The 72,089-nt window shown below is 48.0% G+C and overlaps 2 protein-coding genes across 3 annotated transcripts; one reads left to right on the forward strand and one right to left on the reverse strand.

The window, feature by feature from the left end:
* Positions 1-15,483: 15,483 nt before the first annotated feature.
* On the forward strand, positions 15,484-27,177 carry LOC103646347 (probable inactive ATP-dependent zinc metalloprotease FTSHI 3, chloroplastic). 2 transcript variants are annotated; one of them, XR_562151.4, is made up of 6 exons: positions 15,522-16,671; positions 17,894-18,217; positions 18,308-18,608; positions 19,289-19,500; positions 19,991-20,046; positions 26,498-27,177. XR_562151.4 is itself a non-coding variant. In XM_008671081.4 (5 exons), exons 1-4 carry the CDS (start codon positions 15,757-15,759, stop codon positions 19,480-19,482), a joined length of 1,734 nt encoding a protein of 577 aa, XP_008669303.1. In that variant the 5' UTR covers positions 15,484-15,756; the 3' UTR covers positions 19,483-19,500; positions 26,498-27,177. The 2 variants fall into 2 exon arrangements, 1 of the variants encoding a protein (XP_008669303.1); XM_008671081.4 differs by lacking the exon at positions 19,991-20,046 and having other exon boundaries at positions 15,484-16,671.
* Positions 27,178-48,373: 21,196 nt separating this feature from the next.
* On the reverse strand, positions 48,374-49,179 carry LOC103646349 (OSJNBb0048E02.16-like protein). The gene has a single exon (XM_008671082.3). The coding sequence runs from the start codon at positions 48,955-48,957 to the stop codon at positions 48,730-48,732; it is 228 nt and encodes a 75-aa protein (XP_008669304.1). The 5' UTR covers positions 48,958-49,179; the 3' UTR covers positions 48,374-48,729.
* Positions 49,180-72,089: the final 22,910 nt, after the last annotated feature.

The raw sequence follows: 72,089 nt of genomic DNA on the forward strand, positions 1-72,089 counted from the left end.
TATTTCTAGGTGATCGGCCCATTGGTCGCTGAGTTCTCGATTTGTTTCTTCAAGTATGCGTTCTTCCTTGGCTCTGGCCAGTTGTTTCCGAAGATCTTCAATTTCGCGTTTCTGAGCTTCAGCTTGACCTTTAAAAGCAGCTTCGTCTTCCTTTATTTTATTTATCAATGAGTGTAATATTTTATCTTTTTCAAGACCTTCGTTCCTCAGTTCAATAACTTCGGAACGAAGGTTGCTCAGGGCTATAGAACACCCTTCGTCTTCAGCATCTTTCTGTGCCCTGAGGGCATTGCTAAGTATTAGGCCCTGCAAAGATGTGTGTGTCAATGGGTTTAAACAAACGAAAAATTTTGGACTCCACAAAAAATACAAGGATTTCATTTGTCGCACCTTTAAGCTATTATAAGCCAGGCTGTCGGCCAGATCGTTCTTTGACAGCACTGAGAGCCCGTCTTCTAAAGTTGGGAATCCGAAGCTCTTGCTCATCTCCCGACAGACAGAAATCTCCTTGCTGTCGGGAAGACAATACAAGAAGTCTTCTTCTCCACTGCCATTGAATATTAACGCCCCCTTTGGATATTTCAGTTTTTGGGCGTAGTGCTGGGCCTCTTGCTCTTCTTTCTCTGATAGTCTTTTCCCCGAAGCATGACGAACAATATAATCACGAACTTTGAGGGATGCTTCGGGGGCAACAACACTGGTTTCTTCAACAAAAATTGGCTTTGTTATTTTTTCTGCCTCACTTTCCAAGGATTTTATCTTTGAGGGCTCTGAGGGCCCAGCTTCGGCTTCAGTCTCTTGCTCTGAAGCTTTAGAACCAGAAATTTCAGTTGTTGTTTCAGGAATGACAGCAGCCTTCTTCGGAGGTGTGCTTGAAGATTTGATCGTTTCCAGTACATCTAGCACATTAGCCATTCTCTTTCTTTTCGGAGTCACTGCTGGCACTTTTTGATTTTTTACTGTCTCAATGTTTGCTGCAGGACTCAAAACTTCTGATGTTTTGGATCCCTCAGTTGCTTCTTTTACTTCTTCCATTTTTTCTGTGGATGGCGCTTCGGCCTTCTCTTTCATTTCTGATAACAAAATCTTTGATTGTTCCAATTCTATCTTTGTTGGCACTTCGGCCGTTTCTGCGACTTCTGGCAGCAAGGTTGGCTCGGTTGGTTTTTCAGCTTCGGTGGCCGAAGAAGTTTCTCCGGTAAACTCAGGCACCGAAGCTGGTTCAATATAGCGCGGCCGATGTGTGAGGACTTTTATCTTCTTTCTTTTCGGTTCTGGCTCGCTAGGAGCAATTGCAGCTTCTTCTTTTGCAGAGGTTGTGTTTTTTCTCTTCTGCCTCCGAATGGGATAGCAATAGTCAGGGTAGACAAACCCGATTGCATCAAATACCCGATTCAGCCTCTTCTTTTTTCGGCCTCCGAAGGCTGCTGACATTGCAGTGTCTTCAGCCTTCGAATAAGCCCCAAGCAGTTCATCACTTAAATTTTCAATGCTTTTTAACCAGTCATCATCTGGCTCAACGAATTTATCTCCAAATTTAAAAGTGTACTTCAACCTGATAAGTCCACCTTCGTCGGCCTCTTTCACGGTTTCTTGTGGCATTTCCCATTTCTCTGCGAGCGGCCATACCCTAAAGGCAATATGCTCTTGTACTAAGTCTCTCGTTCCAATGAAAGAGCAGACTGCGCCGAAGGCCCTCTGGCAATCTTCGGCAGCTTCATTCATTTCAACCTTCGGCCTCCGAAGGCCGAAGCTTTGCCAAATAGGGCGCATAATTATACCTTTAATATCTTCTCGTATTGTCAGATCATTCTTTACATAAAACCATTCTGTCATCCAGTCGCCGGGCCATCTCTTCCGAAAGGTTGGCACAGGGCAGCTTGACCCGGACCGGGAAACGAAACTGTAGCAGCCAAAATTATTGTGATACTGTTCCTTACCCCAAGGTTTTGTCTCGTATGATAATTTGTGTATATTACAGAAGCTTTTTGCATCAGGCTTCAGACCTTGGCTTCTCACGGCCCACACGAAGATATTCAGCTTTATAATTGCCTCGGGGGTAAGTTGATGGAGATAGATTTCGAATATTTTCAGCACCTCCACAACGAAGCTGCTCAAGGGAAATCACAGTCCAGCTTTCAAAAAGCTTCGGTACACTACGACCTCATTCTCTTCGGGATGTGGGCAAGTTTTTTCCCCTTCGTCCGCCCTCACAATGGACAAATCCCGGAAATACCTTCCTCTCATATTGACAAGATGATTTTCTTTGATAGTTGATTTACCATAAACTGAATGGCTTGGGCGCCAGGGACGATCTTCGGAGTCTTCACCACCGCTGTCCACATCATAGCTGTCACTGTCACCAGTATCCTCAGACAAACCTTCCAGAATCTCCTTAGTGATTTTTTCTCTGTTGGTCTTTGACATCGCTATAAGAAACCCCAAATTTTTCTCTTCGTCGAGGCTCAGCTTCGTCTCAGCAGCAGTCTTCTTATCTTCGGACATCTTCGGAGACACTAAAAAACTATTTTCAAAGCCGAAGCTTCAAAACTAAAAGCTTAACAAATCGTAGTGCACAAGAGCTAAAAATTGAGTGAGCGGGAGCAGTTAGCCAGAGAGCGTGTCAAATGCGTTTGCGGTATGGCCGTATTTATACGCCAAGTGCGTTGAAAATTGAAAGACCCCGCTTGTCAGTGAATGTTGCTATTCTAGCAAAGGGAAGGTGTTTTTTCGGACCTTCGGCGTAAAGCCTTCGTCCAGGTCGCAATCTAAATTTATTATTTTGAACAAATTAATATTGCGAGGGGCTACTGTTGGGGACCTTCGGCATCCGAAGGTCCTCAAAAACAGGATTTAATAGTGTTTCTGGAGTATAATGTGTGAACAGGTATCTTCGGACCCAAGTCAGGCATCACAGTAGACCAGAATAATACGAAGGTTGGTGAAGCGCCGAAGGTGTAAGCAGGAAAGCTTCGGCGTGACAGCGGCAGGTGAAACCGACTTAAAGATGAAAAGGCTATTTAGACCTCGACAGATTAGAATTGTTGTCGAGTGTAAAGGGCATTAATGTAATTTTGCACGGGCTGCGTCCCATGCCTATAAATAGGTGAACAGTACTCCCGTACTGTTCACGCTGACTTGGCATTCGCTTTTTGCGTCACGCTTGTACTATCATCTCCTTCCAGTTGAAGGTACACTTGTAATTCAACGATATTTCTGTTTATGCTTAATAATAATACATAATTGTTCATGTCGTCATCTATATTCCTTACATTTCACCCTTCGTCATTTATAATGAATTTATGAAGGTATACCCTTCATAACCTTCGTCCGAAAACCATTATACCCAAAGGGAAATAATGTTTTGAAGGACGAAGGACTTTAACGATTAACATTTTCTATGTTGCCTTGTTCTTAACTCATAGCATTTGAGAACAAGTCCCCAACAACTTTGAAAAGAATTTACAAAAGAATTTGCAAAAACAAAACATGTGGTGCAAGCGTGGTCTAAAATATTTAAAATATAAAGAAACAATCCATGCATATCCTATAAGAATTTATATTGGCTCAATTCTAAGTAACCTTTGCACTTACATTATGCAAACTAGTTCAATTATGCACTTCTACATTTGCTTTGGTTTGTGTTGTCATCAATCACCAAAAAGGGGGAGATTGAAAGGGAATTAGGCTTACACCTTTTTCCCTAATTAATTTTGGTGGTTGAATTGCCCAACACAAATAATTGGACTAACTAGTTTGCTCTAGTCTATAAGTTCTACAGGTGCCAAAGGTTCACAATAGGCCAATAAAAAGACCAAGAAAAGGTTCAAACAAAGAGAGCAAAATACAACCCAAAGGCACCCTGGTCTGGCGCACCGGACTGTCCGGTGCACCACCAGACAGTGTCCGGTGCACCAGGGCACTCGAGGCTGAACTCGCCATCTTCGGAAAATTCAGAGGGTGCTCCGCTATAATTCACCAGACTGTCCAGTGAGTCACCGGACAGTGTCCGGTGCACACCGGACTGTCCGGTGTGCCAGCGGAAGCAACGGCTACTTCGCGCGCAACGGTCGACTGCAACGCATTAAATGCGCGCCTGCGCGCGCAGAGGACAGAAGACGCGCAGTTGGCGCACCGGACAATCTATAGGACCTGTCCGGTGCACCACCGGATAGCCCAGAGGCCCCACAAGTCAGAGCTCCAACGGTCGAACCCCAACGGCTCGCTGACGTGGCTGGCGCATCGGACAGTGTCCGGTGGCGCACCGGACTGTCCGGTGCGCCATGCGACAGCAGCCTTCCAGCGACCACATTTTGGTGGTTGGGGCTATAAATACCCCAACCACCCCACATTCAATGGCATCCTAGTTTCTACACTTCTACACCTTACAAGAGCTATAGCATTCAATACAAGACACACCAAAGAGATCAAATCCTCTCCCAACTCCACACAAAGCTTTAGTGATTAGAGAGAGAGATTTGTTGTGTTCTTTTGAGCTCTTGCGCTTGGATTGCTTCTTTCTTTCTCCATTCTTGTGATCAAACTCAATTGTAACCAAGGCAAGAGACACCAATTGTGTGGTGGTCCTTGCGGGGACTTTGTGTCCCGATTGATTGAGAAGAAGAAGCTCACTCGGTCTAGGTGACTGTTTGAGAGAGGGAAAGGGTTGAAAGAGACCCGGTCTTCGTGACCACCTCAACGGGGAGTAGGTTTGCAAGAACTGAACCTCGGTAAAACAAATCACCATGCCTCGCTCTTTATTCGCTCACGATTTGTTTTGCGCCCTCTCTCTCAGACTCGTTTATATTTCTAACACTAACCCGACTTATAGTTGTGCTTAAGTTTATAAATTTCAGATTCGCCCTATTCACCCCCCTCTAGGCGACTTTCAGTAGGAGGAGAACATCTTCTTCTCCCCTGTCATGTGGTTTGTGCACCCGCTATCGATGATCCAACTTGAGCCCCCGGATGCATAAACCTACAAAACAAGTTTAGGCCTTGTTCTTAGGTACCCAAACGGTCTTGGGTCCTTTGACATTAGAAACAAGCACCTTGGGTACCCAAACACAAGTCTTTGACTCTGTGTGTTTGCCACCAACATATTTGGCAACTATTTTGCCTGATTAGTTAGTAAGCACATAAGATGCATCAAAAGTCTTGAATGAAATGTTATGATCATTTTATGCAATAGGAGTTCTCTTCTTAGGCAATTTAGCACGGGTTGATTGCCTAGAACTAGATGCCTCACTCTTATACATAAAAGCATGATTAGAGTCAGAGTGAGACTTCCTAGAGTGAATTCTCCTAATTTTGTGCTTGGGATAACCGACAGGGTATAAAATGTAACCCTCGTTATCCTAAGGCATGGGAGCTTTGCCCTTAACAAAGTTGGACAATCTTCTAGGAGGGACATTAAGTTTGACATTGCCTCCGTGTTGGAAGCCAATGCCATCCTTAATGTCAGGGCGTCTCCCACTATAGAGCATACTACGAGCAAATTTAAATTTTTCGTTTTCTAACTTATGCTCGGCAATATTAGCATCTAATTTTGCTATATGATCATTTTGTTGTTTAATCATAGCAATGTGATCATGAATAGCATTAATGTTAATATCTCTACATCTAGTGCAAATAATAACATGCTCAATGGTAGATGTAGACGATTTGTAATCTTTTAGTTCAACAATCTTAGTGTGTAAAATAGCATTCTCATCTCTAAGATTGGAAATAGCATCATTGCAAACATTTAAATCTTTAGCCTCAGCAATTAATTTTTCATTTTCAATCTTAAGGCTAGAAAGAGATACATTCAATTTGTCAATCTTAGCAATTAAACTAGCATTATCATTTCTAAGATTAACAATTGAATCATCACAGACATTTGATTTCTTAACCTTAGCAATTAATTTGGCATTTTCATTTCTAAGGCTAGAAATAGTGTCATGGCAAGTGCTTAGCTCACTAGTTATTTTTTCACGTTTTTCTACCTCTAGAGCATAAGCATTTTTAACCTTAACATGCTTTTTGTTTTCCTTAATAAGGAAGTCCTCTTGGCTATCCAAGAGTTCATCCTTCTCATGAATGGCACTAATCAATTCATTCAATTTCTCTTTTGTTGCATGTTAAGATTGGCAAAAAGAGTAAGAAAGTTATCCTCATCATCACTAGAATTATCCTCATCACTAGAGGTTGCATACTTAGTGGATGATTTTGATTTTACCTTCTTCTTCTTGCCGTCTTTTGCCATGAGGCACTTGTGGCCGACGTTGGGGAAGAGAAGTCCCTTGTTGATGGCGATGTTTGCGGCGTCCTCGTCGGAGGAGGAGTCGGTGGAGCTCTCGTCGGAGTCCCACTCCCGGCAAACATGGGCATCGCCGCCCTTCTTCTTGTAATACTTCTTCTTTTCTCTCCTCTTTCCCTTCTTATCGTTATCCCTGTCACTATCACTAGATAAAGGACATTTAGCAATGAAATGACCGGGCTTACCACACTTGTAGCAAACTTTCTTGGAGCGAGGCTTATAGTCCTTCCCCCTCCTTTGCTTGAGGATGTGGCAGAAGCTCTTGATGATGAGCGCCATCTCCTCATTGTCGAGCTTGGAGGCGTCGATGGGGACTCTACTTGGTGTAGAGTCTTCTTTCTTTTCCTCCGTTGCCTTGAATGCCATGGGTTGCACATCGGGTGTGGAGGAGGCGCCTTGCTCGATGATTTTCTTGGAGCCTTTGATCATCAATTCAAAGCTCACGAATTTTCCTATCACTTACTCGGGAGACATTAGTGTGTATCTAGGATCACCACAAATTAATTGAACTTGAGTAGGATTAAGAAATACAAGTGATCTTAGAATAACCTTGACCATTTCATGGTCATCCCATTTGGTGCTCTCGAGGTTGCGCACTTTGTTCACCAAGGTCTTGAGCCGGTTGTACATTGCTTGCGGCTCCTCCCCTTGATGAAGCATGAAGCGACCGAGCTCCCCCTCGATCGTTTCCCGCTTGGTGATCTTGGTCACCTCGTCTCCTTCGTGCGTGGTTTTGAGCACGTCCCAAATCTCCTTCGCACTCTTCAACCCTTGCACCTTATTATACTCCTCTTGACTTAGAGAGGCGAGGAGTATAGTAGTGGCTTGGGAGTTGAAGTGTTGGATTTGTTCGACCTCCTCCGAATTATAATCCTTATCCCCCTTATTTGGTACCTGTGCTCCATACTCAACAATATCCCATATGTTTTTGTGGAGTGAGGTTAGGTGATGCCTCATTTTATCACTCCACATAGAATAATCTTCACCTTCAAGCATAGGTGGTTTGCCTAATGGGACGGAAAGTAATGGAGTGCGTTTTGAAATACGAGGATAGCGAAGAGGCATCTTACTATACTTCTTGCGCTCATGACACTTAGAAGTGACGGATGCTGATTTCGAGCCGGAGGTGGAGGGTGACGAAGAGTCGGTCTCGTAGTAGACCACCTTCTTCATCTTCTTCTTCTTGTCACCCTTCCATTGGGACTTGATGGAGGAAGAGGATTCCTCCTTGTGCTTTTGGGCGGACTCCCTTGAATGTGTTCTTCTCGAGCTTGCGGACTTGTTGACGGTCCCGATCTCCCTCATGGCGGATGCTCCCGACATCACTTCGAGCAGTTAGGATCTAATGAAGCACCGGGCTCCGATACCAATTGAAAGTCGCCTAAAGGGGGGTGAATAGGGCGAATCTGAAATTTATAAACTTTAAGCACAACTACAAGCCAGGGTTAGCGTTAGAAATATAAATGAGTCCGAAAGAGAGGGTGAAAACAAATCACAAGAAATAAGGCGGATGACATGGTGATTTGTTTTACCGAGGTTCGGTTCTTGCAAACCTACTCCCCATTGAGGTGGTCACAAAGACCGAGTCTCTTTCAACCCTTTCCCTCTCTCAAACGGTCACTTAGACCGAGTGAGCTTCTCTTCTCAATCAAATGGGACACTAAGTCCCCACAAGGACCACCACACAATTGGTGTCTCTTGCCTTGGTTACAATTGAGTTGGAATCAAGAAAGAATGAAGAAGAAAAGCAATCCAAGCGCAAGAGCTCAAATGAACACAATTCTCTCTCACACTAGTCACTATTTGATTGGAATGATCTTTGGACTTGGGAGAGGATTTGATCTCTTTGATTGTGTCTTGTATTGAATGCTATAGCTCTTGTAAGGTGTTTGAAGGCTGAAAACTTGGATGCAATGAATGGTGGGTGGTTGGGGGTATTTATAGCCCCAACCACCAAACTAGCCGTTTGGTGGAGGCTGCTGTCGCATGGCGCACCGGACAGTCCGGTGCGCAAGCCACGTCACCCGGCCGTTGGATTCTGACCGTTGGAGCTTCTGTCTTTCGGGCCACTGGACAGTCCGGTGGTGCACCGGACAGGTCCTGTAAACTGTCTGGTGCACCTTCTGGCGCGTGCTCTGACTTCTACGCGCGCAGCCGCACACTGTAGCGCATTTAATGCCTCTGCAGACGACCGTTGGCGCGAAGTAGCCGTTGCTCCGCTGGCACACCGGACAGTCCGGTGCTACACCGGACAATCCGGTGAATTATAGCGGAGCGGCTCCCAGAATTCTCGAAGGTGAGCAGCTTGGAGTCAGGTTCCCTGGTGCACCGGACACTATCCGGTGGCACACCAGACACTGTCCGGTGGCACACCGGACAGTCCGGTGCGCCAGACCAGGGCACACTTCGGTTGTCTTTTGCTCTCTTTGTTTGAACCCTTTCTTGGTAATTTTATTGGTTTATTGTGAACCTTTGGCACCTGTAAAACTTATAGTCTAGAGCAAACTAGTTAGTTCATTTATTTGTGTTGGGCAATTCAACCACCAAAATCAATTAGGAAAAGGTGTAAGCCTATTTCCCTTTCACCTGGCTTGGATGGTCTTGTCATCACCCTCGTAGGAGGACGAGGGCGAGGGCCTCCTCGCCATGGCGCACACGCTGAGGTGGTCGCCACCGCTGGCAAGCCGCTGGTGCAGAGGTGGTCGCCGCCGCTGGCAAGCGTCGTGAAGGTGGACAACGGGGTGAGCCGCGACTCCATCCCTCGCGCCCCCAACTCCTTGGGGTGGGAAGCGAGCCATGCTGTGGCTCCATCTCTTTGGCTTTGATGGCTTCGGTGCCGCCTCCAATGGTGATCGCTGGCCTGGCTGCCGAGGACGCCGCCCGGGGGGTCGTACAAGATGTCGTACGCCATGGAGATGGCGGCCGCGCGCTTCCAGCGTGGTGGAGATGGCGGCCGCGCGTTTCCAGCGTGACCCTACTGGTGTCGAGTAGGTCATACTTGTAGACATAAGGCTAGGGCCCCGCTTGAAGGCGGATGTAATAACTTTTGCTTTTTGTAAGGTACTTTTGAGTACTATTTATCAAGCAGTATTAGCACTTATCTGTGTACCACTTGTCCCTGTTGTGTGGTATTACTGACTCCTCCTTGGTACCTGGCCCCCCATGGGATGTAGGCTCGACGTGTCGAGACTGGATGCCAACATACCTAAAAGAGTTGGGAATGGCCCCCAGGAGGCAGCCTCGACTGGGACCTGGACCTGAACACAGCTTCGGCTAGGGAACGTTAGTAGTACACCCATAGGACCCATCGTCTGACATTAGCCATCCTTTGATACATGCACAGGACCTGCAGGTTTTAGTCTGGGAAGCCAAGTTGTGCGTCTGGACCCCCTGGACGGTGGTTCCAGATACTAGGACACCTGTCGCAGAGTGGTAGAGTGTGCAGGCTCACGGTACGGGACCAGGCTGAGCAGCTACACGGCTCCGGACCACCCCAGGAGACAAGTGTCCATTCTCTAGAGCCGGACCCCAGGTTGTCGGACCCACAGGACTATAGCTTCAAATACTAGGGTGCCCATCACAGAGTGGTGGAGTGTACAGGATTTTGGGTACAGAACCAGGCTAAGCGGCCACACTGCTCCGGACCACCCCATGGAACGAGCTCCTGTTCTTTAGAACCGGTCCCCAGGCTACCGGACCCCCTCCTTTCGTAGAGGGGCCCTAAACTGTAGGCCTGGCCACTCAATTCAGATGTCTTCATGCCAAGACAGATAGGAACTGTACGAGTGGGTTAGATAAAAATAATATCCGGGAACTGCAGGATAAAACCATGGAGGCAATAGGATAAAACTGTCATAGGAGCACATCTGAGGGGGTAAATCTTCTCTTTATAACTCGACATGCATGGGTGTAGGCCAACAGGCCGGGCTTATGAGGGCGGACCTCACCGGGCTGGCGTACACGTATGCGCAATCTAGTTACAAAAAGGAAGAAAAACTCAACCCCTCAGGCTTGCTTCTATGGACAGAACTTATAGAGATGCTCCAGGGGTTAGGAAGAGGTGCTCTAGCTATAGCAAGGTGGTTGCCCCCGGGTCGGTACATTTCCGTCACCTTGAAGGGTTCCTCCCAGCTAGGGGAGTGTTTACGGAACCCTCCTTGGTTTAGTACTCGCCATAGGGCTAGGTCCCGACCCAGGGTTCCCATCTGCGTTTGTTGATAGAGTCCACGTCCTCACGCTGTAGCCTTTTCTGTATGAACCCATCAGAAGAATGGACTCGTGGGGAGTCCAGAAGGGTTTCCGGGGAAAGGCAGGCTTCGGCCCCGTAGACCGGGGAGTACGAGGCCCCCCCGGTGGCCCGTCTAGCTGTCGCCACCGGAGTAGGTGTCTCCGGTGATAACATCCTTCAGGACCCCCTCGGGTGACTGATACCCGAGGTCTCGTTCAGCCGTGGCCACCTCGCCGTCGTCGACCCTTTCCTTGCCAGGTCAGCGACGAGGTGAGGAGTCGTCTTTGGAAGACTGCTCGCGCCGCTCGCTGACGCGTTTCGCGAGGTCGATGATCTCGCGACACTTCGCATGCTGTGGCGACCGTTGGGGGTGTACAGGGCATGAGCCGCTGTTACCCCTCTACGGTCGTGGACGTTTGTTGCGGTCGCCCCGGCCCCCGGTCGCAGCTGCGTCGACTAGCGCGGTGGACCGCGGCTTCTCGTGGCCACAACCCTTTTTCTTTTTACAGTCTCGGGGGACGGCACCTGAGCCACCCATCTGGGTGACTCCAGTTTGTGGTGCCGAATGCCATGCTCGGCCCTTGGTGGCTCTGGCGCATTTGTCGTCCAGAGCGAAGAGTGTGGTGACAGTCTCCACGTCATGCGTGGCCAACTTCTCAAATATCTTCTCATCGCGTACTCCCTGACGGAAGGTCGTGATGATTGAAGCATCAGAAATGCGAGGTATAGTACCTCGCACCTTGGTGAAGCGGGAGATAAATGTCCGGAGAGTCTCCCCGGGTTCCTGCCTCACTGCGTGGAGGTGGGCCTCCACGCCGTGCTGTTGGTAAGCGCTGGTGAAGTTCGCTGTGAACCGCGCGCAGAGCTCTTCCTAGGAATAGATTGATCCTGGGGCAAGATTCATGAGCCAAGTCCGGGCAGGCCCAGACAAGGCGACATGAAAATATGTTGTCATCACAGCGGTGTTTCCACCTGCTGCTGTGATAGCGGTGACGTACACCTGCAGAAATCCCGACGAATTTGACGTACCGTTGTACTTTTCCGGCAGGTGCGGCCAGAACTTGGATGGCCAGGACACCGCGCGGAGATGGTCCGCGAGAGCGGCGCAGACCACGCCGGTTAAGGGGACACCCGCCCGGTACCGGGCGCCCACTAGGGTTTGCGGTGTTACCGCAACAAAGTCTTGATCGAGGTTGCGACCCTCAATGTTTTGTCGGCGCTCACGTGCCCTTTCTAGAGAGACTCGAGTGTCTTTGTGACCCTCGAAGTTTTGTCGACGCTCCCGCGCCCTCTCTAGGAAGACCCGGGCATCTTCTCCCGCATGCCTGCGGTTGAGCTCTGCCCGGAGGTCGTCGGTCTGCGCGCCCCTCACAGAGGGTGAGCGCACAGACGTCATCGCCTCATGTTGGCGCCGAGACGACCGTGGCCTCGATCTCATCGAGGTAGAATGTGCCATGCCAAGCAGCCAGTCGACGTCGTCACGCCACTGCTTCATGGCCCCCGATGAGGCCGTGGAGCTTGGAGGGTGGCGTAGCAACTCTCTGGCCGCGGACAACGCCCCGGGCACTGCCCTTGACGGAGTCCGGGCTATGCTCTGCCCTTGACGGAGTCCGAGATGCCTGTGTAGGCGTGTGCTGCCGCGCAGCGTGCACAGCAGTAGCCCCAGCCACCGGGCGGCTGGGTACTCGTGGCGCGGAGGATGCAGCTTCTTCCTCCACCACGAATCCTCCGAGGTGTCGGCGCGGTGCTCGACGATTTGCACCATCATGCTGAGCAAGAAAACGAGCAAAAACCTAAAGCCTTGGCCCCTACCTGGCGCGCCAAATGTCAGAGAGGAAATCTCCGGCCGGGTGGCGGAATGCACCCGCCCTAAATCCTAAGATGAGGAGAGGCCTAAGTGTTTTGCTTGTTAGTTGGAAAATGGGGAGAACACAAGAACACACAAGGATTTAGAGTGGTTCGGGCCGCCGGAGCGTAATATTCTACTCTACTGTGTGTTGTATTAAGCTTGAGAGCTTGTATGAACTTGTGAGTGTGAGAGTCTAAGTGAGTCTAAGTGTGCTTGTTTTTTCCCCTTGTAACGTCGTGTGCCCTCCCTTGTATAGCTCAAGGGGGGCACGTACAAGGGTGCTGAGCCCCGACATATGGGCCCGGGGGCAAGACGAAGGGAATACTTGGAGCAACTAACGCTGGTTGCCAGGGCAATCTCCTTGCGCCCTGATATCCGCAGCCTGCGTAGTATCGGCATGCAGCAGAAGCTTCACTGGCTACGTACGAGTGATGATGATCATGGCGCATGCAACAGTATGGTCACGCCGCCTATCCCGGGAGTGGACAGGCACGCCTCTTGTGGGGTGGTCTGGTCACCATCCGCCAGCAGAGCGGCAGGGCGCATTAAATGCTGAAGGGGCACATCACCTGTCAGCGGGGTAGACAGGCGGCGCGTCTTCTCCGCAATAAATGCAGAGACAGCGCGGCCCAGAGGCCTTACGTCAGGCTCCGCCCGCTGGCTTACGTCACGGCCAGTAGGCCACGTGGCAGCATCGGGTCTTCGCCTGAGCGGGGAGTGGGAGCACTCGCGGTATGGTCCGGACACGTGTCAGCACCGGACCCCTGCCTGGCCTAGATTAAGGCATGGGTACTCTTTGCCTTGGAATCCCGGGACCCTACTGTGAGTAGCTCGAACCCCTCCTGAGGGGTCCGGGACCCGTTCCAAGGGTCTGGTTTGTACCTGTGGAGGTCTTGAACCTCGCCCGGAGGTCCGGGCTGTGCGTCCAGGTGTCCGGCACTTTCCCGTGGAGGTCCGGACCCACTGTCGCCACCTTGGAGTATGTCGTCTCTTCTGGCCACGTGGCGGCCCCGGAGTTGCCCACGTGGTGGGGTCATGTGTTGTTCGCCACACGACTAAAGATAGCTGTATGGACACAGCACCTTCATACTGTAGTAACGGGTACCCCATTTTCAGGGTACTGACAGTAAAGATGAACACATGCAAGCAACCAAACATAAGAACATTGTATTCTTTCAACTAGGCTCCCTAGATATGGGTTAGACTCGATCATATAGACAACCAATCATACCCTTAGACCACCATGGGTGCCCCTTGCCGGAGCAGCAACAGAAATGCGGATGGTGGCCTCCGTGGCTAGGAGGCGGTGTAGAGAGGCGCATGGAGAGGGATGGCAAGTCTGTGGCACGTTATCACCTATACGTCCGTTGCCATCCTCTTGGTCTGGTCATAGTGACCATGAGAGATCTTATGATATTTTTGTCCATGGTCACCAAGGTCACGAGGCAGAGCATAGTATTCACGTTGTCTTCATCATAGAGTTGCACCAACCATCGCCACGACGAAGGATGCAACATCGAGCAAGGAAGTCAGTTGGGTATACTGCCCTGTGCTTTTGGATAGCTTGAAGCTGAAAGGGATGCTCATGCCATATATGTGTTTGTGAAAATGGCAATGAAAATAGTAGAGCAAAACTTAGCGGTGCAATGTTACCACATTCTTAGTACAAGGGTAGTTGTATCTATCTCTACAAACAAACAAACATGATCTCCGTTGAGTCTAATTATTTTGTTTCTAGCGAAATAAACCACACTAGGTTGCATCATAGGAGTTAGACTTGACTAGCCTCTGCCAAGATAACCGACCATGTTAGATAGGGCCAAACAATCAAACATGTATATAGGCTTGTTTGGCTTTGTAGCCTCGCGGGCACTTGCCTATGAGGCATTGCGATCCTAGCCTATAGGAAAAATCAAACACCTAGGACCACTTCCAGAGCTAGATAGCTCCACACAATAGAGAACCAAATAAACCATAGTGATGAAATATCTTAATATAAAAATCTATTAGTATATTCCCACAGATGCGTTCATGAAAATGAATTGCGCACATGCAACAAAAAACAAGTGCATCCTCGTATTTCATACAAAATCGATAAAACCTTACTCGTATGATGAATCACGACATGAAACACACAGACAAGGCGTCAAGGTATGGTAGTGGATCGAAGAATGTACGTGCAATTCAAGACAACGGGTCTCGTTTGTCACTGGACAGAAAACAACAAACAACGAAACCACACGAAATGATTAGTGCAAGTATAATAAGAGGCTATAAGATGGCTAAATGCTGGAGCAGAGGAGAAGGAAAAGAAGGGAAAGGAGAAGCGAGTTGTAAACTTATAACAGGCTTCGACACAAGAACCAAAAAGCTTTATGAGAGAAACAAGTGGGATCCTGCATTAATAATGAAGAGCTAACCATTAGGACATATATAACCTTGAGACGATGATTCGGTTTTCTAAGTTCTATCATACAACCCTGAGATTCTAGATCATAAATATAGCTAAGAGACAATATATATGAAGAGTCGTGTAGAGACGGACTCTCCGTGAAGAGCCCGTCTTTTGTATTTTTCAATTAGCTCCCTAGATACCCTCAAGAGATTCCATAATAAATAGGGTTGTACATGCCCTTATATAGATGAGCTTAATGACAAGCTACAAGGATTTTTACATCTAACTCTAGGTCTATTATTAAACTTGCTCTAAGGTTATCTTCAGTAATAAGTTTTAATGAACTATTTTCAATGCTGCTATATCAGACTTAAACTAGGTATTTATGTATGCAGAATTTTATTTCCATGAAACTCTATCATCTTCTATAAAACTCTTTCTCTTCTTTTAATTGCACTGCTACGTCACTGAATGTGACGATATGTCACCATGTTTAATGAGTATGAAACTCTGAATTGAGAATGGCCTAAACTAAAAACGATCCATCTGTTTCGTGAGTCGTGATACCAGGGGAAAAAGTATCCGATGCGAAATGCAGAATTATTTTGGGCCCAAACAAACACGTCTCATCCATGCCGGGCTGGTCGTGTGGTGTGGCCCAAGAGCTCATGGAATATGGATGAGCCGAACCAAACCAAGGCGAGCACACACTGCATAACCAAATTTTCCACGACAGCAAAAATCTCCTCGGCCATATCCGTGAATCAATAGACAAGGGAAGAATTGGGACAACACACATTCACACGAGCACACACTGCTAGAACCCAGCCGAGGATCACCGTACGCTTTGCTCCGCTCATCTCCTCCTCCGCGGAGCAATTCCGTCGAACGCCTCGCGCGCGCACGCGCTCTCGCACCGCCCTCGGCCTTTGTCCCATCGAATGCCGTAGCGCTGTGGACGGGCGCGCGCGGCGGTGCCTGCCATGGCTTCGCTCTGCCCCTTATCAGCCGCGCCCGCTTTCCCGCGCGCTGCTCGACCTCGTGCCGCAAGCTTCAGGGGACCCGCTTCCTGGAGCGGCCTCGCGGCGACCGCGAGCAATGCCTGTGTCTGTAGCTGTGGACTTCTGCCCACTGGAGGCTACGCGAGGCTGCGGTCGCGACTAAGGAGTCCCGTGCGCGCCAAGATCGACGAGGCGGACAAGGGCACGGGCGCCGGTCTGGGCTTCCCCTCGCCACGCCGTAGGAAGCTACGCTTGCGCCTGCGACCACGGCTGCGCCTCTTGTGGTGGCGGCTCCGGCGGCTGTCGCCGCGGGAGCTCATGACCGACGCCGGGGCCGCGCTGCGGCGCGCCGTTCGCCGCGTGCCTCCCGCGGCCGCGGCGCCGGTCGTCCTGGCGCTTCTCCTCGCCGTGGCGCGGCTCGCGCTGCCCAAGAACGTGGCCCGGGAGGTGGCCTACTCGGACCTCGTCGCGGGGCTCCGCGAGGGCGCCGTGGCCGCCGTCGCTTTCGAGGAGGACTCGCGCCGTATCTACTTCAGCAAGAACGCTGGGGATGATGTTGGCTCCGACACGAACGAGACCGGTGAGAACGCTGCGGCGCCGGCGCCGAAGTGGCCGTACTACGCGCGGAGGGTGCCGCACGATGAGGGCTTCTTGCTCGGGCTAATGCGGGATGGCCGGGTGGACTACCGTTCGTCGCCGCGGCCTGCTGGGAGGCTGCTCGTGGACATGCTGAGCACGCTGCTCACGCTTTGGGTCTCGCTGGTGCCCGTGATGTGGTTCATACAGCGTCAGATGTCTGGTGCGGGCGGTGCTGACAAGCGACGCAAACCGAGGAAGCAGAGGGTGGGCTTTGATGATGTTCAGGGCATAGATGAAGCCAAGGAGGAGCTTGTTGAGGTATACGTGGTTTCCATTGTTTACTCATTGACCGTACTTTGTGACGCTTGATGAATGTGGGAAGACAAAAACGATTAGGCGAGAAACATTTCATCTTAAAAGGAAGGCAATTAAACATATATGGTGTTTGGTTTGAGGAATGAGGTAGTCATCATCTTCTCATTACTTATTTTTTTGTTTGGTTTGTGGAATGGAATGAGTTATCCATCACCATTTTATTCCTCACTAATAATTAGTAATAATATGATAAATGAGTTTATTCCACCAAATTTATGGAATGGACTCATGATGCACCACCTCATCTAGAATGGATTGGTTCTTTAAACCGAACACCCCCATAGGTTTGAGAACATATCTAGTGCAAACAGTCAAGTTGATGATTGATGTAACCATGCAATCAAGAGATCTAGTGCATCAACTCAAAATCTAATGGTGGCTGCTATTTTATATTTAACCCCTTTCACCAGCTATTTTATATTTAATCTTTCCATCTAAAATAGCAGTCATCGTTGGATTTTGATTGGATCCACCAGATCGCTTAATTGCATTGTTGCACCAAGATATCTTCCCGACATTGTTATATCCGTATTTGGTATATCAGTTCAGGAAATGTCAATCAATCATACTATATTGCTGTGGGCTTGCTTTCATTTTGTATTTTCACAATTACTAAGAACGTATCTAATGACACTCACCTTTACCATTTAATCATGTGCAGTAGTTCATACATCACAACAGGACTGTGATCCATTTATAATTGAAAATTGAAATGTCAAGTTTGATTTTACCTTCACTTGCTCTTGCATTATGCATTAATTGGATATTGTATGATTTCGAACTCCAGCAATATTCTGTTTCACATTTGTTAGACTTCTATAAGAACCTAGGTTGTCCATTATGGTACAAATTTAAAGACTTCAGTTCATGCATCATTCGGAGCAGTGATCACTTTGACGTATTTTTTTTTGTCACATCAGAAGAAGCAAAGCTTTGTATACGATCTTTTAGGTTTCATTGATGGGAACTAAGCCTGTTAGCCTTGTAGTTTCGTTAAATTGAACATTGCTGAGAGCACTCTGGAAATGAACAGAAATGCGATAGTTCCTGGAAGGAAGTCTGGGATTTTCTCCCTTTCCATTGGAAGAATTAGTTTTGTATTAGTGTTTACTGAATCTGGATGATCATTAAGAAACTTACTAAAACTGGGAATTTTCCAATGTAGATAGTGAGCTGTCTGCATGGTTCACTGAATTATAAGAAGCTTGGAGCAAAATTGCCCAGGGGTGTTCTGCTTGTTGGCCCTCCTGGAACTGGGAAGACTCTGCTAGCAAGGGCAGTTGCAGGAGAGGCTGGAATTCCGTTTTTCTCTGTTTCTGCTAGTGAATTTGTTGAAGTTTTTGTTGGACGAGGTGCAGCTCGGGTAAGGGATTTGTTCAAGGAGGCCAAAGAAGCTGCCCCGTCAATCATTTTTATTGATGAACTTGATGCCGTGGGTGGAAGTCGAGGTAGAAGTTTTAATGATGAGAGGGACCAAACTCTAAACCAGGTGTAGTTTTTGGCACCCTGATGATCGTTCATATCCTGTCTAATTACATCACTAAATGTATATTTTCTTGATTTTCTCTATGATGAACAGCTGCTTACCGAAATGGATGGTTTTGACTCGGACATGAAAGTTATTGTAATGGCTGCTACTAACAGACCAAAAGCACTGGATGCTGCTCTTTGTCGACCTGGCCGCTTCTCCAGAAAGGTTGTTGTTGGTATGCCTGATGTGGAGGGCCGCAAAAAGATTCTGGATGTTCATCTAAGGAATATTCCTTTGGAAGAGGATCACGGAATAATCAGTGATCTGGTTGCTAGAGTAACCCCAGGGCTGGTCGGCGCAGATCTAGCAAACATTGTTAATGAGTCTGCTCTACTAGCTGCACGAAGAGGTAAGATAAGATCTCTTATCTAAGGCACTGAAAGGAACATTTCATATCATTTGTTGCTCATGCATCAGATATGTGTTGCTGTTGATACCAATGAAATTATTTCCAGATTAAAAAAACTCGGTCGGGGAGGGAAAGACCGCCCTCCCGGTATTATATTAAGAAAAGACCAAAACATGATCCCAGCCGAGAAAATCCTCGAACCCTGGCCTCCCATCACTAGCGGGCCGTCACCGCCCACTCTGCAACAGCCTAGCTGGAGGGTGGCACACAGGATGTAACCTAGGAGCGGGCGGGGCACATTGAGGAGATTTTTTTAATCGAGCCTGAAATTCGACAGAGGGGGATCGAACCCGGGAGTTGGAGGTGCTATTTGGAAGCCTTAACCATTACGTTAGAGGCACTTTCGCAAATTATTTCCAGATTCAGCGGTGCATTGAGTTACATGGTTTAAAACTTACAATTTTTTGTCTATGTTTGAAACCTGTTACTGGTGTATTTTCCCTACTATGCTATTGGAAATTATTACTGGACTAGTCATAATTCCACTTGCCGTTGCATGTTCTACTTTTGTACTTCAAAATGAGGATTAGTTTCTGTGGTTGCTTAATCTCTAATGAGCGAGTTTTAAGGCAACTGTAGAATATATGTTAATATGGAATTTACTGGTGTTGATCTTCCAGGTCGGAATACTGTGTCTCGGGAGGATATTATGGATGCAATCGAGAGGGAGAAATACGGGGTCACTGGGAGGCAAGAAGCTGATTCTGAAAGGCAAGGCCTCACCAAGTTATTTCCATGGCTATCTAAACCTGGAAATAAACCATCAAGCCCTGATGATTTCCGAGGATTGATGGGTTATCACACATTAAGCTAACTTAGTAGCTCTTGCAAGGTATGTCGAGATTTGAGCACAGCCTCACTTGTTTCTATCCCCTCAGAATTACACTGCTTCATATTCTTGATGTTCACCAAAATGTTCCTTTCAAACTCATTTAATTGGGTTTACTTGATCAGTTGGATCAACTCTATTCACTCTTTAAAGTACTCCATTTGTTCCAAATTCTAAGTTGTTTTGGCTTTTTTCATACATAGCTTTTGCTATGCACCTAAATATACGCTATGTCTAGTTATATCTCTAAAATCCAAAATGACTTACGATTTGGAATGGAGTACTTAAAAATGTTGGTGATGTTACTTAACAATATTTTCTAGAAAAAACTGCATTAGTGGAATTGGTATAAACCGTATACCGCATTAGTGGAATTGGTGTAAACTGTACCCATATTTTGCTTTTCAAAAAGGTACATATAGTATGGATTTTTACTTGCCTTGCCTGATAAGATTTCCCCTGTGTTTGATGCTGATTCTCCGAACCTCGCTAGAGCCCTATTGCTCGCTAGTGAGGAGCTTATTTTTTGGAGTTCGGCTGGCGCATGAGGTATCAATTACTTCTTTACCTTGGAATCGAATGGGAGCTAATTTTGGGACGAGGTCGCCTACTTTGTGTGATAATAAGGGTACATCTTTTTTAATTTGAGCACATTGGTGTGAGTGGGTGTCTTGAATGGGTTTCTTTTCTCCCTTTTTAACTAGTAAATATGACGTGCGTCGTGGAGAAGTAACTCATTTTTTAAATTCACAAGTACAATGTTCGCGCATTGCAACAACACATAAATATTCGATAAAATTTTAGAGCACAACACTGACATAAAAACGAACAATAGATATTTTATCATCCACCTCAATATCTCATAAATTCTTGGCAAACAACCAATATAAAACTAAACAGGATCCAGAGCGCCTCCTCTCCCTTGGCTGCTCAGCCACGCATCACAACGGTGCCTCTTCCTCTGCCTCGGTGTTCTTGCCCCGCTGCCTGCAGAGATGCATGGTGTGGAGAGTCGCGACAGCTGTTCGAGGCGCTTGTCGATGTGGGAAGGTAAGGTGGCGTCGTGGGAGGGCACAACGACGGTGGCTGGCGAGTCGGAGGCCAGCAGGATGGCTTGCTCGATGTCCTTTATGGTGGTGCGAAAGAATCTGGGTGAGGGGCGAGGAGACGGGAAAGAGATGGGAAGTTGGGCTAGAGGTTAATATATGACGCCACCAACGAGGAGGAAGAAGCGCTCCTGGTGGTTGCATGGTTGTTTACGCATGCAAGCAAGAGATAAGGTTTATCTAGTTTATAGGCGAGACGTGGAGGGAGAAAAACAGATCTACGCTCTTCGCGTGACACACGACGCTCAAAACTTGTGCCTTTACGGACTAGAGATTATTATACGAATCACTTGTCAAAATATAATAATAAATTATCAAATTGATTTTAATGTAAAAAGTGTTAGAGTTACTGTGGTTTGTATGGTAATGGGGTCTTTGTGCAATGGGTCTTGGCCGAACAACTCTATTATAAATATATATCACCCAACCCAATTAGGGTTAGGGTTTCCAACAAAAAGGGCTATAGTTCCTAATCAAGATTCATCGTGGATCTAGGGCACAAAATTTTATAGGCTAGTATTTTCTAAAATTGAAGCATTACTGTAATATCATTATTTGGTTAATGTATTATGAGACAACGATCGTTGAGAGGAATTATGCATCCACTAGTATCACTATAGGAGAAAGGGGCTTCAGACCCCTAGATTGAGTTAGAACCAGTTCTAACTGCCAGGACCCTATGGAAAGTATTAATATCAGTTGGTGGCTCTATCCGGTACTAATATTTTTCTTTAGTTTGGTTAGAGCCACCAATCAGTAGTAATCTCTCGAGCAAAGATTAATACTGCTTGGTGGCTCTAACCGGTACTAAAGAGTTCACTTTAATACCGATCAGCTATTTAGTTTTGGTTGGTGCCTTGGTGGTAAAATTTGGTATAAAAGGGCCTTTGGTATTGTTTTTACCATCTACTAATACTAAAGGTTCTTATAGAGTTAAAATAAAACAAAAGCATCTTATTTTTAGTTATAAATAGCTCTATAGCAGAGTGTTTAGAGTGAACATATAAAGCCTTAGATCTTGGGTTCGAATATAGCATCACACTCGTATGTATTTCGCCTGAAAGTCACATGACTTGCAGGTGTGCGTGTGTCTTGGACCATAAGATTTTTTTTGATGTTTTGAACCTTTTAGTACATGTTAGAGTCATCAACTTATACTAATAAATTATTTAGGACCTATCATTGTTTATGACCCGACTGCGCACCACGGGGTTCCCCACGTGATGCTTTTGGGCAGGACGACGTTGTTGATTGCGACTCGATGGTACGTGCGGGTGCACGTCAGACCACACAAGAATTTATACAGGTTCGAGCCGCTGGAATGCGTAACACCCTACTAACTGACAAGGCTGAGTATTTGAGTATCACTGGTGTACACGAGTTACAAATGAGTTGTGGGCGGTGGAGGGTGAGTTTTCCTGTCGATAGTGGTGGCGTGGTTGCTATGAGAGGACTAATGAGCTATGAGGTGGTGATGGGATGTGACGAGGTCCGGTGGATTCGTAGGGGTACCCCTCAGCCTTTTATAGATGACCAGAGGGTTATCTCTTTACAAGTCGTGATGACTATCTAACTCTACTTGAATCCTCCTTTTAACACGACATGCATTCCTGCTTATCCGGAGTTCGGTTGCCCTTCATCCGAGTTATCTCCGAGTATCTAGCACTTCAGGTACGCTCAACCTCCTTGTTTGTGGTATCAACGCTCCTTCTGTGCATGACTCGGTCGTCTGGTCTTCGCCTCCCCGGGTCGAGCTCATTCATCTTGGTTGTGGCCCGAGGGCATGCCTTGCTAGGCAAGTCATCGGGAGGTCCATCAAGCGGCCCATGGAGCGTTTCTACACTCACGCCCGAGGTTAGCCTCGGGCGAGTCGTGATTGCATCTCTCGCCCGAGATTGGCCTCGAGCGAGTTTTGACTGCTTCTCCCGCCAGAGCTGGCCTTGGGCGAGTCGGAACTGCGTCTCCTATTCAAGGTTGGCCTCGGGCGAGCCGGAACAATGTCTCACGTCCGAGGTTGGCCTCGGGTGAGTCAGAACTGCATCTCCCGTCCGAGGTTGGCCTCGGGCGAGTCGGAACAACATCTTCCGTTCGAGGTTGGCCTCGGACGTGACGAAACATCGTCTCCCGTTCGAGGTTGGCCTCGGGCGAGACGGAACAACGTCTCCCGTCCGAGGTTGGCCTCGAGCGAGACAGAACAACATTTCTGTGCTCGTAAGGAGCCGACGGATATCTATCTCCCATAGGACCGGTCATACAATCAGAGCTAAAGTATATGGTCTTTAGTCCTAATTGCATAACACCGATTGAAAATTTAATACTATAGCTGGTTTTCAATCGATACTAAAGGTCATTTCTGTTGTAGTGTATTTTGCTTATACCCTCAATTAGGAGCGGGGACTCCATCTCACACATCCTTCTTTCCTCCTCTCCATTCGCTCTGCGACCTCCTCTCTTCCCTCTATGACCTCTCTGCATATAGGTATAGATATAGGCCCTATTTGTTTCAACTTTTTTCAGTTTCTGCCACCAAAAGCTGCTACGGACTACCAAACGTTTAGCTTTTCAGCCCGCTTCTATACGAATCGATTTAGTAAAAACCATCCAAAATCAACATAAAACACATAATCGGCGAGTTGTTGTAATAGTAAGAATCCGTCACTTTCTAGTTCCCGAACCTTATGGACATCTTCATCTTCCTCCGCACTTAATCCTCATGATACTCATATTCTCCCCACAACTAGATTCTCCACACAACCAGATTCTCAGAAAAGCTGGACAGAAAAAAACTGAACCAAACTGGTTCACAGGCGACGTAGAAAACTAATTCTTTTTGGAGGTTTATTGTTGATAGGGACCTATGTGGTATTAATAGCAGATGAGTTATGTGTGACTCAGCCAACAGTGGTTATATCTAGCAAGCCAACAATGGTTATGTTTGCTAGAAGTAAAGACTAGAGAGGCTAGATTTCAAAGTGCGCGTGCGTATGCTGCGGGCTTGGTCCATGGATCTGCGGTGGGATGGATGTGCGGTCCACCGTGGACCAAGTCAACAGATGGAGGCATGGTGCAATACCTTTGGTGTATAATCTCTCTGTAATCTCCGCTCAAAATGTATTCCCCCATTGCCCCCTTGCTTTGCTGGTAAAACGAGCTTTGTTACACGTTTGTGATTCCCTCTTCGCCCATGGCAGACGATTAATGGAATTTTTGGGTGGGGGACCCTCTCCCCCCTTAGACCGACAAAAAAAACCGTGGACCAAGTTCATGATGAAGGGATATTAAGATGATTAAGGCCTTGTTTGGAACCCCTAGAACTAATAGTTAGTCAGCTAATAAATTATTAGCTGAGTTGAGCTAGCTAATGAACTAATTGTTAGCTGTGGTATTAGCTGAGAGTGTTTGGAACCCAATAACTAATTTTTAGTAACTAATTATTAGTTCTAGAGGTTCCAAACAGGGCGTAAGGCTCGTTTGAAGGCACTAGAGCTAATATTTAGTTAGCTAAAAAGTTACTATTGGAATTAGTTGTCTAACAAATAGTTGACTAACTAGTAACTAATTTTAGTCGGGAGAACCAGCTAATAACTAATGGGCTGGACTATTAGCTAGGGATGTTTGAATAAAAGTAGCCATAGATAAACTATTAGTTGGGTTGTTTGGATGTCTCCAGTCAATTTTAGTAGTTAACTATTAGTTGTAGTGTATTTAAATAGTGCCTAAATTTCTACGGTGGTGATGGACGGCTAAGGACGTCCTCGTCTATATGACTATATATGTATTCATATGGTATTTATAGTTTTTTTTTTCTTAAGAAAAACGACTGGATATTGTGTAGTCATGACGTCATGGTGATGTCATTAAGCTAGCAAGTAGCAACCAATGGAGAGGCGAGGCATATCACATTCCTTGGTAGAGCTCTGGCCTTGCACGCAGACGGGGCCACAGGGGAGGAGCGTACCCGGAGAGACGAACAGACCTTTTTTCTATAAGGTCCTTGCGGTCGAATGGGCCACATTTGAGCCGAAAGCGAGTGAGTGGCAGGATAATTAGGCCACTAGGATGGGCCAGATGAAAAAATAGGCAGAAATATTGTCTCTTTATTATTAGATAGGGGTAGATACTAGATACATACAGATACAATGAAGCACAATTCTCTAGCATGTTCAAGAAAAAAGGTTTTACCCTAATATATCCTTTCTATGGATCAACAGACCTTGTATAGATTTCCCACCTTCTCCCCTCAGCTTCACCTTTTTGGTCATGTGTGTTAAAAAAATCTACCAAGGGTTATGTGGGCTAATACCAAACGTACTTTTGAGGAACTCTATTTCTCTATCTATTGAACCTGTACCCCTCGCAATAAATAACAAGGAAACAGTCTCCCTACATTTTGTCTCTTGTGCTTGCACCGCCACGAAAGGGAAGAGAACAGGTCTTCTACATCTTCATGCCCGGATCTGGGATCTGGGATCTGGGACAATACCGCTTCTCAACAATCTGATCGGCACATGAAAACGACCAAAAATATATAGCATGGAAGCCTTAGCGCATGTAAGATCAAGAACTCAAGATCTATTATGCACCTTTCAAAGGAAAAAAATGTAGCAGGTAAAACTCAGTAATGTCTGAAACCAGGATGTTTCCAGGTGTTACTACCAGATCCCGACCAGTTTTGGGTCCACACTTTATTGGTTTGGGACTAGCTACCTGGATGACAGGGTACTCAAAAAGTGCAATATATCGCTCACATTCCTCTAACAACTACAGTGGAGGGTATTTATTGTTGGAACAAATAGATGACAAATCACCCACTTTTTGAGGTCTACCACCACCCTCCTCGCTGTCCACTTTGTCTTCAGGAATCAGGAGGAAGAATCGATCAATCACTTGCTCTGTGCTTGCTCCTTCTCATGGGAATTTTGGTTTGTGTTGCTGCAAAAGCTCGGCCTGCAAGCTCTAATCCTGCAGATTGACGATGTCTGTTTTGATGGTTGGAAGAGGGTAGAATCCTTGATCGATTTCCAAATCTGAAGAGGTCTCAACTCTATTATAATCCTAGGAGCTTGGACAATTTGGAAACACCGGAATTGCTGTTTCTTATGAGGCGTTTCTAAATTTAGCTGGAGTTCTATTGCTCGCTAAAGAGGAGCTGCTGGAATGTTCTTTGGCAGGGGCTAAAGGAATTGCCCAACTTCTTGCCATTGTGCCGGATGGGCAACATTAGCAAGCTTAGGCTTGGTTTGGTCATGTTTGTATTGGTCATAGGCCTGTGCATCCTTTTGTAAAGTAAACTGTACTGTTTTCTGTTTTTGTATGTGTTTGTAAGGGTTCTAGACCCTTTTCTTAATGCAAAGCAATGCAACTTTACTGCGTTTTGGGGAAAAATCATCCACTTTTTCACTTGCTTAAGATGTGTCATATTGTTATGTTATCCCTTACAAGATGTTACCTTTTTAGTTTTGTCAGTTTTGGGTCTTATTTGAATGCATTAGAGATAATAGTTAGCTGCTAGAATTAGCGGGTCACACTCAAACAACCTAGCTAATAGTTCAGCTATTAGCCGCTTTTAGCTGGAGATATCTAAACACCTCTAGCTAATAGTACATCTAACTATTAGCTGCATCCTCAACTATCCATTAGTTTATTAGCTGGTTCAACCTAGCTAAAATCAGCTAATAATTAGTCAGGTAGCTAATGTCACTAGCATTTTTTTATCGGCTAACTACTCTAGTTCATTTAAACAGGGACGCGATTACACCGTCTGAATCGGTTGTGCGCCTTTTTGTGCATGCTTCCTTTTTTTCTACCCGCGATTCAGTACGCAGTACAGCTATCGAAAACCATGACCTTTTGTCTGCCTGAAGTCTTATTTGGCTTTTGATTGTGTTGTGCAGAACTGAGAAAGAATATAAAGTGCAACTAAATCTGGGGAACTGTTGCCTGTAATTTTATGTACATCAGCAAATATACTTGTCGATATTATGTACGAAGTATGCTGCAAATTGCAACCGGTGGCCATTGGGACTTTGAGAAGAAAGCTATTACGAACTACACGAGGACAGTTTGCGAATACAAAATTCCAACAATTTTCCTAGCTTAAGAGTCAGTTTGGATACCAAGGGCTAATCAGTTTCGTGCTTCATAATTTTGTTAGAAACACGACTCAAGTTTCGTCACATACCCTGTAAAGCTAGTGGCGCTCCTGCTTCTTTACACAGACCAATCATTCCTCTGATTCTTCCCAACTAGAAGTCTGGATGTGCAACGCTGTGCAAGTTTACAAATGCAGTGTCAAGTGCGGCGCATGGGAACTGAATCTGCAGCGAATGTGCAAGAAATACACGGCATCATATTTCACAGTTCACACCGAGCAACATTTAATTTCTTTTTCCTGTTAACTTACACTACCGCTGTCTGTATTTTCATTGAATTACTGTCAAGAACAAACTGCAACTCTAGCAGTTTGAGATGTGAAACCACCCGATCTGTAAACATGTTGACAGAAACCTAGAACCCAAAACCATGTTTTTAAAAACCAATTAAATCAATATTTACTCTGCTCATTTATGTGCCATTTTATCTGGCGTCTGCTTGGTGGTTGGGCCTTCAATAGTGATATTTTGGCCATAGGGACGGTCCCTCCTGCATGACAGAATGCTTTCCTTAGCTTGACAGTTAGTCGGAGATCGACGCGACCTGATTGACCTCGAAAAGCCTTCTGCTGCTGTCGGAGGGACGCATATCCTGCGGCGATGCCGACATGACCTTAATAATTGGGAAGCCATGCAAGGGCTGCAGAATAAGGACATGTACCCGTGGCAAAAAGGAAGCTTCTCCTGCTCTTCCTCGGCAAGGAAAAGAGGGGAAGGTGGCACTGCAGATTCTGAACAGGAATCAACCGCACGGCTCGGCTTTGTATGTTACTACTTTTTCTGGGCTCTGTGTGCTGCTGCTGAGACCATGTTCTCGAGGATCAAATCACAGGCTCAGAGGTGGAACAGGCGAACTGATTTGTAGCTTTCACCCTTTTATTCCTAGTGCATGTATCTTATGACTGCTAGATGAAGATTTTACTTGTCTTTGAAGACAGATGTCAGTGTGCTGCAATCTTCGTATGATACTATTCTGCACTAGTTCTCAGAGCAGATGGATGACACATGGCCACCAAGATTGCTTGAAGCAATTGCCTGCGAATTGTGAGCTACTGTGAACGAGTCATATGGCAACAAGTGGTGAACTTTATAAATGATGTTACTTCTACGCTCGACGTTCGGATTAAAGACATACAGCTATTCAGACTGTTGCAGCTGTAATTTATAGAGACAATATATTGTAGAAGCAGTAAGAGCCAGTACAGATTAAAGCCAAACGAACATACTAAATGTATTTGAATAACTACTAAATAGTACTCTTTCCATAGTTCCATTCCAAATTCTAGATACTTAACTTTTTGTTGTGCATCTAGATATATATTTTATCTAAATAGATAGATGGTAAAACTATTTACATAGAAAAGACATAACGACTTATAAGTAGTAGATACCTTTAGGCTCTGTTTGATTCTGCTTTTGGAACCTGCTTCTGTTTTGGAAAAGCAGAAAGCTAAACCAAACGGATACCTCCCACAGTTTCTAACTTCCAAGAAGCTGTTTTTTGTAGTACAAATCCTACGACAGGTCCATCTCTGCCTTTTCCTATGCTGATAACAAAGAAAGTTTACAAAATTACCCACCTGCCATCGATTAGTAACTTACCGACTCATATTTTCTTTCCTGTCCATCTTCCATCACCCCTCTACAATTGTATGCATCACACATTCGTCGGTCATTGGCGCCCTCTCCTAGGGTTCACGGTGGGCGCGACCAGGGTTTGGGGCCTCTACTCCCCTCCCCGCAGTGCCATCTGTTTTCCTCCCACAATCAGTCTTCCTTCAGGTGCATGTGAGGCACAAATGGTTGTTTTATGTGATTTGCTCAACTTATTCATCAAATGGTAGTATGAATGGTTGTTTTATACGATTTGCTTATATATGTTAAGTTGTTAATAAATTTACTCCTATTTTGTTCATAAATTCACATACGGTGAACTTTCTTCAAGTATGGGTTATGTTGGAATCATAATTTATGATTTCTAATTTTCCAATTCATGGCAACTATGTTTTCTTGTTTGTGAAAGAACTCTATTGAAGTATGGGTGAGAAAGCAATGTGGGATGATGCCAATTTGAAGCAACTCATTGAAATTTTCAAAGAGGGGATAGAAGCCAGGAATAGACCACATGGATGTTGGACCAGAAAAAGGTTGGAAGAACCTTGGGCAAAAGCTTTTTTTTTTACAAAATCTGGGATGAAACTTGTCAAGACACGGTTGAAGAACAAACTGGATGGTATGAAAAAAGATTTCACATTGTTTATGGAATTGAATTTTTTTGCCACTAGACTTGGATGGGATGATGCAAAGCAAATTGTTGTGTGCTCGAAGGAATGGTGGGATGAAACATCTTGCCGTGAGTTAAGTTTTGGTTGTTTTTCTTGCTTGAATTCAGTTTGTCTTGATTCATATAACTCATGTGCTTGTATTTTTTTACTAGAGATGCAACAACCCTGAAAGAGGACTCGAGTGTGGCCATGTCAAGTTTCAAAAGCGTGGTCCGAAGTACCTCGATGATCTCCACCGGTTGTTTGATAAGGTGCATGTCAGTGAAGGCTTCCGCATCATGTCCGGTAGATGTCTCATCGAGTGAAATCGAGTGATGAGGACACAACGGAGTTGGCTGAAGTGAAGTTGTCTTCTTTAAAGAATTCAAAAGAAACACGAAAAAACGCAAAGAGATGTCTTGTCCAGTTGAAGAGGAGAAGAGTCCTTTTCCGCACATGTACAAGAACACATGCCTCAGCCCTCAAGATTGAAAGTGCACCTAAAAATTATGTCAGCTCTCTAGAAAAAAAAACAGTGTATTACGATCAATTTAAATATAAACAGTCTATAGCCCTCCCAGTCTCAGGGTCATTATAGACAAATCATGTGAAGTCTACAATTTCACAGTAGATTGAACCAAACGACTTTCTGCATTTTCACAGCAAACAACTCAGCTGAGCAGACAACTCACAATATATAGTTTTTCTCATAGTAGACAGCAGAACCAAACACACCCTCAGTCTATGACCAAGAGTTGGGAATGGTTGGAGGAATATTTGTCAGGGGCTTATAGCAAAATACGTGTACAAATGACAGGTACTCATCAGACATACAGGGAGCCCCTATTGAGGACAGATGTAAAGGTAACCCCTAGTTGTATTCTGCTGCGAAATTAGGAATGAAGGATGCTACAATGATATGACATGACATGATGCTGACACCAGAGATAAGCACACCTGCATCTTTTTGCAATTTTCCCATGGAATCAGAAAAATCAGCTGGGCAGAGCCTAGAGACGACGACCATACAACACTGCTACACGGCACAGTGCTGAACGCCTTTTGGTTGTTGCCTTGTTGAGCCAAGCGTATAGCAACTCAGGAAGAGATAAGGAACGGCCGGGAGGATTAAGGAAGAAGACAAGTGAGATGACGGAGAATATTGTAAGAGACAAGAAGCGAAAGCAAGAACAAAGCGGCGCACACTGATGAGTGACTTTCAGCTGCTAAAGACCTAGAGCTTGCTGTGTGAGAGCCGAATACTTTCTATGCCGTAGGCTTCTGGTTGAGTTGCTTTCCCGACAAAAAGCTCATTCCCACTCGTCCCCTGTACAACGCTATTTCTCAGATGCTTTTACAATGGCCGTCGATCAGGTACGTCCTGCATGCCACTGCCGGCCGATCCGTATATACTAGCTAGTTAAGAAGTTCATGCTCATGCATGCATGAAACTAAGGCCATGTTTGGTTTCAATTAGTCTTAGGACTAAACTTTAGTCCTAGACTAAACTTTAGTCCCTACTTGTTTGGTTATAGGGACTAAATAGATTTTAAAGTCATTAAATACATTGTCGAAAGACTTAAATGCCCTTGGAATACACTCATGTGGGCTTTTAGGGCCTGTTTGGTTTGATGGCTAACTTGCCACACTTTGCCTAACTTTTGTGCCTAAGGTTAGTTCTTCAATTCGAACGACTAACCTTAGGCAAAGTGTGGCATATTTAGGCACGAACCAAACAGCCCCTTAGTCTCTTTTAGCACCTATGTGAAAGACTAAGGGGGTGTTTGGTTTCTAGGGACTAATGTTTAGTCCCTACATTTTATTACATTTTAGTTCAAAAATTGCCAAATATAAAAACTAAAACTTTATTTTAGTTTCTATATTTAACAACTTATACACTAAAAAGGAATAAAATGAAAGGACTAAACATTAGTCCCTACAAACCAAACACCCCCTAAAGACTAAATCATTTTAGTCTATATTTTAGTCCTAGTGTTTGGCAAAAGAGAGACTAAATGAGACTAAAAACTAGAGACTAATTTTTAGTCCTTCTAACCAAACACCCCCTAACACTTCACTTGCGTTTAATAAAAGCATCTATGAATTCTATTTTTTTCCATACTATCCTTGCTTGCATTCTAATTATCTCATGACAATTTTTTTGTGAGCTGTTATACTTTTTTCAACTTGCAGGTGTACATACTCAGGAACGGTGGTGGGAACAGGTGGGGCTCCGCTCCCCCTCCTAAAATTTAGAACGTACATAATCCCATCGTGTATTTTATGGTTTACATCGTTTATCTATGTTTTAATATAAAACTAGTTTAAACTTTTATATATATTTACCGTGGGTGCTTAAGTGAGATTATATCATTATTGTAGCGGTTTTAGTTCAGTCCCTCCTTTTTTTTCTCTATCCATATACATACTTATCCCTCCTGTGACAAATATTTCATCATTTTGAATTATAACATGTTTAAACTATGAACATCAACATCCATTTAAAACTCAAAACAACTTCAATTTTGAAAAAAAATAGTATGGCTCATTTTCTCTTCACCAATAGTACGTGGTTCAAGAAATCTGATCTTAATTTGCAATATTCTGCATATGTTCTATATTACTCCCTCCATTCAAAACCATGAATAATTTTGACTTTTCTATGTATATAGTCCACTGGGGATGGACCAAAAAAATGGACCATTTTTTACTTTTCCAAGTATATAGCGGGACACGGGACCAAACAACGAGTGGTCCACTGGGGAAGAAATGCCTCTCCGTTCTCATGCACATATATATGTTGTCCAGGAAATGATATATAGTTTAAAAAATCGTACTAGTAATAAGATTTATTTTTGCAGGTGCCAGCAGTGATTTTAATATATTTTACTACTACTCACATCCAGCAGGTATATACGCAGAAAAAGATCGGCATCATACTTAGTAGGGAGAAAACAATACACTATTATTATAATTAACTTGCTAGAGAACGTATGTTGCTACACTACCAGAATCAGCTCCTTTGCCGTGTGTCTCAGACACTCGGCAACGGCTAGTTTACACTCGGCAAAGGCTTTACCGAGTGTAACACTCGGCAAAGGCTTTACCGAGTGTAACACTCGGCAAAGAACGCTCGGCGAACTGTACATCGGCAGCGGTCTCTTTGCCGAGTACTTTATGTTGCCGAGTGCCATTTGACACTCGGCAAAGAAAAGTCACCATCACGGTGCCAAGTGACGGTGACGGATCCTTTGGCGAGTGTCTTTTTGGCACTCGGCAAAGAGGCCAATTTTGCCGAGTGCCTGCTATCGGGGCCCTCGGCAAAGACGGGTCCAGTGGGCCCCACCGCCAGTCCCTGTGCCGAGAGCTCTCATAGGCACTCGGTAAAGGAAGACTCTTTGCCGAGTGTCTAGTGGACCGGCACTCGGCAAAGAGTCCTCCAGTGGGTCCCTTTGCCAGTCTCTTTGCCGAGTGCCTTGGCAACAGCACTCGGCAAAGATGGCTTTGCCGGTTCCCAGGTTTCCTTCTTTGCCGAGTGCCATGGTCAGCACTCGACAAAGATGGCTTTACCGGTTCTCAGGTTTCCTTCTTTGCCGAGTGCCATGGTCATAGCACTCGGCAAAGCGACCCTTTGCCAAGTGTTACACTCGGCAAAGTGACCAGGATGTCCCTTTTTTATTTGTTTTTGTTGTTCCATCCGAACAAACAAAAGATATATATCATTCACATCACATTATATATCAATCGCATCACAGAATGAACACATTTATCATCAACACCATATATATCACAAAGTCTCACTAATATAAGTCTCACAAATATAAGTCAGGATCATCACAAAACAGATATAAGTCTGGATTATCACTAACATCACCAAGTATCTCACAAGACCAAATCTAGCCAAACATCACCAACACTCACAAGACCAAGTCTAGATCATCAACGAGGTGGGCATCTGGACTGGTTCGGCGAAGGGCTAGACGAAGCATGAGGGTTGTTCGACGCCGCCGATTGACCCTGCACAGAGAATAGATTGTATGTGTGAGAACATATGAATATATATCATGCAGTACTAAAATTTTGATACTCACAGGAGTAGTGAACTCTGCAGGGTCAGTTGCAGGGAACAACGGAGGTGGTGGAGCATGACCCTGTGCGGCGCCAAGGCTCTGCATGTACGCGAACATCTCCGCCATCCTCTTCTCCAGCTCCTCACGTTGCCTCCTCTCATCATCTAGCTGAGTCTGTAATATTTCGCCCTAATGTTACAATAATGCAAAGAGAAGATATATAATAATCAATGAACGATGAATAGATAAGGACTAACCTGGAGTTGCTGGATACGATGCTGTGAGCTGTCCCGCCGAGGTCGTATGGCTGGGCTCGCGCTCGTGCTCCTTGCTCGCACCTGAGAGAGAGTGAAAGTGGAGGACGAGTCGATTGCCCCGTCGGCAATCCAGTACCGCCCATGCCTCTTGCCTCCTCCGACCCTCATGAGGACATCTCCGTCGATGTCCTCGGTCCTCGGATCGTAATCTGGCCCATGGACCTCCTTGGCCATGGCGGTGTACTCACTGAGTCGGCTGTGGATGGCGGGGTTGGTGTACGCCTCGGGCCCATCATCCGGGTTGTAGGTGACGTCGGACGTCGCCTTCCCCTTGTGGGCCATAGCATATGCCGAGAACGTGGAGCAAGGCGCGCCACCATGTGCCGCCGACTGCGAGAAAACCAACGAGATGGTTAGAAATCATGTCTAATCGAAAGTTATATACCTAAATAAAAAAGAGCGCGTACCCATGCTTCCGCGTATTTGCCCAGGCTGCGGCTGCCTTGATGGTGGGAGGGACCTTGCATCAGCAAACGCCGTTCCCGGCTAGCGTTGTGCGCCTCATCCCACTCAGCCGAGCACCACCTCTGCACCATCTGCTCCCAGCACTCAGGATGCGCGGGGCACCAATGAGGAATCATCTAAAAAAATATAAGTACACCGCATATCAGAAGATAAAAATAAGCATATTTAGTACCAATAATAAAGTTTTGTATTTACCTGCAAGTACTGGTCCGGAGTCAACGACATGGTTCGGGCGTCCTTCTTGTTCACCTTCTCCCCAAGGACGGAGCCGTGGTAAGTGATGATGGCCTGGATGCGCGCCTCGTAGTGCATGTCCACGACGAGCTTCTTACAGCACGTCGTAGACACCACATCCGCCCTGGCCTCGTATCCAGCATCGCACCTGAAGAAATCCTACATACAAAGACAATGTATCCATACATTATTTCAAGAATATGCAACAAATGCGACTTATTAAACAATATAGTGCGAGGAAGACTTACCCACAGCTCTTGCTTCACCCGCTCCGCCTTGTTGTTGAATTGTCTGCCGTCCCGATCTACTGCATCGGGGGCGACGGCGTAGTGGTCGAAGGTGTATGCTGGGCTCGTCACTCCGGCGTACTCGACAAGTCCAGGGAAGTGTTCCCGGCATAGAAGGCCGAGGATGCCATTGGGGTTGCGGCCGTGACCCCCTGCAGTCTCCAAAACCATCCAAGACCTGTCCAAATGATTAAGATGAAGTATTAGTTTCTATTATTAATTTGAACATATAATATGAAAAAGCAGCAACAACATCTAAAGTTACCTACCTCTCTCCATCGGGTCGTATCAGCGGACGCCTGTCACGAAGTATGGGTCGCTTAGGGAGACTCGCGGGACCTCGCAGGTAGATACTCCTCGAACCTGAGGAGCCAGAACCTGAGACGTCCTGCTGAGCGGCGGCGTCGTCGTCGTCGTCCTGCTGCGCCGCATCATCGTCGTCCTGCTGTGCCGCATCGACAGCGGCTTGCTGCTCCACCTGCTGCTGTACGGCGTCGTCCTGCTGCGCCTCCTCCTCCGTCCTACGGGTGCTCCTCCTCCCCCTCCCCCTCCTCGTCCTCGTCCCACCGCCCACCATCTTTGTCCAACAACCTGCAATTAAGAGTAAACAATTAAGCACAGATAAAAAAATATGTATTTAGAAACATATGCAAAATAAATGAAATATAGCATTACATCGATTAAAAATAATCTTCATATGTGTCCGGGTTAGCCGGATCATAAGTGTCATCATCACTATCAACCATTTCATAGTCAACACCATCTGAAGGCGCAATTTCGTCATTGGCATTGCCTTCAAGCATTTCTAAGTCATTCTCATTTTGCACCTCATCATCCTCCTCATCAACAACCATTTCAATATCTACTTCCATTCCGATCGCGTCGGTTAAGTCTATCTCAAATTGCCCTTCGAGCCCATCTTCTTGGAAGAACTCTCCGTCATATGTGTCCGGGTTTAAGTTATAATCTTCATCGTTTGGAACAGGTAATTTAGCGTGCGGTGATACCTTATACACAACATCCCAACCCTTAAGATGTTGTTTCGTTTGGCACGCATATGGAAGATAATACACTTGTGTGGCCTGTTGGGCCACAATATAGACATAGTCTCCTGGTAAGGTGGAATCCTGTCGTATTTCGACTAGCCCAAGATTAGAATGTGTCCGTCTCGTAACTTCAGGGTCAAACCAATGACATTTGAATATCACTGAGTAAGAGGTTTGGAACCATAAAAATTGAGTCATATATTTCTTCAATTCTTCCATAATACTCAACCTTGTCAAGCCCGGGAGTAAAGACTCCAGAACACGTGGTTTTTCGATTGGGCCGACTTTGGTCGTAGCTTGTTGTGCGAAAACGGTATCCATTGACGTCATACCCAGAAAATTTCCTGACCCTATAGGCAAAGCCATTGACTACTTGTCTCAACTCGACACTCATAGACGGCTCTCTTTGGCCCTGCAAGTTCAAACACGCTAGATTGTTATATTATTCGCACGTAAGAGCAACTTGAAATGACAAACTAAGCATGTACCTTATGTTTAAACCAGGAAATGAAATCGGGCAATCCATTTCCCGCACCCTTTCTAAGAAGGGTATCATATTCCTGTGGAGTTGGGTCCCTTGATCGACGCCAGAATTCATGAAGAAATTGCTCCATGTATGGCGTCACCTCTTCAAGGTTGGTCAATACATATAGCATGATATGGCGCCACTCTTCATGTCTCAGGGTCTTGGTGGTCGAACCACTCGCGCTTCCGAGTTGCCCTCGTAAAATGCTGAGGTTCGATTCATTGCTGCCATCATTGTAACGAGGGGGTGGATTATGCACGCTCGGCAGTTTGTCACCATAGTAAGTTGTTGTGAAGTTTGACACCTCCTCCAGTATGTATGCCTCTGCAATGGAAGCCTCGATTTTGCATTTATATCTACATTTCTTTCGGATAGTCTTTAGACATCTCTCGATTGGATAGCACCAACGTCCCTGCACGGGCCCCCCCATTCGTGCCTCATACGGGAGATGAAGAATCAAATGCTGCATCGGATTGAAGAAGCCGGGTGGAAAGATCTTCTCCAGCTTACACAGTAACACGGGTGCCATCCTTTCCAAGTCTGCAATCATGGTCCGAGCTAACTCTTTTGCACAAAGCTGGCGGAAGAAATAGCTCAACTCTGCAAGCGCTAGCTAGACATGCTCAGGGACATAGCCTCGAACCATCGCCGGAAGAATTCGTTCAATCCATATGTGGAAGTCATGACTCTTCATCCCTAAGACTCGCAGAGTAGATAAGTTCACCCCCCTACTAAGGTTAGTTGAATACCCATCAGGGAACATTAACATCTTGATCCACTGTAGTACTTCCTTCCTCTGGGCCCTGCTCAGGACGAAATCGGCCTTAGGCCTTCTTCATGTCTTTCCACCACTAGGCGTCTTCATCTCTTGGTTTGGTCTATCACATCAGATCCACTCTTGCCTTTACGTTATCCTTTGACTTATCAGGAATCTCCATAATTGTTGCCCAAAGTGCCTCGGTGACATTCTTTTCAGTGTGCATCACATCAATGTTGTGTGGAAGGAGCAGGTCATCATAATAGGGGAGCCGAGTCAAGCCTGACTTATGTGTCCACATATGTTGCTCACCATATCCCACAAAACCACCTTTTGGGTTGGCCACGAGACCATCTATCTGTTGGCGAACTTCGGCGCCAGTCATCATTGCAGGTGGGCCGTCTGTCACCACGACACCTTTCGTAAAGTTCTTGATGTCTAGTCGGAATGCATGGTCAGGAGGGAGAAATTGTCGATGTTTATCGAATGACGAATATTTGCCACCCTTCTTCAACCAAATGAACCTAAGAGCTTCCTTGCAAACTGGGCATGGGATACCGTGAACACACCAGGCGCAAAATAGCCCATACGCCGGAAAGTCATGCATGGAGTACTGGTACCAAACATGCATTTTGAAGTTTGTCTTCGTAGCTCGGTCGTACGTCCATACCCCTTCCTCCCAAGCACGGACCAATTCATCAATCAAAGGCTCCATGTACACGCCCATTTTATTCCCCGGGTGACCAGGAATTATCAACGACACGAATATGTTTTGTCTTTGAAAGCATACGCCGGGGGGAGATTGATGGGGATAACGAACACGGGCCAACATGTGTATGGGGCAGCGGTCATTCCATAGGGATTGAACCCATCTGTGGCCAGCGCAACACGAACATTACGAGCCTCTTTGGCTTTCTCATGGTGAATGGCATCAAAGTGGGTCCATGCTTCACCATCGGATGCGTGAACCATCTTGTCAGGATTGTATCGTTTGCCTTTTTTGTGCCATGTCATCTGTTTCGCGGATTCCTCTGTCATGTATAGACGCTGGATCCTTGGTATGAACGGAAGGTGGCGTAGGATTGTCACGGGGATGTCGAGCTGCCTCTTCTGTCCATCACCAGAGTCTACCTCCATGAACCTAGACGATTTACACTTCGGACAGTACTTTGCCTCAGTGTGTTCTTTCCTAAATAGGATGCAGCCCTTCGGACAAGCATGTATCTGCTCATACGTCATCTTGAGTGCACGAAGGAGTTTCTGTGCCTCGTACATGCTCTTTGGCAGAACGTGATCCTCCGGAAGCAGGCTGCCAATAACTGTCAACAAACCATCGAAGGCGTCTCGACTCATGCTATACTGCGACTTGAACGCCATTATACGCCCAATGGCATCCAGTTGAGAAACCTTTGTCTTGCCGTGAAGGGGTTTCTGTGCCGCGTCAAACATGTCGTAGAATGCCTTTGCGGTCGCCTCTGGCTCGTCCTCCATACGTCCTTCGGTGAACTATGCCTCGTGATAGTCGTTCAACATGTCCGCTACCCCGGCATCAGCATCGTAATCCTCGACGCGTTGTCTCACCACCTCCTCTCTCGTGCGATGCGCTTCACCATGGAAGATCCACCGAGTATAGTCCGGCGTAAATCCATTCTTCCAAATATGTTCTACCATGGCCTTCTTTGGTTTTCTTTTCCGGTTGTCACATTTGCTGCACGGACAAGGGACTAGACTAGCTCCTTTAGCAGCTTCGCCATATGCCCGTTCCACGAAAGCATCGGTCTTCCTAATCCATTCTGGGGTGACATCATTACGTCTTACGCGGCCCGTGTACATCCACTCACGGTCCTCCATCCTCTAACATATATAACCGAGTATAGTTTAATATAGACATGTAATGCATGTACACTACGTTCCTACCTTCTAATAGGTGAGGATAGGTCCTAGTCCCACCCACGGTTGCGTAGATGGTGTTAGTTTCCATGCTCTACTCCGATCCGAGATAGAATTTCGGCAGCACCTCCCCGCTGTTCTCCGGATACACGTCCTGACAGGGAGAGTGTACTGTCCGGAGAACAACAGGGAGGTGACGCCGAAACTCTGTCTCGGACCGGAGTAGAGCATGGACACTAACACCATCTAGGCAACCGCGGGCTGTCCAAAAAACGTGGACAATTCGAAACTGATACATTTGTAGATATGCAAAGATCTGCATATCTACACCGTATCTCTTTCGAACGGGAGACACCTAACTGGGTTACGTGATCTACGACCATGATGCGGAAATTGAGGTTATACCTAGGGTGACGGTGGAATCAGGCTAGCGGGGCTGTGGCGGGTTGGTGCAGTGGCGACGTGACGCGGTGCAGGCAAACCCGCAGTGGCTAGGAAGACAAGTATCTTCTCTGTAAAAAATAAACAAGCATGTCAAAAAAATCGGCAGCACTTCCCCTGTACGGGGAGGTTTCCAAAACCTGCAAATAGATCTAACAGCACGATGGCTGACACGCACATATACAAACGACACGATGAATGCAAGTCACATCTAAGTCCAAAGGTAGGTTACCAAAAAAACATCAAAGACTAAGCACTTTGAAGGTAGTGAGAGTACGTGAATCGCCGAAAGGTGTCCTATGCATGTGCATTGCTCATATATTTATAAGGACTATACTCTATACAACTCTATACATGAGGCCTATATTTCAACAATTATTTCTTAAAATAAGGCAATATTATATTGTGAGTTGTCATAATTAGATTTGGATCTCAAAACTAGAAGTTAAAATTTGAAATCAATTAATAAACATAAAGATTTTTAAATGTTGATATGAGTGAATTGTTTTGTTTCTCCTTTCTCTCATGAATTAAGCATTAGTATGTGAAATTTGAATTGAATTCGAATTTATAATTTGAAATAAAAAAGAAATAAAAACAGAAAATAAAATAGAACAAGAAACAAAGGGGAATATACCGGCTGGGAGGCCGGCGGCGCGACGACGGCGGCGGTGGTCGCCACGGGCGCGCGACGACGGCGGTGGGTGCGGCGGTACTCGCCGTGCGCGACGACGACGGTGGGCGCGGCGGGCGCGAGCGGCTGGCGGTGCTCGCCGCGGGCGCGACGGCGGGTGGCGGCGCGACGGCGGGGCGGCGCGACGGCGGCGAGCGAGCGGGTGAGTGAGTGAGAGTGAGAGAGAGATAGTGAGTGAGGGCGCCGTAACAGCTATTAAAACGTTCTTTGCCGAGTGCCCGCGATCCGGCACTCGGCAAAGATTTTTTTAAAATTAAAAAATAAACTTTGCCGAGTGCCGGATCTCGGGCACTCGGCAAAGATGTGTTCTTTATACTTTGCCGAGCGCCAACAGACAGGCACTCGGCAAAGCCGCCTTTGCCGAGTGCTAACTGGACAGCACTCGGTAAAGTATATTTTATTTTTTTATTTTTGGCAACCAAACTTTTTGTGGTGTGTTCCTACACTATGTAGACCTACAAGTACCATTTTGGTACAATTACAAAAGTGTTTTTTATAACTATTAGATTTAGTTCGTTTATTTGAATTTCTTTGGAAAATTTAGATTTGAACTGCAGGTCACTCGAAACTTAGGAAACCATGCATGCAAAAATGATATTCATGTTACTTAGCATAAGTTACGACCGATTCCAGGAGCGGACCGGAAGCTTCGAGCAACATGCTCACTAAACATGGCCGTGAACTTGCCATCCACATGTTTAAAAATTGTATAAAACACAAACAAAGTCAGAAAATCCTGAAACTTGTCCACGTGTCATGATATCATATGTATAGGCTGCGATAAAAATTTTAGAATGTTTGGAGAAAGTTGTGGGACACTATGTGTAGAAACCTAAGAGAACTACATTGAAACTCTATGATTTCATGTGTAGTTCTCTTAGGTTTCTACACATAGTGTCCCACAACTTTCTCCAAACATTCTAAAATTTTTATCGCAGCCTGTACATATGATATCATGACACGTGGACAAGTTTCAGGATTTTCTGACTTTGTTTGTGTTTTATACAATTTTTAAACATGTGAATGGCAAGTTCACGGCCATGTTTAGTGAGCATGTTGCTCGAAGTTTCCGGTCCGCTCCTGGAATCGGTCGTAACTTATGCTAAGTAACATGAATATCATTTTTGCATGCACGGTTTTCCAAGTTTCGAGTGACCTGCAGTTCAAATCTAAATTTTCCGAAGAAATTCAAATAAACGAACTAAATCTACTAACGATTGAAAACTCTGTTAAAATTGTCCACAAATGATACATGTAGGTCTACATAGTGTAGGAACATACCACAAAAATTTTGAGAGACAAAATAAAAAAATAAAAATATACTTTGCCGAGTGTCTAGAGATGACACTCGGAAAAGTATGCTTTGCCGAGTGCCTACAGTGTAACACTCGGCAAAGAAGCCTCTTTGCCGAGTGCCAGCCGTTGGCTCTCGGCAAAGACTAACGGCCGTCAGCTTTGGGACGGCCGCTGACGGCGCTTTGCCGAGAGCCCCCTTTGCCGAGTGTTTGACCCTCGGCAAACTTGTCTTTGCCGAGTGCGTCCTGTGCCGAGTGTTCAACACTCGGTAAAGGGGCTCTTTACCGAGAGCCTAAATTTACCGAGTGCGGCACTCGGCAAAGCTTTATTTGCCGAGTGCCCGATAAAAAGTACTCGGCAAAGCCGCCGGCACTCGGCAAAGCCTGCGATTCCGGTAGTGCTACGATCTTGTTAAAGCAATGACATATTTTTTGTTGGGCATAGATAGTTTATGTTTCAGTAAACAATATAATAGATTTTTTTAGACCAAAGATTTGGCCTGCGCTTATAATGAAAGCATATGAAAGTAAATGCTGGGGACAATAGTAATTCGGTAAACCCCCGTCAGCTAAAACCTGACAGGAATAATTAGCCTAAAACCGATGCGAAGAACTAATTTTCGTTGGCAACATACTAATAATCTCCATCGGTTTGTGTCCGCTAGGGTCTTTTTTGTCGGGGATTGCATAATCCCCATCGCCGACAACGGTGAAAGAAATTTATGTGCTCGAGTAATAACTTTAGTCGGCCTCAGTAGCCTATAGGAGTTAACCAGAACAATGCATGTCAGCACTTAACTCTCGTCGGTTATGGTAAGGCCGACGAGAATTAGCCTATTCTATTACTACACAATAGTCTATTTCATCAGTTTCTCATCCAATTTAAACATAACAACACACATATAATTTATATCCATTCGCATACATCATATACATTACATTTCAAATTCATCAAAGCTCACATATCCATTCAAAAATCACAATCACATTACAAGTCAAGTCATTCGTTCACCAAACTATAAACATTCAGTTCAATTCACATCGTCCATCATACATAACCAAAATAAGGCACAAGTTCAATAAATAAGCATGCAATGTTACTTTGTGCCGCTACTTGATTATTAGAGTTGTGGCTATTGGCTCCTCCAGGAGGAAGGTAGGTGAAGAGTGACTCGACAAAACTGATTCCAACGGGTTTAGTCCCACTCACATCCAGCATATCCTATGTAGAAAGAATGCAAATATTCACAAGTTAAGTATGTAAATGTCCAAAACATACGAATAGCTCGAGAGTCACAAAACGTATCTGGTCTCCAGGTATAGGTATATGTGTGGGTGGTGTGTTAAACGGGTATACTTGTGCATCCTCAGTATCTATTTAATAGATATTTGATTAAGTTTAGATACAGTTCATGTTTTATCTTTTGTACTACCAAATAATACGAGTATACTAATCGAAGCTAGATTCAAAGTTTTGTTTGAATACATACAATATGCTAAGTTTTGCTATAATAACTAGAATGAAATGCTAGGTTGGACTATGTTATTAGATAATTGTCTAAGATTAGCGTACCTAAGCTAGTGTACCTGGGAAAGGACTCCATTGTGGCGACGACGGCAGTCAGAACTCTAGGAGGACTAGGTTCATGTCGAAACTCTGGGACGACTAGGTTTATGCCCTATTGCTTAATGATGCCTATTAAACAAATGTGTTAGTATTGCAGAGGTTGTTTTCAAATCTACAAATGAAGAGTTAACATCAATTATACTTACTTGAAGCATCGCATGTTGTTGTTGCATGAAAGAGAAGTATTCCTTTTGCTATCTCAGCTCCTCACGTAGCCTAGCCATCTCTAACTCCTGCTTGGTTGACCGACGAGAGGAAACATCCGAGCTTTGGGACGATGATCATGTCCTTTGATCTCTCACCTTACATGAATCAATCATTCCAACGAGAAGTGTGTACCTACAAGTGTTTTGAAAAATGAGTTTAGGGCATGGTCATGTTAGTAGCACTCTGGACATAAACTTAGAATCAACTGGACACAAAAGCATCCAAAGCCTGTCCACAGTCGCTCATACTGCTCAACTAAAGATGACTCCCAGTCAATAATTTTTTAAAAAACTTTGATATGGTTTTGAGTTTTTCTCCCAAAATTAACCATGTTGAAAACTGTTGGTCCTATATTTATACTAGGAGGTCCATTTTACTCAATATTTTGTTAGCCTTTCTCTAGTTGTTTCACTTCTCGATTCTAGACTTTTTTCGCTATGTTCTTTGAACATTTTTGGTACATCTAACCACTAGTTGGCATGTGTAGTCATCAAGAGATTTTTTGTTCCATATATGATCGCTATCACTACCGGAATCTGAGGCTTTGCCGAGTGTTGTATTCTTTGCCGAGTGCCTTTTGTCGGGCACTCGGCAAAGAAAGCTTTGCCGAGTGCCGCACTCGGTAATGTTAGGCTCTCGGCAAAGAGCCCCTTTACCGAGTGCTGAACACTCGGCACAGGACGACACTCGGCAAAGACAAGTTTGCCGAGTGTCAAACACTCGGCAAAGGGGGCTCTCGGCAAAGGGCCGTCAGCCGCCGTCCCAGAGCTGACGACCGTCAGTCTTTGCCGAGAGCCAACGGCTGGCACTCGGCAAAGCACTCTTTGCCGAGTGTCATCTCCAGACACTCGACAAAGTATATTTTCATTTTTTTTAATTTTGTCTCTCAAACTTTTTGTGGTATGTTCCTACACTATGTAGACCTACATGTATCATTTGTGGACAATTATAACATAGTTTCAATAGTTAGTAGATTTAGTTCGTTTATTTGAATTTCTTCGGAAAATTCAAATTTGAACTGCAGGTCACTCGAAACTTGGAAAACCGTGCATGAAAAAACGATATTCATGTTACTTAGCATAAGTTACGACCAATTGCAGAAGCGTACCGGAAACTTCGAGCAACATGCTCACTAAACATGGCCGTGAACTTGGCATCCACATGTTTAAAAATTGTATAAAACACAAACAAAGTCAGAAAATCATGAAACTTGTCCACGTGTCATGATATCATATGTACAGGCTGTGATAAAAATTTTAGAATGTTTGGAGAAAGTTGTGAGACACTATGTGTAGAAACCTAGAGGACTACACATGAAATCAAAGAGTTTCAATGTGGAGATGACACTCGCCCTCGCCATCCCCGCCCGCCCTCGCCCTCGCCATCCCCGCGCCCGCCCGGTTCGCCGCCGCCGTGCCCGCCCGGTTCGCCGTCGTCGCGCCCCTCGCCGCGCCCCTCGCCGTCCGGTTCGCCGCCGTCGCGCCCTCCACGCCCTCGCAAGCCCGTCGTCGCGCCCTCCACGCCGTCGCGACCTCCACGCCGTCACGCCCGTTCGCCGTCGTGCATCGTCCACGCCGAGCAACTAGGTATAAACTCATTTTGATTGTGTATTGTGAAATAGAGTTAGTTTTTTTGTGTGTGATTGTGTATTGTGAAATAGAGTTTGGTTTCTAGTGGTCACTTTGCTTGCATTAGGTTAGTCTTTTAATTGCACAAAATATGTTTATGTGGTTATTTAGGCATTAATGTATATGTGTGGATATGTATATGTGTGGATGTCAGCCATCGTGCTGCTACTTATATTTATAGGCTTTGAAAACCTCCCCGTGCAGGGGAGGTGCTGCCGGATTTTTTTGTTGATAGGCTTTGGTTAAATATGTTATAGGATGGAGGACCGTGAGTGGATGTACACGGGCCGTAGAGGAAGGAACGATGTCACCAATGAATGGATTAGAAAGACCGATGATTTCGTGGAACAGGCATATGGCGAAGCTGCTAAAGGAGCGAGTCTAGTCCCATGCCCGTGCAGCAAATGTGACAACTAGAAAAGAAAACCAAAGAAGACCATGGTAGAACATATTTGGAAGAATGGATTTACGCCGGGCTATACTCGGTGGATATTTCATGGTGAAGCGCATCGTACGAGAGAGGAGGTACTGAGACAACGTGTCGAGGATTATGACGCGGATGCGGGGGTAGCGGATATGTTGAACGACTATCAGGAGGCACAGTACACGGGAGGATGTATGGATGACGAGCCAGAGCCGACTGCAAAGGCGTTCTACGACATGTTCGACGCGGCACAGAAGCCCCATCACGGCCAGACAAAGGTTTCTCAACTAGATGCCATTGGGCGTGTAATGGCGTTCAAGTCGCAGTACAGCATGAGTAGAGACACATTCGATGGCTTGTTGACAGTTATTGGGAGTCTGCTTCCGGATGATCACGTTCTGCCAAAGAGCATGTACGAGGCACAGAAACTACTTTGTGCACTCAAGATGACGTATGAGCAGATTCATGCTTGTCCGAAGGGCTGCGTGCTATTTAGGAAAGAATACGCGGAGGCAAAGTACTGTCCCAAGTGTAATTCGTCTAGGTTTATGGAGGTAGACTCTGGTGATGGACAGAAGAGGCAGCTCGACATCCCCTTGACAATCCTACGACACCTTCCGTTCATACCGAGGATCCAGCGTCTATACATGACAGAGGAATCCGCGAAACAGATGACATGACACAAAAATGGAAAACGATACAATCCTGACAAGATGGTGCACACATCAGATGGTGAAGCATGGAAACACTTTGATGACATTCACCGTGAGAAAGCCGAAGAGGCTCGTAATGTACGTGTTGCGTTGGCCACAGATGGGTTCAATCCCTATGGAATGAGCGCTGCCCCGTACACATGTTGGCCCATGTTTGTTATCCCAATCAATCTCCCCCTGGTGTGTGATTTCAAAGGCAAAATATATTCGTGTCGTTGATAATTCTCGGACACCCGGGGAACAAAATGGGCGTGTACATGGAGCCTTTGATCGATGAATTGGTACGTGCCTGGGAGGAAGGGGTATGGACGTTTGACCGAGCTACGAAGACAAACTTCAGAATGCATGTTTGGTACCAGTACTCCATGCATGACTTACCGGCCTATGGGCTATTCTGTGCCTGGTGTGTTCACGGTAAGTTCTCATGCCCAGTTTGTATGGGTACGCCACCTTTTTTATTTAGATATATAGCACTAAGTTAGATATTATTTCTAACTATCTCGTTGGTTTTCGTTGCAGTCGGCGTCACATGGTGGCAGGCCTTGCTCCACCTTCTCGGCCTATGCTATGGCCCATAAGGGTAAGGCGACGTCCGACGTCACCTACAACCCGGATGACGGGCCCGAGGCCTACACCAACCCCGCCGTCTACAGCCGCCTTCATGACTACACCGCCATGGCGCAGGAGGTCCATGGCCCAGACTATGATCCGAGCACCGAGCCGATCGACCCCGATGTGCTCATGAGGGTCGGAGGAGGCAAGAGACATGGGCGGTACTGGATTGCCGACGGGGCAATCGACTCGTCCTCCACTCCCACTCTGTCTCAGGTGAGAGCAAGGAGCACAGGCTCGAGTCTAGCCATTCGACCTCGGCACGATAGCTCACAGCATCGCATACAGCAACTCGAGGTTAGTGCTTCTGTAACTCGTCCTTCCTTGAGTTATATACCTATTCTTTGAGTTACTATAACGTTGGCTTGTAATATTACAGACCCAACTAGAAGAAGAGAGGAGGGAACGTCACGAGATGGAGGCGAGGATGATGGCGGAGCGGGAGGCAGAGCGCCGGGCAGATCATCAGAGGATGGCGGAGATGTTCCAGTACATGCAGAGCCTTGGCGCCGCACAGGGCATCGCTCCACCACCTCCATTGTTCCCTCCAGTTGACCCTGCTCTCTTCCACACTCCTGTGAGTATCAAAATTGTAGTTAGATTTTTGTAATGCATCTGGTATAACACATGCAATCTCTTCTCTGTGCAGGGCCAATCTGGAGCAGCATCCAACAACCCTCCGGAAGGGTTCAGCCCAACGCAGCCCCGGTCAAACCGCCCACCTCCATGAGTGTTGTGTTTTCATTGTTTTAGACTTCAGAACTTATGTATAATACTTATGTCTGTGTTTGATACTTATGTGAGACCTTGCGACGTTTGAGACTTATGTTTGTGTTTGATACTTGTGTTGAACACTTATGTTTGTGATGGATATTTATGTTTGTGGTGACGGTTTTATGTTTGTGTTGGCTATTTATGTCTGTGATGATATCTGTGATGTATATATGTGATATCTTCTGTTTGTGTGGATGGAATACAAAAAACAAATAAAAAAGGTATATACTGGTCACTTTGCCGAGTGTAACACTCGGCAAAGAGGTTGTTTGCCGAGTGTCAGGGTCATAACACTCGGCAAAGAGCACAGACCTGGGCACCGGCTTAGGTTCTTTGCCGAGTGTTATGTCGCTGGCACTCGGCAAAGAGCCTGACATGCGGACCCTCTCTGGCGGGCTCTTTGCCGAGTGTCCTAACTGGCACTCGGCAAAGAAGGCGGCTTTGCCGAGTGCTGCCTGGAAGACACTCGGCAAAGATATCTTCTTTGCCGAGTGTCACCGTGGACACTCGGCAAAGCCGCCGTCTCCGTCACCCGGCGCCGTAACGGCCGCTTTTCTTTGCCGAGTGCTCCCTGGCAATCGGCAAACATCTTTGCCGAGTGCCCGAGAAAAAGTACTCGACAAAGAAGGCTTTGCCGATGCACTGTTTGCCGAGCCTTCTTTGCCGAGTGTAACACTCGGTAAAGCCTTTGCCGAGTGTTTTTAAGGCTTCGCCGAGTGCTTCAGGCACTCGGCGAAGCGATTGATTCCGGTAGTGTATAGGGAATCAAATCAGGAAGTAAGTTAATTAAGATCACTTTGCGTGAAAATTTGTTGGCCCTCTGGGCACGTGTTTCTGGTCCTTCACTTCCAATATAATATACTCTCCATTATCAAATATACAAGGGTTTTAGTTGGTCCGAGTCAAAACCATCATAAGATTCATATATAGAAAAAAGTATCAAGATTGAACATGTCAAAGAGGTGATTATGAAAATACATTTCATAATGTATCTAATAATGATACATTTATTTGGCATCAGAAATTAATATATATAGCAGACATATATAAAGTCAGAATTGATAGATCTCGAGATTGAGAAAGTTAGTACATGTCTTGCTATCAATGGACGACATGATGTTACCTACGGGCACCCACACATCGAGAACTCAAACCTGGAACGTACGAACAGGTTCCACTATAAACAACATTTGACCTACGTACGAACAGGTTACACTCATATATACATAGTATCTTGTATTTGACCTACGTACCATACACGGATAATATTTGAAGTTTTTATAAAAACACAAACTTTATAATTCATCTACCGATTATTGAGAGAGATCAGTTCGAATAGCACCCATGTATATAACATATATACTAGCATCATCATCTTATTATTATCATTTAATTACACACATGCATGCTTGCCCAGATCTCTTACACAATACACACACTGCACCTATATGTATGGCTACATTACATTATTCGTGCTCAGTCGAGCATTTATATATGATTAAGTACACACGTGATATATGTGTATATATATGCTGGAAGACCAGCAGTTGTTGACCTATATATAGCTATAGCTAGTCTTTGCAGACGACGATAAACCTGGGCGTCGAAACGACGATGCATTAATGCCGGCACGCATGCATGTATATATGTATACATATGCGGCGGCGGCGGCGGCAGCAGGCGCGTCTGCTGGCCGGTACGGTCTAGACGACGAGGCGCCTCTGGCGGTGGAAGGTGGCGATGAAGTCGGAGGCCTTCTGGTCAACGTCGCGCTCGCCGACCCACCAGCCGTTGTCCTCGTCGCTGGAGCGCACCTTGCGCAGCCTCCCCGGGACCTCCCAGGCGGCGTCGCCCGCCTCCTCGTCGTCGACGGAGTAGCGCCTGGACTTGCGTGAGAAGCTGAAGATGCAGAAGAACGACCTCCCTCCCATATACTAGCTAGCTTTGCTCTTGTGTGCAGCAGCTGCTACGCTGGCCAGCAGTGGTGGTTGGGGCGTTGCTGTCTTGGCGGAAGCTGAGAAGAGGCCGCACCTCAATTTATAGCGTGGCCTGTCCTGCAGTTCCTGTATGTGTGCATGGAATGCGCGAGCGAGTTCCATGGAGCGGCCGATTATTAGCTAGGGTTCATCCGGATCCGGTCTATTAGCCAGGCAGCCAGCCAGCCAGCCAGCGGGAACAAACTAAAGGCGCCTTGATCGAGAAAATCGGGCGCGGACGGCCCGGATCGTGTATGGTCTGGTAAAGGGCCAGATCCGAGGGTCGCCATTGCTTGACACGATAAGATGCTAAAGCGCGCCTGTTGATGTTCTGTACATAGCGCATGGTGTGGGTCGTTTATGATGATGGAATGGAGATTGGAGTCATCTTTTTTTAAACGGAAAAGTAGCAAAGCGCGGTTTAATTCGTTGCCGAACGGTAGGGGCAATTTCATCCATTCACCTGTTCAGACCTAGGGCTGACTTATGTAGATTCGAGTGAGGGTCTAGATCCCCGCTCATTTCTCTTTTGTAAGTAGTAAAGTTTAATTTTTTACCAATAAAGTCTCTTGCTCAGCGCTGCTTAGATGATCCTACTCTAGCGTTTTGATGCTCATCGTTACAAATGTACATTCACTCTGATTTTATTCTGCATCCACCTACCTACAGCTCCACGAGCAACTTCGGGAGCAAATACAGCATCACTAATCAAACGACATTTTCTGAATTATATTAGGCTCTGTTCGGTTTTCATGGATCGGAGCTCCGGAATGATTCATATCCGGATTATTTCTCTAATTTATATAAATTTTGATGAGCTATAACAAAATCTGCTTCGTTTCTGAACAAGCGAAATGATTCATATCCAGATTATTTCTCTAATTTATATAAATTTTGATGAGCTAGAATAAAATCTGCTTCGTTTCCGAACAAGCGAACGGGCCCTTAGTAAGTTAGCTCTGGGTTGGGAATCAAGCTCCTGAAAATCTCGGTGGCCGGAGCCATGCATGGAGGAAGTGGAGCTGAAAAACGAACTTCCACACCTGGCTCCAAACCTGCATGCTTGCAGGCCCAAAGGAAACGTATTCTATGCATAAGACACCCTTCGTTCACATATTACTGCGGGAGAACAGACAATCGGAATTGGTTAATAACTGGCTACAGTCAAAGTCGAAGATAGAAAAAAAATAGGAGAGACTGAATTAAACAGTTGGAACGATATAATCTTACTAAATCACTCACAATAGACATATATAAATAGTCAATAAACGATAAAAAAACATAAAAAATATATAATAAGATTATATTGTGTATATTTTAAATGTTAAGAGGATTGTTGAGTTTGTGATCCAAATTCTGAAGAAGGCGGCCAAGTTGGCGAGCGAAGCGGAGGCTTGGGCCGGATCGTTTCCCTACTTGTTTTAGGGTTTCATCTCTATAAATATCTTTGTAAGCCGTAGGAGATAATTATCTCAATTGTAAATCTCCTACGATCTGTAACCACCCGAAAATAGTGAGAAGTTGCTGACCGGCGCCCGTGGTTTTTTCCCCTTCGCTTTAGAGGGGTTTTCCACGTTAAATCTGTGTCTTCTCTGTGATTGATCCCATTTGTGTCGTATTCATTTATAACAAATGGTATCAAAGCTTTGGTTGTTTGCTGATCGGTATGCTAGGATTTCCTGCCGGCGCACGGATGTCACACCCGGTTTTGGAAGGCAAACCGAATGCGAACTATGTACGTGCCAGGATCAGAACTCACGTACACAGCGATTACATAAATGAACATCATCACACAATGCTCGAATAATAACATAAAGGAGTACTTATTACATCATAGAGTCATAGACATCCACATAGACATTGTCTTAACAAGTAAATCAAAGTACTAGCGAAACGCAGTAAAGATAAGGCCTTCACAGGCAGCTGACTGGGGGTTGCCGCCAACCCACTCCTAGAATTCATCGTAATCTTGGAACTCCTGGAAGTCTCCTTCCACGGCTTCACCTTCTCCTGAGCAGTGGTTACAATGCGGACAACCTGGTGTTTTGTGGTAAAGCAAGGATGAGTACACATCAACGTACTCAGCAAATGCCCCGTTTGGCTGAAGTGGACTAGCTTTATGTGGGGTTAGGCTCAAGCAGTTGCTTTTAGTTGGTCAGGTATTTATTATTAGTGAAGCCAGGTTTTAGCAATAACTAACCCGTGAATCATTCCCTCATCGAGGAACATCATTATCATTATTGAACCAAAACCATAAATAGAACCATTGTATCTCGAACCATTTGTATCTCTAATCAAAGAGGATCCCAAGGCTGCTCTTAACCGTGAGCACGGCTGATATATCAGTTTCACTACCCTCTGCAGAGGTTGCACACTTTACCCATGAGTCATGATTCCCTTTCTACCCGGGGAGAGCTAATCCCCATTGACCACTACCTAGGTGGTCCGGCAGGGCATCACTACGTAGCTTTTACAAAGATTCCCTAGAGATCATAGCTGCCCGTTAGGTTTCTCCAGTTTGATAAACACAGTACCCCTCCCCGCAGGAGAGTGACTAACAAAGAGCAAAACGAAAGAACCTCGGCACTCAGCCTCGGCAGAGCAAGCACTGTGCCTGGACCCCATTGACGGCACGACGGCTAAGCAACTACACCTCTAGTTCATCTAATTAATCAGCTAAGGGCACCCCATTTCACCCTCATGGTTGCACTGTTATCCCGGGTGGTCTCTCAACGAACCAGTCCTTACGGAGAGGTACTCAGGAAACAGCCTGAGCCCCCTAGAGTATCACAAGATCATCAACATCATCAGGATAACAGTATCACAAATAGTCACATCATGTTCATTGATTAAGTTAAGGCAATAGCAGAGTGCTAACCATAACAGCCCATAGGGTCATCAAGGATAAAGTAAAGTGTAAAGCTAGTCAATCCTTAGGTTTCAAGTAAGTAATGCGGGATAGTAAGTTATAAATGAATAGGACATAGTGGGACAGAGGACACTTGCCTTCACCAAACTGCTGATCAGGGACTTCCTCTGCAACCTCCTCGGGAAACACAGACTGCTCGTTGTCTATGTAAAGTAATCATTCACACTATGCACTTGGGAAGATAACAAACAAAAAGCAACATGCCAAACATATGCAGCAGAGAGATCACAAGTTCATAGTTTGAAAAGGGGTAGGCACTCTGGTGTTCCCTAGGTCTGGGGTAGAGGACTATACAAAGTGATTCACTATCCACTAATCAGGTTTAAGTCAATGGTGGGATTAAATTATTACATGGTTTTAAGTTACTAAACTTAAGTGCTTAAGTCCATAAACTTAAGTAATCCAACTTTTATTAAAGTCTACCAATTTCTAATTATCTCAAATAGGGTTCCAATAGCCTTAATCCTATCCTGGTGATTAACTATTAATTGGTACATGGAAACAGCAGAGAAACATTGTTTGAATAGATAGACAAAAACATCATGAGCATTTTGCAATTTGAAGCACCTCATTTGGAGTTCATATGACAAAGTTATGAATTTTACAAGTTTGGGGATTAAAATTATACCCTAAATACCTATTTTGAATTAAATAAAAGGTCCAGGGACTTATCTGCGAGAAACCAGGGACGGCGGGTTCAAATTCCAAAAAACTGGGGGTCTCTTTAAGAAAACGCGCGGGCGAAGGGGTATCGGGCTACTACGGCCGTCAGATCTAAAGCGAACGGCCAGGATTAGATCCTGCGGGCGGGCGCGCGAGCGCGCGACGGCCTGGGCGACTGACAGGCGGGACCGGGCGGGCAGCGCGGGGCGCGGGCAGGCTGACAGGCGGGGCCGGCGGGCAGAGCGAGCGCGCGGGCGGGCTGACAGGCGGGGCCCTACTGGCAGGGAGGCAGGAGGTGGGGGAAGCGGGCCTGGGCCGCTGGATCTCGGGCGGACGGCCAGGATTGGGCTTGGCCTAATCAAAACGAGGCCGCCCGATCTGGGACGGACGGTGGGGATCGGGTGGCCGGCCTGGGTTTCTCCTACGGCTAGCTGGGGCGACGGCGCTCGTCCCCGCGGCGGAGGACTCGCCGGAGACGAGGGGCGCGGGCGCTCGGCGGGTCTCTGGGGCGACCTGAGCGGCCGGGAAGGTTGGGGAGGGCACGGGGAATCCTCTGGTGGGGTCTGGGTCGGGGCAGGGGCACCGGAGGGGGGCGGCTCACGGCGGAGCGGCTCGGCGGCGGGATTACTCTACTCCGGCGAGGAATTATACGCAACAGAGAGCAAAGCAAAGGTCGATAGGGGCGGGAGAGGTCCCTTACCTCAAGGCGGGCTCCGGGGGCTCCTCGGCGGCGGGAATGGCGCGACGGTGGCCCGGGGCGACGGTGGCGGACCTCCGCGGCTGCACGGGGAACGGCGGGTGAGCGCGGGCAGAGAGAAATAGGGAGGGGGAGAGGGAATTGGGGCACGTCCCGGGTTGTGGACGCCGGGGCGAAGCTCACCGTGGCAACGGACACGGCGGAGCTCCAACGGCGGCCGAGAAACGAGCTCGGGACGGCGGGGATTCGTGGCGGCGGCGCTCTGGCGTGCGCGCAGCGAGGGAGAGGTGGAAGAGGGGTCCGCTAGAGCGCAAATGGGGGAGGGGGCGAGGGCGAGTGGGGCTCGGGGCTCAAGTGGCCAGGGGCGGGTCAGTTGCGAGCTCCACGCGCGACGTGGGCGCGGAGAAGGCGGGCGCGCGCAGCTCGGCGGCGGTTACGCGGGGACAACGGGGCTGACAGCCCGGGCCCGCGAGCAGAGAGAGAGAAGAGCGGAGGCGGGCGCGCGAGAAGCGGCTGCGCTGATGGGCGGGCCCGCCAGGGCAGAGAGAGCGGGGGGGGGGGAAGAGCGCGCGCGCGGGATTGGGCCGGCTGGGCCGAAAGGCCGAGGGGGGGCAGGGTGGCGGGCTTCTTTTCCTCTTCTTTTTATTCTGGAATTGTTTTCTCTTTTCTTTTTATTTTCTCCAATTGATTCAAATCCAAATGAGCCACAAATTCAAATCAAACTTTCCAATAATTATGCACCAAGCAAAAGTGAAATCTAGGGTTCATCATGATGCAACAATTCATACTCCCTTAAGGTTTAACATAATAAACTATAATTACAAATAAAGTAAGCACTTTTCTCCTATAGAAATGAGAAAGAAAAGGGTGAGGAAGGATGAGAAAAGGGAAGTAACACCTGAATTTGTGAATATGAGCAAAGAAATTTTATACCCCCAAATTCAGGGTGTTACAAACCTATCCCCCTTAAAAGAATCTCGCCCCGAGATTCAAGGTTGGTCAGCAAAAGAGTTCAGGGTATTTGGCCTTCAGATCATCTTCTCGTTCCCAGGTTGCTTCTTCTTCGGAGTGGTGACCCCATCTGACTTTGCACATTCTGATGGTGTTCCTCCGGGTGACTCTGTCTGCAAACTCCAGAATCTGCGTTGGCTTCTCTATGTATGTCAGATCTTCTTGGACTTCCAAACCCTCCACTGGCAACTGTTCTTCTGGTACTCGCAGACACTTCTTCAATTGTGACACATGGAACACATTGTGCACTGCCGACAAACTTTCTGGTAGGTTGAGCTGGTAGGCCACTTCCCCACGCTTTGCTTGGATCTGATATGGCCCGACGTACCGGGGTGCTAACTTGCCTTTAACTCCGAACCTTCTGACTCCCCTGATAGGTGACACCTTCAGATAGACGTAGTCTCCCACCTCAAAACTCAGTTCTCTTCTCCTTCGGTCCGCATAGCTTCGCTGTCTTGACTGGGCTGTCTTCAGGTTCTCCCGAACCATTTTGATATTCTCTTCGGCTTCAAGCAAAATGTCGGGGCCAAACACCTGTCTCTCTCCAGGCTGGTCCCAATGCAGCGGAGTCCTACAACTCCGTCCATAGAGTGCCTGAAACGGCGACATCTTCAAGCTGGCCTGGTAACTATTGTTGTAGGAGAATTCTGCATAAGGTAGCCTTTTGTCCCATCCTGACTTGTCTTGCAACGCACAGGCTCTCAACATATCTTCTAGGATCTGATTGGTTCTTTCAGTCTGACCGTCTGTCTGCGGGTGATAAGCTGAGCTGAAGTTCAAATGTGTGCCCAAAGCTTCTTGTAGCTGCTGCCAAAAATGAGAGGTGAACTGCGTTCCTCGATCTGACACTATCTTCTTCGGCACACCATGAAGGCAGACTATCCGTGACATATATAACTCAGCTAGCGTTGCTCCGGTGTATGTTGTCTTCACAGGTATGAAATGGGCCACCTTTGTTAAGCGGTCCACAACCACCCAGATGGAATCATAACCGGCCCGGGTACGAGGTAGGCCAACTATAAAATCCATCCCGATCTCATCCCACTTCCACTGAGGAATCCGCAAAGGCTGCAACAATCCGGCGGGCCTTTGATGCTCTGCTTTGGTTCTCTGACAGCTATCGCAGATGGCGACATATTCTGCGATCTCTCTTTTCATGCCATACCACCAAAACCTTCTTTTTAAATCCTGGTACATCTTCTCACTTCCAGGGTGTATCGAGTAAGCTGTCTCATGAGCTTCCTTGAGGATCAGTTCCCGAATAGGTTTGAGGTCGGGAACACACAATCGGTCCTTGAACCATATTACTCCCTCTTCATCCTCTCGAAAGTCTTTGCCTCTTCCTTCTAAGATCAGCTGCCGGATCTTGTTGATGTTTTCATCATCCTTCTGCCCTTCTTTGATCTCCCGCTCTAGGGTGGGCTCTAATTCCACTGTTACTCCTTGCGTACTGTTCAGGAAACCGAGGCTCAGTCTGTCGAATTCTTTGGCTAACTCATACGGCATCGGGTACGAGGCCAACATATTGACTTGACTCTTCCTGCTCAGAGCATCTGCGACCACATTGGCTTTGCCTGGATGGTAATGTATCTCCAACTCATAGTCTTTGATCAATTCCAACCATCTTCGCTGCCTCATGTTTAACTCTGACTGGGTGAATATGTATTTCAGACTTTTATGATCTGTGTAGATGTCGCACTTCTGCCCATACAGGTAATGTCTCCAGGTCTTTAAGGCATGAACCACTGCTGCCAACCCAGGTCATGTGTGGGATAATTTTTCTCATGGATCTTCAGCTGTCGGGACGAGTATGCTACAACTCTTCCTTCTTGCATCAGCACACATCCCAATCCGGTGTACGAAGCGTCGCAATACACTGAGAATGACTTGTGGACATCAGGCAGGACTAACACAGGAGCTATAGTCAATCTATTTTTCAGTTCTTCGAATGCTTCCTGACACTTTTGAGTCCATTTAAACTCAACCTTCTTTGCTAGTAACGCTGTCATTGGCCTAGCAATCTTTGAGAAGCCTTCAATGAAACGCCTATAATATCCAGCCATTCCAATGAAGCTCTTGATCCCACGAACATCCTTCGGTGCTTTCCAGTTCAGGATATCTGCCACTTTCTTTGGATCCACTGCTAACCCATCTTGGTTTATGATGTGACCCAGAAATAAGACTTCATGAATCCAGAACTCGCATTTGCCCAGCTTGGCATACAACTGATGCTCTCGAAGTCTTTGCAATACCATCTTCAAATGCTCCACATGATCTTCCTCACTTTGAGAGTATATGAGAATGTCATCGATGAACACTACCACAAATTTGTCTAGATAGTCCATGAACACACTGTTCATCAGGTACATAAAGAAGGCTGGCGCATTTGTCAAACCAAAAGACATAACTGTGAATTCATATAACCCATACTTGGTGATGAACGCCGTCTTCGGTATATCCGAGGGTCGGATTCTGAGTTGATGGTAACCAGATCTCAGATCTATCTTCGAGAATACGCTGGCACCTCTGAGCTGGTCGAACAAATCTTCTATCCTTGGCAGGGGGTACTTGTTCTTGACAGTGACTTCATTCAAGGCCCTGTAGTCTATGCACATCCTTTTGGTACCATCTTTCTTCTCTACAAACAACACTGGGGCGGCCCAAGGCGAGGTGCTTGGCCTGATGTAACCCTTCTCTAACATCTCATCTATCTACTTCTTGAGTTCCACCAATTCTGGTCCAGACACTCGATAGGCTCTTTTGGAAATGGGGGCGGTACCAGGGATAAGCTCTATGGCAAATTCAACCTTTCTCTTGGGTGGCATGCCCGTTAGCTCCTCGGGAAACACATCCGGAAAGTCTGACACAACCTCGATAGCCTCGAGCGTGTTAGGCTCCTTACTATCAACTGAAATCTGGTGACAGACTCCCTCTTCTGACTTAGGCATCCTTAGCTCGGCCACTACCTCTTCTCCTGACGGGGACTTCAATGTTACGGTCCTCTTGTCACAACTAACATTTGCTTCATACTTCATTAACCAGTTCATCCCTAGAATAACATCTATCCCAGGGGTGTCTATTACTATTAAGTCACTGGGGAATCCTATCCCCCTTATTTCCACCATTATATTTGAGCATATTTTATCTGTTTGCACCTTGCCACCAACCGAATTAATCCTCATGGGCGGCATCATTGCCTCTACTGAGATGTTATGCGATTCTACCCAGGTTGCAGTGACAAATGAATGAGTTGCACCAGTATCAAATAGCACTTTTGCGGGATGAGATTCGACTGAGAACATACCTACTGCCACATCTGGTGCATCCTGGATCGCTTCGGCCTCCAAGTGGTTCACCTTTCCACAGTTGTACGCTTGGTTACGATTGCCTGCTGCCGGCTGCAGTACACCTTGCCTCGTTGGAGCATTGGGGTTGGTCTGCTGCTGCGCCATCTTCTTTGGGCACTGCATCGCCCAGTGTCCTTGTTCTCCACAGTGGAAACATCCTTTGCCTCCTCCTTGTGCTGGGGCTGCTTGGTTGCTCTGATTTGCTGCTGGGGCAGGAAGGCGAGGTGTCTGGTTGTTCTGCTTCTGATACTGATTACCTCCCTGCTGGCTGTGCTGACGATACTGCTGCTGCTGCTGCGGGTACTGCCTCTGAAACTGCTGCTGATGCGGACGCTGATTCTGATTCTGGTATCCCTGTGGGTGGCTAGGCCTGCCTTGCTGAGATGAACTGCCTGAGAAACGGGGACGGCTGATGCTTCCGGTCTGGGGTCCACTCATCTTGCGCTTCCGATCTTCCATATCCTTACGCTTCTTCTCAGTCATAACCGCCCTATCGATCAGGTGCTGGAAGGTGGGGAAGGTGTGATTCATCAGCTGGTAATGCAGGGGATCCACCAAACCCCTCATGAACCTGTACTGCCTCTTGGCATCAGTGTTGACATCCTCAGGTGCATAACGAGACAGCTGCAGAAACTTGTCTCTGTACTCACTAACAGACAGGGGTCCCTGCTTCAGAGCCAAAAACTCCTCCTTCTTCACAATCATCAGTCCCTCCGGCACATGGTATCTGCGGAAACTCTCGCTGAATTCCTCCCACGTGATGGCTTCAGGGTCAGCATGGGTGGCGAGGTAGGACTCCCACCAGGACTGGGCTACTCCCCTTAGCTGGCGGGGACCATACAGAACCTTCTCCCTGTCGTCGCATTGGGCGATGCGCAGTTCCCTTTCCACTGCGCGCAACCAGTCTTCTGCATCCATGGGGTCAGCAGAATGGGCGAAGGTAGGAGGGTGCCCTCTCATGAACTCACCACGCTTATCCCGTGGCATCTGGGGCATCTGCACTTGCAATTGGGGTTGGGGTTGCTGTTGAGCCTGCTGCATGGCTGCTAGAGTCTGCCCAATAGCCTGCACTGCCTGAGTCTGCATCAAGAACATCTGCTCCACTGTCATTAGGGGTGGTGGGGGAGGCTGCCTCTGTTGTTCCTCCTGCTGGTCATGCTGCTCTTGCTGAGCACGCCTGTTGCATCGGCGCCTGTTGTCAGACATCTGTGGAAGACATTCATACATCAGCATTGATCTTACAACCCTTCAGCAAAAGAAGAGAGAATACAGAATTCTTCATGACACTGAGTGATCAAAGAGCTTCACTGATCCTCATTATGATTCAACACAGCTTCTCAGATAAGAAAGGAAAGTAAGAGTAAAGGGTTTCCCAACTAAACAACTGACCTCATTAACATTACTAGCTAAGCCAAACTGCAGGGGAAACCCACATGTTGGCTACAGTCATTACAAAGATTCAAATCAAGCACAAGTTCATCATGACAAGCATGCAAGCAATTGATAAGCAAACTAAACTAAATGGAAGCAACTAATAAGCAACTAAACTGACTACCTAAGACTGCGACATCTGACTTAAGAATTATTACAAACTCCGACGCTAACGATCTAAGGATCTAGATCTATCCTGGTCTTACAGACAGGGGAACCATAAGTGTGATGACCACGTGGCGGTGAGCGGTATGGGTGCTGAGTCCCAACAGGAGCGGGAGAACCACCCTCCTGGTGATGGCGCTCTGCCAACTCAGCACGCAACTCCGCAATCTCCGTTCGAGCCCTGCTTAGCTCGTCCAGAGAGTGATCCAGCTCAGTGTTAAGCACTGCGACTAGGTTGACTGTGCTGCTCAACCTAGGGTTACCCTCACCAACAGGTGAGACAACCACACTCTCGGTGCTGCCAGTAGGACGGCGGGGGTAGTACCGAAGGTTAAGACCGTCGGCCACCCCACCGAACAAGGAACAGTACTGGGAGAGTGCACGTCGTGCTGCGTCCTGCATAGCCGCCTCTGCAGTGTCCCTCTCGGAGATGGAGTAGTGCTCCGAAACGGCCTCTGCACCCCGGAGATCGTCCTCCGGACGGCGAACTAGGCAGGTAGCCTCCCAGCGGTCCGGGTACCTCCCGCGACTGTGCTGGTAGACTACACAACGATACTCGATTGACCAGGTGTGCCGGTCGAAAGCCTGGCGCAGTAAGGTGTCGAGTGCGTCGTGGAAGTGACAACCGCGAGCGGCGTCACGGGTGATGGGTCGGGCGACCCATCCTTCCGCCTCCTGCGGCTTAGAGGACTCCGTGTTGTGGTCTGAGTCGTCGTCGTCGGGGTCTCCTCCAGGATCTCCACCAGTAGCTCCTCCAACAGCCGGGACGTCCCGCGGTGGTGCAGGGGGCGCCTCCAGCTGGGCCACAGAGGAACAGGGCCTCACAGATTCCACCTCTCGCTGGGGTGGGGAGGAAGAGCCCTGCTGCTCTCTGTGCTGGCGCCGGCGTTCCTGCTCCTCACGCAGGCAGTGGTGCAGCCTCTCCAGGTGACTCGACTGACCGGACACGGTGCGGTGCAGAGGACGCTCTGCAAGCCGAGACGGCAGGAAAGGAATCACCGACTTACGTGCAGTGTGTCTAAGACGAGCCATCTACAAAAGACACCGTAAGCACAAGAGTAAGAGCAGAACTAATATGACAAGTGAATAAACCAAAGATAGAATAAGATAAAATTTTTAACAAGGTATAGTATAGATAGATAGTAAAACATAGGGTTGGTCGAGGTGACCGACTTTTGAAGTAACAACAGACGTCAAGGTGAGAGGGAAGGTCAATAGTCCTTAGTACGACTAGTGCTACTCTAGGTCAGCGGTCCTACAGTCAGCACGGCTTTGATACCACTTATGTCACACCCGGTTTTGGAAGGCAAACCGAATGCGAACTATGTACGTGCCAGGATCAGAACTCACGTACACAGCGATTACATAAATGAACATCATCACACAATGCTCGAATAATAACATAAAGGAGTACTTATTACATCATAGAGTCATAGACATCCACATAGACATTGTCTTAACAAGTAAATCAAAGTACTAGCGAAACGCAGTAAAGATAAGGCCTTCACAGGCAGCTGACTGGGGGTTGCCGCCAACCCACTCCTAGAATTCATCGTAATCTTGGAACTCCTGGAAGTCTCCTTCCACGGCTTCACCTTCTCCTGAGCAGTGGTTACAATGCGGACAACCTGGTGTTTTGTGGTAAAGCAAGGATGAGTACACATCAACGTACTCAGCAAATGCCCCGTTTGGCTGAAGTGGACTAGCTTTATGTGGGGTTAGGCTCAAGCAGTTGCTTTTAGTTGGTCAGGTATTTATTATTAGTGAAGCCAGGTTTTAGCAATAACTAACCCGTGAATCATTCCCTCATCGAGGAACATCATTATCATTATTGAACCAAAACCATAAATAGAACCATTGTATCTCGAACCATTTGTATCTCTAATCAAAGAGGATCCCAAGGCTGCTCTTAACCGTGAGCACGGCTGATATATCAGTTTCACTACCCTCTGCAGAGGTTGCACACTTTACCCATGAGTCATGATTCCCTTTCTACCCGGGGAGAGCTAATCCCCATTGACCACTACCTAGGTGGTCCGGCAGGGCATCACTACGTAGCTTTTACAAAGATTCCCTAGAGATCATAGCTGCCCGTTAGGTTTCTCCAGTTTGATAAACACAGTACCCCTCCCCGCAGGAGAGTGACTAACAAAGAGCAAAACGAAAGAACCTCGGCACTCAGCCTCGGCAAAGCAAGCACTATGTCTGGACCCCATTGACGGCACGATGGCTAAGCAACTACACCTCTAGTTCATCTAATTAATCAGCTAAGGGCACCCCATTTCACCCTCATGGTTGCACTGTTATCCCGGGTGGTCTCTCAACGAACCAGTCCTTACGGAGAGGTACTCAGGAAACAACCTGAGCCCCCTAGAGTATCACAAGATCATCAACATCATCAGGATAACAGTATCACAAATAGTCACATCATGTTCATTGATTAAGTTAAGGCAATAGCAGAGTGCTAACCATAACAGCCCATAGGGTCATCAAGGATAAAGTAAAGTGTAAAGCTAGTCAATCCTTAGGTTTCAAGTAAGTAATGCGGGATAGTAAGTTATAAATGAATAGGACATAGTGGGACAGAGGACACTTGCCTTCACCAAACTGCTGATCAGGGACTTCCTCTGCAACCTCCTCGGGAAACACAGACTGCTCGTTGTCTACGTAAAGTAATCATTCACACTATGCACTTGGGAAGATAACAAACAAAAAGCAACATGCCAAACATATGCAGCAGAGAGATCACAAGTTCATAGTTTGAAAAGGGGTAGGCACTCTGGTGTTCCCTAGGTCTGGGGTAGAGGACTATACAAAGTGATTCACTATCCACTAATCAGGTTTAAGTCAATGGTGGGATTAAATTATTACATGGTTTTAAGTTACTAAACTTAAGTGCTTAAGTCCATAAACTTAAGTAATCCAACTTTTATTAAAGTCTACCAATTTCTAATTATCTCAAATAGGGTTCCAATAGCCTTAATCCTATCCTGGTGATTAACTATTAATTGGTACATGGAAACAACAGAGAAACATTGTTTGAATAGATAGACAAAAACATCATGAGCATTTTGCAATTTGAAGCACCTCATTTGGAGTTCATATGACAAAGTTATGAATTTTACAAGTTTGGGGATTAAAATTATACCCTAAATACCTATTTTGAATTAAATAAAAGGTCCAGGGACTTATCTGCGAGAAACCAGGGACGGCGGGTTCAAATTCCAGAAAACCGGGGGTCTCTTTAAGAAAACGCGCGGGCGAAGGGGTATCGGGCTACTACGGCCGTCAGATCTAAAGCGAACGGCCAGGATTAGATCCTGCGGGCGGGCGCGCGAGCGCGCGGCGGCCTGGGCGACTGACAGGCGGGACCGGGCGGGCAGCGCGGGGCGCGGGCAGGCTGACAGGCGGGGCCGGCGGGCAGAGCGAGCGCGCGGGCGGGCTGACAGGCGGGGCCCTACTGGCAGGGAGGCAGGAGGTGGGGGAAGCGGGCCTGGGCCGCTGGATCTCGGGCGGACGGCCAGGATTGGGCTTGGCCTAATCAAAACGAGGCCGCCCGATCTGGGACGGACGGTGGGGATCGGGTGGCCGGCCTGGGTTTCTCCTACGGCTAGCTGGGGCGACGGCGCTCGTCCCCGCGGCGGAGGACTCGCCGGAGACGAGGGGCGCGGGCGCTCGGCGGGTCTCTGGGGCGACCTGAGCGGCCGGGAAGGTTGGGGAGGGCACGGGGAATCCTCTGGTGGGGTCTGGGTCGGGGCAGGGGCACCGGAGGGGGGCGGCTCACGGCGGAGCGGCTCGGCGGCGGGATTACTCTACTCCGGCGAGGAATTATACGCAACAGAGAGCAAAGCAAAGGTCGATAGGGGCGGGAGAGGTCCCTTACCTCAAGGCGGGCTCCGGGGGCTCCTCGGCGGCGGGAATGGCGCGACGGTGGCCCGGGGCGACGGTGGCGGACCTCCGTGGCTGCACGGGGAACGGCGGGTGAGCGCGGGCAGAGAGAAATAGGGAGGGGGAGAGGGAATTGGGGCGCGTCCCGGGTTGCGGACGCCGGGGCGAAGCTCACCGTGGCAACGGACACGGCGGAGCTCCAACGGCGGCCGAGAAACGAGCTCGGGACGGCGGGGATTCGTGGCGGCGGCGCTCTGGCGTGCGCGCAGCGAGGGAGAGGTGGAAGAGGGGTCCGCTAGAGCGCAAATGGGGGAGGGGGCGAGGGCGAGTGGGGCTCGGGGCTCAAGTGGCCAGGGGCGGGTCAGTTGCGAGCTCCACGCGCGACGTGGGCGCGGAGAAGGCGGGCGCGCGCAGCTCGGCGGCGGTTACGCGGGGACGACGGGGCTGACAGCCCGGGCCCGCGAGCAGAGAGAGAGAGAAGAGCGGAGGCGGGCGCGCGAGAAGCGGCTGCGCTGACGGGCGGGCCCGCCAGGGCAGAGAGAGCGGGGGGGGGGGGGGGGGGGGGGGGGGGGGGGAAGAGCGCGCGCGCGGGATTGGGCCGGCTGGGTCGAAAGGCCGAGGGGGGTAGGGTGGCGGGCTTCTTTTCCTCTTCTTTTTATTCTGGAATTGTTTTCTCTTTTCTTTTTATTTTCTCCAATTGATTCAAATCCAAATGAGCCACAAATTCAAATCAAACTTTCCAAGAATTATGCACCAAGCAAAAGTGAAATCTAGGGTTCATCATGATGCAACAATTCATACTCCCTTAAGGTTTAACATAATAAACTATAATTACAAATAAAGTAAGCACTTTTCTCCTATAGAAATGAGAAAGAAAAGGGTGAGGAAGGATGAGAAAAGGGAAGTAACACCTGAATTTGTGAATATGAGCAAAGAAATTTTATACCCGCAAATTCAGGGTGTTACAACGGATGTCGACGACAATGAAGTACGATCTTCCGCTGCTGGATCTCGACACGCGTTTCTCGCTGTGGCAGGTGAAGATGCGGGCGATTCTCTCGCAGTCTGATCGCGACCTGGATGATGCCCTAGATGGATTTGGCAACAAGGACGCCGGGACATGGACTGATGAGGAGATGTGCAAGGATCGTAAGGCGCTCGCATATATTCACCTTCATCTGTCTAACAATATCCTGCAGGAGGTTCTGGCGGAGAAAACCATCGCTGCTCTCTGGTTGAAGCTGGAGTCGATCTGTATGTCAAAGGATCTGACCAGCAAGATGCATGTCAAAATGAAGTTGTTCTCCCACAAGTTGCAGGAAGGAGGCTCCGTTCTGACGCACATATCGGTGTTTTAGGAGATCGTGGCCGATCTGACGTCTATGGAGGTAAAGTTTGATGATGAAGACCTAGCTCTTCTTCTCCTGTGTTCCCTCCCTGCATCGTTTAGCAATTTTCGAGATACCATCCTATACAGTCGTGATACTCTAACCGTGGCTGAAGTGTATGAAGCTTTGACTGCGAAAGAAAAGATGAGACAGATGGTTAACTCGGAAGATGCTGCTGGCTCGAGTGGAGAAGCTTTGTATGTCCGTGGCCGCACTGAGCAGGAAAAGTCCAACTCAGGTGGCAAAGGAAAGGGAAAGAACCAGAGGGGTCGCTCCAAGTCAAGGGGGCCATCCGATGAAGTATTTTGCAAATACTGCAAGAAGACGAACCATGTAATTGAGAACTGTTACAAACTGCAGAACAAGGAGAAGAGGAACAAGGAGAAGGGTAAGACCGGAGGTACTGTCTCTGTTGCATCCGAAATTAATTCTGATAATGGTGATGTTCTTATTGCCTTTGCTGGTTGTGCTGCTGATGATGCCCAATGGATCCTCGATTCTGCTTGCTCGTATCATGTTTGCACTAAAAAATCTCTGTTCAGTACCTATGAAGCTGTGCAAAACGGAGGTACTCTTCGGATGGGTGATAATTCATCTTGCACTGTTGTTGGCATGGTCACCGTGCAAATCAAGATGTTCGATGGGATTGTACGCACATTGACTGAAGTGCGGCATGTTCCATCCATGTCCAGGAACCTCATCTCTCTGAGTACTTTGGACACAAAAGGTTACAAGTATACCGCCGGTGACGGTGTCATAAAGGTAACAAAAGGCTCTCTTGTGGTTATTAAAGGTGATTTGAAAGCTGAAAACTTATATGTGCTTCGAGGTAGTTCTGGCTCTGCTAATGCTGTTGTTGCTTCTGATTCTGAGACTACTAAAATTTGGTATATGCGCCTTAGCCATATGAGTGCACCTGATTTGGCAGAATTGAGCAAGAGAGGCCTTCTTGATGGTTGCCATGCTGATACCCTTGATTTCTGTGAGCACTGTGTTTTCGGTAAGCATAAAAGGGTAAAGTTCAGTTCTGTTGTTCATAATACCGAAAATATTCTTGATTATGTTCATGCTGATTTGTGGGGGCTGTCACGTATACCTTCTCATGGTGGTGCTCGTTACATGTTGACTATCATTGATGATAATTCACACAGAGTTTGGCCTTATTTTCTTAAGCAAAAATCATATGCCTTTGAGTCTTTCAAGGTTTGGAAGACTATGGTTGAGAAGCAGACTGAGAGGAAGCTGGAAGTTCTGAGAACTGACAATGGTATGGAGTTTTGTTCTGGTGATTTTAACTCTTTCTGCAGAAAGGAGGGCGTTGTGAGGCACCACACTATAGCATATACGCCTCAGCAGAACGGTGTGGCAGAGCGTATGAACAGAACAATAATCTCCAAGGCTCGGTGTATGTTGTCCAACTCAGGTTTGAGTCGAAAGTTTTGGGCTGAGGCCGCTTCCACTGCTTGTCATTTGATCAATTGTTCACCATCCACTGCTATCGATAAGAAAACTCTAATTGAGGTTTGGTCTGGTTCCCCCTATGATTATTCTCAGTTGAGAGTGTTTGGTTGTACTGCATATGCACATGTTGATAATGGTAAACTTGAGCCTAGAGCAATTAAGTGTGTTTTCTTGGGTTATGGATCTGGTGTTAAAGCATATAAATTGTGGAATCCTGATACACAGAAGGCATTTTTTAGTAGAAATGTTGTGTTCAATGAATCTGCTATGTTCCTTTCGGTTGTATCTACTAGTGCTACTAACCAGAATTCTGAGTCTATCAGTGTGTAGGTGGAGCACGGGGAGGATGTTGATGATCATGCTCCACCATCTGATGAACCTGCTGAAAATTCTGTTTCTGAAAATTCATCACCTGTTGTGGAGTCTCATCCCCAGTCTCTTGCTGAAGGCCGAGCTAGGAGGCAGATAGTTCGACCCCAAAGACTGATTCAAGAGTGCAATGTTGCTTTTGCTTTGGTTGTTGCTGAAGAAGTTGATAATGTTCAGGAACCATTGAATTATTCAGAAGCTATATTGTCTACTGATAGTGAAAAGTGGATGGGTGCTATGCATGAAGAAATGGATTCTCTTGATAAGAATGGCACTTGGGAACTAGTTCGGCTGCCTTCTGGCAAAAAGGCAATTAAGTGCAAATGGATTTTCAAAAGAAAAGAAGGTATGACTCCAAAAGAGCCTCCGCGCTTTAAATCAAGGCTAGTTGCCAAAGATTTTAGTCAGATTCCAGGAATTGATTACTCTGATGTCTATTCTCCTGTTGTCAAGCATAGTTCAATTCGTATTTTTCTTAGTCTTGTTGTTGTACATGACTATGGGCTTGAACAGTTATGTCGGCGTTTCGACCCCGGGGGGTCCCTGGACCGACGAGTAAAATTGTCGCTGCATGCCCCAGCCCAGATGGGTTGGCGCGAGATGGAACACCAAGGGGGGAAAATCGCGGCTCGTGTTATCCTGCGCCAGAGGAGGATGCGCTTGCAGTAGGGGTTACAAGCGTTCGCGAGGGAGAGAGAGAGAGAGTGAGCCGGTTCGTCAGCCCGTCCTCCCGCGCGACCCCCCCCCCCCCGCATGAGGGCCCTGGACCTTCCTTTTATAGATGCAAGGAGAGGATCCAGGTGTACAATGAAGGGTGTAGCTATGTGCTAATGTGTCCAGCAGAGAGGTGCCAGAACCCTGTGTACATGCCAACGTGGTTGTCGGAGAGGTGCTAGAGCCCTGTACACGCGGTGTCGTGGCCGTCGGAGGAGCGCTTGAGCCCTGTAGAAGCACAGCTGTCGGGGCTGTTGGGACCTTGCTAACGTCTCCTTGCTTCCGTAGGGGGCTGAGAACCGCCGTCGTCATGGACGCACGCGGGGAGCCATCATGACTTGTTACCGGGGCGAGTCTGGATGGGACGCCGGTCTTGTTCCCCCGTAGCCTGAGCTAGCTAGGGATAGGGTAATGATGTACCCCCTGTGGCGTGGTCGGTCCGAGCCCAAGGTCGGGCGAGGCGGAGACTCCTCCTGAGGCCGAGGCTGGGGTCGGGCGAGGACGCGATTCCTCCCGAGGTCGAGGTTGAGGCCGAGCCCTGGGGTCAGGCGTGGCGGATACCTCCTCCTGAGGTCGAGGCGGGGGCCGAGCCCTGGGGTCGGGCGAGGCGGAGACCTCCTCCTGAAGTCGAGGCGGGGGCCAAGCCCTGGGGTCGGGTGAGCCGGAGACCACTTTCCGAGGCCGAGGCGGGGGCCAACCCTTGGGGTCGGGCGAGGCGGAGACCTCCTCCTGAGGCCGAGGCCCAAGGTCGGGCGAGGCAGAGCTTCCTGTTGCGCCTGAGGCTAGACTCAGCTGCTGTCAGCCTCACCCTGGCGGGTGGCACAGCAGTCGGAGAGGGGCGAGCGGCGTTGTTTTCCTGTCAGGTCGGTCAGTGGAAGGGCGAAGTGACTGTGTTAGGATAAGGTGTCAGGCAATCCTTGCATTGAATGTGCCTGCGATACGGTCGGTTGGTGAGGCGATTTGGCCAAGGTTGCTTCACAACGAAGCCTGCCCGGGCTGGGCTTCGGGTGAGTTGAGGGCGCGCCCGTTGCTTGAGGAGGCCCTCGGGCGAGGCGTGAATTCGCCTGGACTACTATTCCCGTCTGAGGCTGGGCTCGGGCGAGGCGAGATTGCGTCCCTTGAGTATACGGAGCCTTGGCCTAAATTGAGCCCATTAGTCTCTGCAGCTTGTGCTGATGGCGATTACCAGCCGTGTTTAGGAGTGTTGGGGGTACCCCTAATTACGGTACCCGATAGTAGCCCCCGAGCCTCAAAGGGAGTGTTGGTACTCGCTTGGAGACTTTGCCGCACTTTTTTGCGAGGGGACCGGCCCTTCTCGGTCACACTTTGTTCCGGTGGGTGCGCGCAAGCGCACCCGCCGGGTGTAGCCGCCGAGGCCTCGGAGGAGTGGTTTGACTCCTCTTAGGTCTTAATGCCTTTCGTGATGCCTCGGCCGGTCTGGTTGTTCCCTCATGCGATCTGATCGTAGCCCGGGTGCATGGTCAGGTTCCGAGTTTTCAGGCTGGTTTGTTGACGCTGTCAACGGTTTGGTCATAGTCGGGTTTGCGAGAGCAGCCCACGAGCCTCTTCACGGAGCGAGAGGACGATCAAGGACTAACTCGACTTTTATCATACGCCCCTTCGTCGCCTTTCCGCAAGGAGGAAGGGGGGGAAAGCGCCATGTTGCCCTCGGAGGGCGCCGAACATGGTGTCTCCAGTGAGTTGCTAACGGGTGATCCGAGTGGACGCCTGTGCCCCGTTCGATAAGGGTCGGCTAGTGGCCCAGAGGCGCGCTCCAAAAGTACCTGTAGGTGATTTGCCGGACCCGGTCCCGTTCGATAGGGTCCGAGGGCTCAATGCCTCCCTCTGATGGGATTCTGTTACAGAATCGCTCCTGCTGGTCTCGGAAATGTCCTAGGGTACCTCGGGAGCGTAGCCCGAGCCTCGGCCATGTATCGGACGTACCAGAGTCATCCCTCGCTCTGCGTGCTCTGGGGCGACTGTCGAACCCTTCCGAGGGGCCAGCCTTCGAACCCCTGATCAGTAGTGGGCGCGGAGCCCGAGTGCTCTGAGGCGGCTGTCGAACCCTTCCGAGGGGCCAGCCTTCGAACCTCTGATCAGTAATGAGCCTGAAGCCCGAGTGCTCTGGAGCGGCTGTCGAACCCTTCCGAGGGGCCAGCCTTCGAACCCCTGATCAGTAGGAGGGCTCGGGGCCCGCTTCCTTCGCGGAGAAGGATCCCTTTCGAAATATCCCCTTTCCCGGTCCCTGTAGCAAGAGAGAGAAAGGGGAAGAGGAAAAGGATATGAATTTAAACGGTGTGGCACACCTTTTTTGACGCGGTCATCATGGCGGAGATGAAACGACGCCCGCTTCGCCTGCCAAAGGTGTCGCTTGCCCTGCCGCGAAGTTAATGCGACGAGACGGGTGGTTCGCGGGGCGGTCGTCGCGCGAGCCGTTCGAGGGATGGAACACGGGCGCGTCGTCTTCACGCCGTGGGAGAGGGCTCCCCCACTGCTCCAGGAGGGGACGTGAGCCTGCAGACGATTTGACTGCTGCTTCCGCTCGCCTGCCGCCGCCATTACTGCCGGCCCACTTTTGGCCATATCGATCGTCGCGCCTCCTCCCGCGGCTGACTGACCCATGACCAATGTGCTCGATTGGCACTGTTGGGCCATGTGCAGGGTTGCCTCGAGTCACGGCACTGGTTCCGCAGTCGAGAAGGCGCGACATTGGCGCAAGTGGCGGTGCAGTTTCTCGCACGTAGTAACCGGCGCGCCGGTTACATGACGTGTGGGCCTGGGCCTCCATGCTGGATGCGTCAAAGTCGAAGGGGTGCGTCCCCGTGGTGCGGTTGCACGCCACCTGCATGGCGGTCCGCCCTTTCAACCGCTGGTTTCGGCGAGGATGGAGGAGTGCTTGTAACCGCGGGGCGGTTACACACTCCGCGCGCGGCGGTTTGGCTTCTTCTGTTCCGGGCCAGCTTGCATGACGTGTGGGACCCAGCCCCCGTGTCGTAGGGGGAGGACCCTGGAGCACGTCGGTGAAGACTTAGTCCGCGATGCCTGAGGACGCGAGTGGGGAGAGCCGCCTTTAAAAAGGGATCGATCCCCCGGGTGGTAGCCATGCCTTCGCACTCCCCTCATGCATCGCGTCCTTCCACCTTCCGAGCCCCCGGACGGGGAGCGCCCGCGTTGCCTTCGTCTTGTTGTTGGAGGAGCGCGACCTCACAGAGGTTGGCACCCTTCAGCCATCGCTCGGCTTCAAGGATTTTCATCTGGCAGCCCGGCTGCATTCCCTCACCAATGGTCACCCAGGATGGTGACCACCAGTTCGATGGTGGGGAGAAGCAAGCCGGGTTGCGGCCTCTGCCCCGCCCTCAGCTTCAAGGATCTTCATCATCCTTGTTGGGGAGGAGGGCGGAGCAAGTCGGGGCCTGCCTCCGCGTGGGCCGGCGACCCGCCTCTTCCTCCGGCATCCGGGGGAGGAAACCATCCTCCAGCTCTGCGGAGGAGGCGTCCTCCAGCCATGCGGGGGAAGGCGAACTGCTGCTGCCTGGCCAGGGTGCAGCATTCCGTTCTCCGCCCGGGCGACTGTGGCCGGCTGCACCAGAGGGTCGCACAACACGTCGTACGCCGCGAGGGCGGTACTCGTGTTCTAGGACGGTCCCGTTCTCGTTCTTGCGGCGAGAACGAGAGTGAGGACCTGCCGGTGCGCTTTGGGGCAGCCGTCGCTCGTTGGTGCGGTGTTGGTGGGCAGGTGGCCGCTGTCATCGGTGCTGAGGTGGTGGTCGCCAGAGGAGGTTTCTCCGCCGACGACACCGTCAATGCCACCTGCGCTCCGGGCCTCCGGCTCTTTGGCTTTAATGGCTGGTTCTCATCCCCCATGAGGGGACGTGAACGAGGGCCTTCCAGCGGTAGTGTTCGCCCTGGGGCCATCGCTGCTGCTGTCTTGCCGTCCGAGGCGGAGGTCGTTGTCGCTGCTACAGTGGTCGGCGGCGAGCCACCTGGAGTTTGTCGTCCCGTAGGCCCTCCGATGTGGAGGTTGTTCATACCCGCGGGAGTGGAACCGGAGTTCCGTTCGTAATGGCACCTTGAGTGCCGGTGTTTGTTCATTGTGGCTGTCGAGGCCTGAACATCTGGGTATTTGAGTGTAATACTGTGTTTCTTCCTCATTTCGAGCACTAGGACTCGCCTGTCGGCTAGCTGAACCGCTTAACCGAGCGTGAGTTGCCCTGCGCGGAAGGTGACGAGTGAGGTATCCATATCCCGGAGGCGTAGGAGTCCCTCGGCTCGGTCGGCCTTGCCACTCAAGGCTTCCCTTGCTCAGTTATAAAACCCTCGGCTGCTCTGCGATGAGCCGGAGCCGGAGGCAGCGGTGTCAGCGTGGACAGAGGCGGAGTTGGCTCGAGAAGAAGCTTCGTCGGCCCGGGAGCACGTGGCCTCCCTGGCCGAGGGGGTGCAGCAGCGACGGCTGGAGCTTGGCCAGGTCATCCGCTAGCGGGACCAACCCTGGAGTCACGCTGCCGAGGCCTTGAGCCGGGCTGATGTCCTCGGGGGATAGCTGGCTGAGGATACGGAGCGGCCGGTCGAGGTGTCTGCTCGGGACGGGACCCTGGAGGAGACCCTGGCTGCAATGGCCCAAGCGCGGTGCTGGCGTCCTCCTTCGAGGTGGAGATCCTTCCGGCCGTGTCGCCGTCCGAGGCCGGGCCAGATTCCGCCGAAGGCGGAAACGACACCGAGGGTGCTGCTGCTCCCTCTGTTGATGTCTGAACCTGCAGGAACAGTTTGTCTGTAGTATGCGTATGTTTTTTGCGGCCGCCGAGGCCCAAACATACTATTGTCGTGTTATAAAGTTGTGTTTCCTTTCCTCTTGTTTCGAGTATCAGGACTTGTTCGTCGGTAGCAGAATCGTTTATCTGAGCGAGAGTTACTTTTCACGGGAGGTGATGAGTGAGGTATCTGTATCCCGGAGGCGTAGGAGTCCCTCGGCTCGGTCGGCCTCGCCGCTTACGTGCACTCTTACTCGTTCATAGGATTCTGTTATC

This window comes from Zea mays, chromosome 2 (assembly GCF_902167145.1).
Source record: "Zea mays cultivar B73 chromosome 2, Zm-B73-REFERENCE-NAM-5.0, whole genome shotgun sequence".
NCBI lineage: Eukaryota > Viridiplantae > Streptophyta > Magnoliopsida > Poales > Poaceae > Zea > Zea mays.

Bases quoted from the DNA above. Each gene is read 5' to 3' on its own strand.
- LOC103646347 (XM_008671081.4), top strand. From the start codon at position 15,757: ATGGCTTCGCTCTGCCCCTTATCAGCCGCGCCCGCTTTCCCGCGCGCT. The intron at 16,672-17,893 runs GTATACGTGGTT...TTTCCAATGTAG, and splicing joins CCAAGGAGGAGCTTGTTGAG to ATAGTGAGCTGTCTGCATGG. The intron at 18,218-18,307 runs GTGTAGTTTTTG...TATGATGAACAG, and splicing joins GGGACCAAACTCTAAACCAG to CTGCTTACCGAAATGGATGG.
- LOC103646349 (XM_008671082.3), bottom strand. From the start codon at position 48,957: ATGGGAGGGAGGTCGTTCTTCTGCATCTTCAGCTTCTCACGCAAGTCC.